General features: G+C 34.6%; 1 protein-coding gene and 5 non-coding genes across 7 annotated transcripts in view; 4 read left to right on the top strand and 2 right to left on the bottom strand.

Moving 5' to 3' along the window:
• The window catches only part of LOC106626779 (potassium voltage-gated channel subfamily KQT member 5), an 8,447-nt gene extending 2,407 nt beyond the window's left edge, over positions 1 to 6,040 (top strand). Inside the window, exons 2-15 of one of the 2 annotated variants that reach the window (XM_036374589.2) lie at positions 2,646 to 2,837; positions 2,911 to 3,045; positions 3,114 to 3,196; positions 3,265 to 3,440; positions 3,524 to 3,649; positions 3,714 to 3,824; positions 3,882 to 4,075; positions 4,132 to 4,280; positions 4,335 to 4,405; positions 4,624 to 4,751; positions 4,934 to 5,027; positions 5,116 to 5,312; positions 5,419 to 5,522; positions 5,810 to 6,040. In XM_036374589.2, coding sequence (XP_036230482.2) covers positions 2,698 to 2,837; positions 2,911 to 3,045; positions 3,114 to 3,196; positions 3,265 to 3,440; positions 3,524 to 3,649; positions 3,714 to 3,824; positions 3,882 to 4,075; positions 4,132 to 4,280; positions 4,335 to 4,405; positions 4,624 to 4,751; positions 4,934 to 5,027; positions 5,116 to 5,312; positions 5,419 to 5,522; positions 5,810 to 5,910 — 1,809 coding nt within the window. In that variant the 5' untranslated portion in view covers positions 2,646 to 2,697 and the 3' untranslated portion in view covers positions 5,911 to 6,040. Of the gene's footprint in view, positions 1 to 2,645; positions 2,838 to 2,910; positions 3,046 to 3,113; positions 3,197 to 3,264; positions 3,441 to 3,523; positions 3,650 to 3,713; positions 3,825 to 3,881; positions 4,076 to 4,131; positions 4,281 to 4,334; positions 4,406 to 4,623; positions 4,752 to 4,933; positions 5,028 to 5,115; positions 5,313 to 5,418; positions 5,523 to 5,797 lie in introns of both variants that reach the window. The other variant, XM_036374588.2, reaches the window with a different exon arrangement.
• On the top strand, positions 384 to 508 carry TRNAL-CAA (transfer RNA leucine (anticodon CAA)). Its single transcript has 2 exons — positions 384 to 421; positions 464 to 508. It is a non-coding gene; the product is annotated as a tRNA-Leu (tRNA).
• Positions 6,041 to 12,860: 6,820 nt separating the features above from the next.
• TRNAM-CAU (transfer RNA methionine (anticodon CAU)) lies at positions 12,861 to 12,932 on the top strand. The gene has a single exon. It is a non-coding gene; the product is annotated as a tRNA-Met (tRNA).
• Positions 12,933 to 21,471: 8,539 nt separating this feature from the next.
• TRNAM-CAU (transfer RNA methionine (anticodon CAU)) lies at positions 21,472 to 21,543 on the bottom strand. The gene has a single exon. It is a non-coding gene; the product is annotated as a tRNA-Met (tRNA).
• A 9,914-nt stretch (positions 21,544 to 31,457) lies between these two features.
• Positions 31,458 to 31,531, bottom strand: TRNAN-GUU (transfer RNA asparagine (anticodon GUU)). The gene has a single exon. It is a non-coding gene; the product is annotated as a tRNA-Asn (tRNA).
• A 12,797-nt stretch (positions 31,532 to 44,328) lies between these two features.
• Positions 44,329 to 44,455, top strand: TRNAL-CAA (transfer RNA leucine (anticodon CAA)). The gene is made up of 2 exons: positions 44,329 to 44,366; positions 44,411 to 44,455. It is a non-coding gene; the product is annotated as a tRNA-Leu (tRNA).
• Positions 44,456 to 72,089: the final 27,634 nt, after the last annotated feature.

Genomic DNA, 72,089 nt, shown 5'->3' with positions numbered 1-72,089 from the left:
TTAGGTTATTAGTTACGGAAACAACTATGTATGAATAAATTCGTTAATACTATGATAATGTGTATATATTATATGTACATATGTACATACATATATAAACATGATCAGAAATTTATTTTTCTATTATTTCATTTTTCTCTAAAATTACTTAAACGCATATAGTTTTAATTGAATTAAGTTATTAGTATTAGAGCACATGCAAATTTTTATTACGAGTGTTATTGGTCTGCAAATATTACCGTGTATTTATGAGTCATATATCAGCAGCTACAATAATGCGCAGTCAAATGAAATGTAAAGTGAAAAAGGAAACAATGAGCAAATTAATATACAAAATATTTAGATTGAGCATAAGTGCGCATTTTGACAACAGTTTATTGTGTGTCAGGATGGCCGAGCGGTCTAAGGCGCCAGACTCAAGTGAAAACTTGCTTATCATAAAATGATAGGTTCATATGGAGCTTTCTGGTCCTCTCTGAGGGCGTGGGTTCGAATCCCACTTCTGACAAGAATTTTTTTTAATATTTTGTTCTACATATTATTTTATTAATAGTAGAAGTTGATTAAGTTTTTTTTCTCATTGCAATTCATTTTTAAAACAAGAAAATCGCACTAAAGACTTCTCTAAAATATATAAGAAATAAATTTCTTAACCAAATCAATTTCTATCAATAAGAAAAATATTTTAAATTAGATCAATCTAAGTCGTTGAAAAGTCAATGAAACAATACTAATAATATTTTGAGGAGCATTCTCAAAATTGGTTTTACAAGAACAATGTTAAAATGAGTTTTAAATCAAAAAAGAATGGATCATTTATTATATTATATAATATATAATGTGAGACCACCTACTTTTCCTTATACTGTCAATGCTAAACAGCTTCGAAGTCTCATGTATTTAACTATGCCCAGTTTTCTTCTTTAATATTAAATAGATCTAACACTTTAATAAATACCAAATATTCGCATAAAGTAGTTTTTTCTACTCTAACCTGTCAATAATACATAGTTCTTTGCCTTAGTCCTCACCAACACATATACACACAACTAACCGACCACGCATCAATGTCGTCGAGCGATTAAAATTTCAGTTTAAGTTTTCAAAAAGTTGTATCATCGCTGTCATAAAATGAATACAAAATTATTTGCATTGATTAAAACCTGTACCATGACATTCGAAAGCGTTGACAGCTCGCTATCTGCTTGACCGAATAATGAAGAAAAAAATATATTAAAAAAAATATTATCAATCACAACAACAACACCGCTCATAAACTATAACAAAAATGCAGGCAGATGAGCAGAGAAATTTATAAATGTATTTAAAATGTCAAAAATGGAATTTTTTCAAATTACCAAACGTCGCCACCCAACCTTTTTTGCTAATAAAGTACTCGCCTATTTTTTGCAATACAAATAAATAAAAAGCGAAATAAAATTGTCTGCATGAAATAGATAAAAATTCAAAATAACAAAATGCTTACTGTTGCTTACTTATTTTCAAATTTAACATTTGAATGTCATATTCAGTGATCTGGCTAAATATATGGAAATTATCTGTTTTGACGGGCTCTGAACGGGTTTGGTGGGGTCATATAAGCTGTACAACGTTAGGTAGTTATATCAATATCATATTATAGTGGTTAAATAGTAAGGTGTGTCTGCAAAAAAAAGCTATAGGTTAGGCCATTGTTGAGGTAACTGTAACAGTTATCTTTAAGAAGTTCATTTTACTATTGAACTTGAAAGACTGCAGACAGTGCAGAGAAAGAAGTTTTATAATGATTATAGTTTGAAAGTAAAAATAACGGACATTGCAGTGTGTGACAGTGAAATATTTTAAAGGAAAAGTTTGGATTGCTTCTCGCAAGGAGCTGAAAAGTTGCACAATTTTTGTAGAAAACTTAAAAAAACTTCGAGATTATTTCCTAAAACAAGCAAAAATATTTAAATTATAAGAATATAAAAAAAGTTATCAGAAATGGCTGACTATATGGATGAAAATAATGAAGCGTTCAATATTTATAATAAGGACTTCAAATTGGGGCAAGTTTTGAAGGACTTTTTTTTATAAAAACTGTGAAAACGATATTACTACAAGTAGTTCTCAAATAAGCTATTCTGACTGAAGCATGTTTATCTAATAGAAATGTGTAGTGAATAAGCAGGGCATTTCGTCGATACTCTAAAATATATTTCAAAGCAACAAGGAAGCTAGAACAATCTTATATTTCGGGGCTTCTTGGTGTTCCAGAGCATTTTTTTTCTTAAGAGGTGTTGTCTGGTTTTTATTTAAAGACGTTTGTGATATAGATTAAGCAAATGAAACGTCCTGCATTTTTTATAAAGGACGTAAGAGAAAAAAGGAAAGTTAATCCTTCCAGAGAATGACTGACTCTCTCATGCTACGATTCGAGCTATCTTATAAAAGTTCTTCCAAATGCATGAGGCATAAGCGAACTACTCAGAAATCAAGAATAGAAACTGCTCAGTCACATGTTACGATACTTTGGTTACTTAGCTTTGAATGCTAGTGTTTAAGGCTTTCTTCAGAAGCTCGTATTAGTAGTTTCTGTTATAGCTTTCTTTAAAAAATGTAGTTTAAATTGAAATTAATACTCGTACCTTATAATATGTCCACAGATTATGTAAGAAAAAATATCGGCCCACAACGAAGCGCCTTGTAATTCCTCGAATGTCGCTGTTGGGAAAATCTATTACATACACACGCGGTTCACATCGACGTGATGCACGTTACCGGATTATACAAGGTCGTATTTATAATTTTCTGGAGCGTCCACGTGGAGTTTTCGCAATCGCCTATCACATAATGGTGTAAGTTAATGATTTTTTCTGCCTAATTTTAATGATTTGTTCGCTTAGCTTATCAGTCGTGCTTATTTCCCAGATTTATTTTGATCTTTACCTGCTTAGCCTTAAGTATTTTCGCCACAATCAACGAATATGAAAAAGAGGCATCATTTTCCTTATATCGTCTGGAGGTGTTGGTGGTATTTTGGCTCACGCTCGAATTTATTGTACGGTAGGTAGTTTAGCTGTCTTTGTGGAAGTGTTAAGTATGCGTTTACAAGCTCTCCAACTTTATTGCAGGCTATGGGCGGCAGGTGTACGTTCACGTTATCAGGGCCTTCTGGGACGCTTTAAGTTCATGACTGGCACGTTTTGCATCATAGGTCGGTTCTAAGCTTTTGTTATTCGATTATGCAAAATTTTTTTTTTTATTAAAATAAATATTTTTCAGATCTCATTACCATCGCCGCTTCGTTAATTGCTTTGGCACAGGGTGCACCACGTCGTGTGTTTGCGACCAGCACTTTGCGTGCGCTCAGGTTCTTTCAGATATTGCGCATGTTGCGCATGGATCGACGTGGTGGTAGTTGGAAACTTTTGGGGAGTGTTGTCTATGCGCATAGACAGGTATACGAAGCACAAAAGCTTTATTGAAAGCTTAAAGTAAAGATCTAAAGCTTTTGTAATCTCTGTTTTTCTCTATTTTTCAGGAACTGCTCACATCTGTTTATATCGGTTTTCTCGGTCTCACTTTCTCCAGCTTTCTTGTTTATTTAGTTGAGCGAGATGTTAATGAGCAGTTCAGCAATTTCGCGAAAGCTTTATGGTGGGGTGTTGTAAGTTATACTGTATATATACAAAGTGTACTGAATTTTGAACCTGCATCTACCTTTCTTGCAGATCACAATGTGCACTGTAGGTTATGGCGACGCAGTGCCCATAACCTGGCAGGGTAAAGTCATTGGTTCGATTGTTACTTTGTTGAGCTATTCGTTCTTTGCGCTACCAGCGGTGAGTTCCAGAAAGATTTTATTTTATTTCTATTGATAAGCGTTATATCACTTGCAGGGTATTTTGGGCAGCGGTTTCGCTTTGAAAGTCCAACAACAACAACGTCAAAAACACATGATAAGTCGTTATCAGCCCGCAGCCACATTAATACAGTCTGCTTGGCGTTATTATGCAGCGGATGAGAATTCTACTGCGGTGGCTACCTGGAAGATACACGAAATACCTATACAAATGCCAAGCCCCACTAGCTCGTAAGTACAGTTTAGCAATGTACTTGCTACAAGCAATTTTTCACTTTTTCTTTTAGGTTCAAAGTTCAAAGCCCCTTGAGACGTTTACCTAGTCGCCGCCGCCGTAGCCAAACCATACATTCTCCTGTCGATATTGTACATATTGAGTCAGCGAAGTCAGGTCGCTATCTTTCGGTCTTCAATGACAAATCTGTCGAAAGCCAAGGTTAGTTTAAATTTTTATTATTTAAAAACAATTTTATATAATATTTTTTTGCAGATGAAGAGTATACACCAAAGTGCAATACGTTGATGAAGAAACATAAAATCGCTATCAGATTTATAAGAATGGTAACTATGGAATAAGTCCACATATATTTTACAAGCGCAGGTTTTTTCCATGGCGGTTTAGATTTTAATTTTTGTTTTGTTTTTTTGATTTCGTAAAATTATATATAAAATAATAACAAAATATAATTTTTTACTTTTTTATATTAGTTATTGTTTAAATTATAATTTCTGTATTTCATTTTTGGTTTTGTTTTGTTATTTTAATTTTCACCACACAGCTTAGGTTTATGGTTGCCCGTCGAAAATTCAAAGAAGCCTTGAAACCCTACGATGTGAAAGATGTGCTGGAACAGTATGCGGCTGGTCACGCCGACCTTTTGATGCGAGTAAAAAATATACACGCGAGGTAAAATTAAAACTCATGAAACGTCTCATTAAGGGTCTATAATCTTACGCGAAAAAATCTTCGTCTGAAATATAAAATAATTGCGTACATAGAACCGACAACAAGAATAGCATTTTTTTTCAATTTAAATTTTTAAGTTTTTATTAAACCTAAAAATTTATATTTTTATTGCTTTCACCTAGATTGGATCTGATATTAGGCGGCAAGCGTGCTCCAAAAATCAAGGATGCATCAAAAATCTGCTTAGCTTCCAGAGTGGTCAAAATGGAGAGACAAGTAAATCTACTCTTTCAAATCTCACTTATTTTCGCCCTAAATTAGTTTCTTTTTTAATAATCTACTATTAATTAACTCAAACAACCAGGTGTCCGATATTGAAGATAAATTGGATCTATTAATACGACAGTACATGGAGGATCGCAGACGAAAAGATAATGAAAACGTAGAACAGTCAAACTTGACGCCTGTACTCGAAGCAGTCAATATGGAGACAATCAACAAAAGAGAGAAAGAAAATATTACGGCAGCTGTGAAGCAGGCAAAAAGCGCCAATAGAACAAGGTGAAGGTCATAAATTATAAAAAAATATATATATTTTATGGAGAGTTGGTATATAAACTTACATATTTTCTTGTAACAAATCTGTATGTATTTTGTTTTCTTTTAGTCTTCCCTCGATCGTCTATCAACCACACCTACCCGCGAATATAAATTATCCGCCACATCGAGATTTAAAATTACCACTACCACAACAAAGACCTGATAGCGCAAGTAAAGAACTTTAGCTTTTGATCCATGTATCTGTTGTACAATCTGCACCTCCTCGCATAGTATATACTTGTACTCGTACACACACGTTACACATACAACAAAAGTTCACTGTTTTCGTATTCTATGTTGTGTACTCACTGTACTTACTGCACTAGCTATCTTGTAACTGTGAAGTAGTTAATAATTGTAATCTATTTTTGTATGGATGTAATTTTGTTGGTAGCAAATAATATTATAGATTAAACTAAATTTATTTTATATTTTCTCAATGATAGTAATATTTATAGATGATTTGGGCAAAGTAGAGGAAGGGGATATATTCACTGAGGACGATGAGTACAGCGATGCTATGTATGCATCAGTGGAAGCGTATTTGGGTTGGACTTGAAGTGCTTTGGGTTTAATTGAAGCGCGGTAGCTTGGTTTCCATGAAATAAATTTCAAATTTTGAATGCCTTGCAGTAGCTGCAGACACATATTATCGAATAAGTTGCATTATTTATGTTGTAATAATAAAAATAAAGTATAAAATAATATATAAAAAATAAAAATAAAAATTTATATTGCAATAATTTATTATATTTCTTTTAAATATTGTTTACAACTTATACCAATTAGCAATGTAGCATTGCGCTGTAATTTAAAGACTCCCTTACTTTTTAATGCAATATGTGGCATTTACAATTTTTTGCTTCAAAATGCAGTATAATCCATTTGTAACGGCGTACTCGTAGTATGCTCCGTAAATTGAAAATATTTTATTTATTTTAATTTAACGCACGAATCACTTTTGACGTCAGCAAGGCCCGTTTGCCAATTATTGTTGCATTACAACAATATACCGCCGCCATTGGCCATTGATCAACAGCAACTGACATTGGCAATATTGTAAAATTTTAACTTGTTGCCAATTTTATACGTAACTTTATTTACTCTGAGCATAAACACAAACAAATGTACATATATACATATATGTATGTATGTAAATTTTGATACTCGTACTTGTATGTTTACACAAGCTTTTGTACCGTGTTCGACAGGTTTCTTTTACACATATAAAATTGTATTGTCGACATTTATTCTGTTGCACTCACTGTTGATATTTTATTATTTACAAATAATAATTGAAAAATACTCCACCATCAACATTGTTGCATTCACCGGTTTCGGCAGTATTTATTATTTAAGTAATGCAAACTGCCTACTTTTAAGTGTGGTAGTGAATCGTAGATGAAATAGTTCACATTGTTGCCCAGTGAAATGTCAAAGTTTTGTATTGAAATATTATATTTGGGTATCATATAAGCAGCTCTATTGTCTTTTTAAAGTTCAAAAACTATAAACTGAACATATTAGATTTTAAAATAGCAATACAGCGACATCTAGCGGAACATAATATTTATTTGCTTTCGAAAATGCTGTACTATATTATTAATAAGCGGCTCGAGCTCTGCAAATATATTTTAAGTAGCCAACCGTATTGACGTATGGCGTAATATTTTCTGCGCACTTTGCTTCCAGTATTACGATTTGGATCTTTAGCACCAGCTCACAAACTCATGATGACCACATTTCGAACTTACAACTAATTATTTGAGATATTCCTTTGTAGTTGTTAACGGTTTGTTTGGGAATATAGTCTAAGAAGATTCAAATTTTTGCCTATAAAATTTTCGAAGTAATTTAACTCAGACCGGATAAATATCTCGTAAAAACACAACGCAAAATGTGAAGGCTTAACAAAATTACTAATAAAACTAAGAAGGCTTTCTGATAAAGCTTAAAAGGCTTTTCGATAAAACTTAAAAAGCTTTATGATAAAGCTTGGGTATAATCTGATATTAAGACGAATTGCGCGATAAAAATTATTTCAAGTTATTTTCGAGACACTAATAAGATTGTTCTATGAAGCGAAAGCTTAAGTTGAGATGGAAAATAAGATAACGTTTTGGTAATGAAATCAAATTGCTCTATCAGAAGTGAATAAGTATAAACCAAGGTAAAAACCCCATTTCTTATGAGCAAGAAGCAAAAAGATCAATATAGAGCATAAAGTGTTAAGTAAGCCTCTAAAGGCATTATATAATAAATTTTTTTACCCCGCATAGTTAACTCGCTGGAAAACTCGCTTCATATTGAAAAAAAATTACGTGTCTGGCAGCATATATAACTAGTCCCTGGATCTATAATTTTGCGTCCGTGCTTTTCACCTGCTTAATTGTCGGAACGGTCGATATCGGACCATTATAACCGAAGTTAACATTTTTTCTTGTTTTCAAATATTATTGGTAAAGTAAACTTAAATTATCCTTCGCAACAACTCGAAGATATGGGGTGTAAAATGAAAAGTGGAGTGACAAACTGAATTGGGACGAGGGGAAAAGTTTCAGAAATGCAATATTTGGTATACACATACACAGAGCGTTCGCATAGCTTCCTTGCAACTCTTCTCAGCAAACCACCAAGCACGCAACACTAAGTCAATCAGTCAAAATGCTGTTATATTCTCGTTGCAATTCGTGCTTATTTCACTGTCTGCTTCATTTGTCTGCTTATAGCACTGTTTTACCTGTATAAGTGATGTTGCAAGTTTTCCAAAAGTAGTGAGTTATTTTTCCGTCGCATTTTTCACTTTTGTTTTTTCATTATCATGCATTGTTTTTTGTTACTACTTTGAACGAAGAAACTTTCTTACACAGTTTTAAACTACTTAAGTCAAGTTATCCGCGCATTACAGCGTTGCATGTGCGCGCGTCTTTTCGTTGTTTTCAAATGTTGACTTGAACTTTGTACTTTCTGCAACCCCAATGAGTCTTCCACATATACACACAGGCATAGTTGCCTGTTATTGCAAGCAAACAGGTGATGAGCGATGAGCGCGTTAGCAGCATGTTTCAGAAGAAGAAGAAGAATAATAAGAATAACAGCATTGCATTTGTGAAGTCTAACGCTTATTTGTATATATTTTCATTTGTTTTTATTTTCCTCTACCCTCTGCTTGATGCATGCACCACGCTATTTCTAATTTTGCAGACTATCTTCGTGTTAACTTTGAAGCTTTGCGCAGCGGCCTCTCAGTTTCCGCGACTAATGGCTTTTAATATTTATAGTTAGTGCGAGTATCCTCTATGTTGCTTTCCTCGTCACTATTCTTCACAAATTTTCTCTAAGTAGCATTTTCTCACTCGTTCACTTTGTAGCTTACAACGTTTTAAAAGTGAAAGCTTCCAGTAAAGCTTAAGTGGCTTTTTTCTATTTTTCAAACGCAACGTCTCATAACGGCTTTGGCTCGGTCATTCATTATTATTGCCAACTTTTTTTTTTTTTTCTGATAACTTTTCCACTTTTCATTAGCGCTACTCTTCCGTGTTCTCATCCCGAACCCTTCCTTATTGCGTTTTTGTTTTGCATTTTTTCTGTGCGCCTGCTCCGTTTCAATTGCGGTTACAGCGGTTTTCTTGACCTCTCAGTTGACTTATGGCCTCGGCCTCCTCGGTTAGCTGGAGTTCTGTGGCCTGGCCTGCGTTACTTAGCAACAGTGATTTGCGCCATTGGTTTATCACTGATTCAAGGAAACATACTGAACTTTTGCCTCAACTTTTTGCCTTTCTTCCGTTCGCTGGTCGGTAACTTAAACTATTATTATTTTCTTTGCTTTGATAACGTTCAGCTTACAGATTTCTTAACCCTTCACACAAGGCTTCTGGTTTTGTGGTATTACATTACTGTTGCTTCTTGGGTGGTGCTAGTGGTGTTGTTGTTTGTGGCCATTATTCGCAACTGTTCTTGTCCATAAAGTTTATCCACATCTCTCAGCTTAGCTCTTCGGCTTTAATTTTTATTTTTTCTGTTTTCTTTTCTTTCACTCTTACAGTTTTATGCGCTCTGGTCACTCGACAATCCTTCGCATAGTTCCTTTGTTCTACAATGTTGCACCCCGCCAGAACCCTTTGCCGCCGCTTAACGAAATTCTTTCACAAATATTTCTCATCTCTCTCGGCCATACTTTGGCGATGCGATTTATTTGCTGGCGTCGCTGGTGTGGCTTTCACTGTTGCAACTTTACGCGTACAACAAGCTCAAGTTCTATGTTGCTCCTGCCGGTTTTTTCCCCTATTAACCCGACTTTTTCGTTGCAACTATGTGTTATGGCCCTGCTTGTTTGTCTTTCTTTTGTTTAAAACCATTGTCCGAATTATTTTAATTGCACTTCGCCGTCCAAGTTTGTTCATCTGTCTGAATTTATCACACTCCAGTGCCGCCGCCACCAACTAACCGGCTGTCTTTCCTCTGCTTCGAACAACTGAGGTTGTCGTGTTCGAGTGGTAAGTTTGTATGTCTTACGATGTGCTTTGTAACTTCCGTATCTTTGACAACGATTTTTTTTAGCTGGTTTTCAGATTTTTTTGTTTAGTTTCTTGCAACTTTTCTTCTTTTGAACTTTAATTTCCTTCACTTGGCCAAAGATTTGGTCAAATAATGAACTGCGACAAGTTTTGCGACAGCAACACAAACAAATTATGAGTTAAATGCATTTTTAATTTGCTGTCGTGTTTTCACTATGTGGAGTCGCCGAAAGTCTCGACAGAAGTAGAAATAAATTCGATATGGAATGTTACAAAATCTCACAATACTTGTATAGCAGTTCATGACTACTCATAAAAATCTCTTATTTACCAGCATAGAAGAACCCTAGCTCGATAGCTCGTGCGAACAAACCATAGTCGAACTCCTCAGGAACTACACTAAAAGCTAACTGAAAGTGAAGATGGAACGTCTAAACTATTTAGTTGTCAGTCATCCTAATAATGTGAAGTCAAAGCTTCGACAAGAAACCAGCATAAGCTATGCATAATTCGCGTGATATATCCCATGATAGTCAGGTCTATATAATCGGGCTGACCGGATGACCAACCTGCCAAAAATTATCACCTTCGTAACAATCTACAAAACCATTTCGGAGATGATTTATGTCATTACATTAACAATAGAATGCTGCTGGAGCTGGGTCATAGCTAATAACCGTGGCAGAAGAACTAGATATTCTTGGAAACAAGTCGAAAGAAAAGCTTGTAGGAGGTAAAATGGACAGTGAACAGACTTTAACGGACCTGGTAACCTAGTTCCTATAGTTATATTAGGCTAAGTTGCCACGACATTGTTACAGATAACTCGAACGCAAATTGGCTTCTAAGCAAACCATCATTTTTTATATCAGCAATTTAACAGATTTTATCGCATGCGATTTTTTTGCAATTAACAATATAATCCCTCAAATATCTGTATATGTCTCTATTATTGTAATTTTTCTTGATATATATTACAGTTTTTTCATTCAACTGACTGCCTGCGTATTTTTATAGTTGCGCATAAATATTCATATGCAATTATCAATTATTAATTATGTTGGTTTAATTATCCGCGAACATAAAAGGCAACGATTATGCGTATGATAAGCGAAATGCAACAACAATAACAATAATAATAACGCATATAAACAATGGAAAATCATTTAGAAGGTGCGAGGCGTAAGCGCCGACTGTGGCATTAATGCCCGTGGGAATTGGCAAATTAATAATAGGCGCGCGAAAATGCTTATGCCTTTGTATGTGTAGGTGTGTTTGTGACGTCAGCAATGCCTACACATGAAATTATGATTTTGTATGTGTGTGTAATTGCAACTTTGTATGCAGGCTGTGTACATATTTTACGTCTCATTTATTTACTTTGTGCAAAAATTCAATTTAAACATTAATTACTTTAGTGTTTTGTGATTGTGCTTATGCGCTAAAGCGTAAAGAGTTTTTAATCGAAAAATATCTGACGTATGGGTTGTATAAATAAATGTACATATGTATATACTTATATGTTTTTAATTAGATATGTGTGTTTATAGATTAATAAACATTTATAAATATGTCTACAAATATAAAAATTAATAATATGCTATCTAATTATAGAGTAATATAATATTCTTCGGGATCCCGATATTTAAAGATAGATTTTTAGTATTAACATATTTCTCAACATAATTTAAGAAACATCATGTCAGTTTGAAAATTCTCGTAATTTCGGGATTGTAAATTTACAAGTTTCGACAAACGGGATTTATAAATTTTCTCGCGTGAACTTGTTGCTCAACATAATTTAAGGAACAGCATGTCAGTTTGAAAAATCCCGTAATTTCGGGATTGCCATTTTTTAAGTAACTTAAAACGGGATTAATGAATTTTCTCGCATTAACTTGTTTCTCTCTAAAAAATTCCGAAATTTGGGTACTGTCATTTTTCAAGTCCCGAAAAACGTGATTAATGAATTTTTTCACTTTAACTTTTTACTCAACATAATTTAAGAAACTGGCATGACAGTTTGAAAAATCCTGATATTTCGGGATTTTCATTTTTCAAGTCCCGTAATATGGGAGTAATGAATTGCAGTAAAATTAAACGCTTTGCTATTCATTCATTCATTTGATTATGCAAATTAGTTTCGGAGCTGATAATCAGCTTCAAGCCAACTTAAATTACAGAAATACTTACACACTTGTACAATATGTTTGTATTATATATGGTATGGTACATTACTCCCGCTTATTTTGGTGTTGTAAACCATTGTGATTCCATATAGTTTCTCGCTATTATTAGCAATAAGTGGAGCAATTAATATTAAGATACAGCGTGAAATATTCTGCTTTGTTATTATTTAAGGTGTGTACATTTTGAAGCGTGAGCAAAGCGAATTTCACCAAAATTAGTTTAGATGAAATGCGTAGCATTATTTGAAGTAATTCTCTTAAAATTGAAATTTCTGCTTGTTGATATCCAATTAAACTTAATTATTTTCATTACTGAATTATCAGTTTAGTTGTAATTTTTTAGCTGGCACTATGCTATTGACTACGTTATTTTACCAACATAGGAGTTTATTTATTTTATATTCAAAGCGATAAGCAGAAATGTGATAAGGGACTAATTTGTAATGCTAACGACAAATTAAGTAATTGACGCTAATGGATTGGTTATTTTAAACAAAAAGTATAGCTACTTATATACATATGTATACAATACTGTACACCTAAGTTTGTATTTATAAAATTATGTCTGATTAAACATAGCATAGTTGCCCGTTTTTAACAACAAATGTAGCCGGCAATAAAAACATTTGCAAACATACAAATTACAACACGCTGACTGAATAATTAAGTGGAAGTAAGTTATTGAATACCTATTTAGTTATCAGTTTGTTTGCCATTTATTTTGTAGCTGCCTCACTGTGCTGTGTGAGTGAGACAATTGTAGCGCTGACTTGTACTGCACGTTTGACAAAGCATTTGCAACAAGCAGAGTGGCGCAGTGGAAGCGTGCTGGGCCCATAACCCAGAGGTCCGAGGATCGAAACCTTGCTCTGCTATAAGAAACGATGTTTGTTTTTTACTTTTATTTAATAATTTCCAATACATATTTTCTTTTTATAAATATGTATGTTATATAGAATCTGCTATATGAAATTTAAATTTAAAATTGTCATTTATAAGTATAAAAATGCAGTAAATTTTAAGCGTTTCTATGAATTTTTGCAAAAATATTTAATTACTATGTTTAGTAGAATTATAAAATGTAACAATTTTTTTAAAACATTTTACTGAAAAGTAAACAAGATAAATTACTTTTCCGTGTGAATAGTAAAACACCTTTAGGTATAAAGTTACTCATTTTATTATTTTGTTTGTATTCTTAAAAAAAACTTTAATTAAATTTTTATATGTAAAAAACATTAAACAATTTTTCTTTACTTGAATTACAAAAAAAAATTTAAACCTAAAATTTTACCTCGTAATAACCTCTCCTTTTCATATGCCCACATTAGCGCAAATTGCATTTTTGAATTACTTGAATACACATTCCCACCCGTCAATTCACAAAACCAGCTTTATGCAACGTAATTCCATTTTTATTGTGACTTCCTTCTTTACAAATTCACAATTTCATACCTTTCTGCAAGCGTTTGACCCAAAGGGAACTGCAATGAACGCGTGAACAAAAGTCAAAAAATTCCACATCCGTTAAAATGTATGAATAAATAAAAGATGAAATGTAGGTAGGTTTAGTTATGACACGCCTATAGGGAGTTACCGGGTTCAGTGTACCCTTTTTGACACACTTAAGGGGATGACAGAAATAAGAAACGGGAAAAAATGAAATTATATAAATTACTAAATGCTTTTAGTTGGAATAGTAAAAAGTAAAGTAAAGCAATTCCACTGAAATTTCATAAAGTACAAGGGCGCGAAACGAGGGGGTAAAGATCAGAATTTTATTTAAAAATATAAATAATTCGTTGGTATAATAAATCATCAAATGTGACCCAGACAGACAAAAAAAAAATTTTTCACGTAATATAATACATATTTTATTCATATTGAAGATTTTGAAGCACGAAAAACACTTTGCTGATGTGGCAATGATAACCAGCTTCGCATTAACTTTTAAATGCGGACAAGGGGTATAAAAACCACATTGTAATTTTAATTTTTATTTGATAAATAAAGTAAAATTGTGACATTTTTGAGATCCGTTATGAGAGTTAATATTTTGAAAAAACTGAAATATATTTAAGTTAGGAAACTGGCTTGAAGCCGAAATAATACAATCTAATCTGATTAGTATTTGATTCTTATCTCACTCACTCTCTCTTCCTCTCTCTCTCTCTCTCTTACACTCTGATTGATATACAACTCAAAGTATAATGCTTTTTTGAAGTTCATATAAATCTTACCCCTTCTTAACGGCAAAAAATTACCATTTTCGACTTGTCACCCAGCTTCTCAAAGTTTTTTTTGCGCGTTCAAGGTGTTTCTGACAGCGAACAAGTGACAACAATTAGAGCAAAAGCAACAGATTTGCTAAGCGCAAGCAAGAGGCACAAGAAATACAAGCCCATAGTAAATTTACTAACAAAGAATTAAATGAGCAACAAACACAACAACAAAAAGTCTGGCATACAAATCTTAGACATTTTAGGCGCAACGTCGCACCAGCAGCAAGCCAGAAACAACAGAAACGCAAACGACAATAACAACAACATAACGAACTGCGTTGAAATGCCACAACATACAGAGTTTTAAGCACTTAGTCATATTTTCTAATTTATTTAAATGAAGTTCCAGCGTCACCTTCATACCGCGTCGCCAACGCTTACCGTTCGCCATCACCAAACAGTTGGCGTCCTGCTACCTAACAGATACAATGCCTCTGTTCCACTTCTTCTACACTCCTACCCCACTATTATGCTGGCACATTGAAACAGATTTTATATTTTGCATAAACTCCTGTCGCAGCAATGGCTCACCTGCACGTCGCTGCCACTTCAACACGCTGCCGCGCAACATTTGTTGTTATTACCAACTTTTACGGAGTTTTGGGGTTAAATTAGAAAACCGGAAACGCGTCACAATAGTAATTGCGTGCAACCTGCTGTGATTGTTGATGGCGGCTGTTGGATGCTGCCGTCGTTTTTGCTGTTGTTTGTGTTATTGCTGTTGTTGTGACTCCTGCTTGCAGACTGCTGGCTGTATTCATTACTAAGTGCTGTTTGCTCATAAGCATTTTTGTTGCCTGCTTCAATGCGGAGTGTTGGCAATTGTAAAGTCGTGTGGTGGGAGGAGGACCTTGCCAGCTTTTTGATTATTTTTTTTTTGTTGTTTTGCGCGTTGCCGAAGTTTGTTATTCCTTGCTGTCGTCACAGTTGTGCTAACATTACAAATGACAAATACAATTAAGTTAATGTAGTGCGGGTGCATGTGTGGTAAACAACTCGCACTCTCACCCACCCACACACACACACACACACGCATGCATCAACTATGCAAAATTTAGCACTAATGCCAGCTCGCACCTTTTGACACATTGTTCTGTGGCTTTTAGCGTCAACAAAAGCTCGCTTCACAAGTAGTTTCACCTGCTGCTGCTGCTGCCTCTGTTGTTGTTTTTGTTATTTCTCCAACTCGCAGCTTGTGTTGTTACGCTTATAATTTGTTGAGAAATTAAATGAGTTGCGCTCAAATTGAAATACATTAACTGTAATTAATTTGGCGCCACACATTCACACACACACACACACATGTCGAAACGGTTAGCAAAATGTTTGCGAAAACAACAACAACATTAAATGAATTCAGTTTACTTTATTAAAATAATAGATTTTCGCTCTAATGCACTAGCCCATTTGCAGCATAACTGTAAAATTATATAATTGGCGACGTAAATTTGTAAGTTTGTGTGTTCGAAACAGTGGTGTATTCGATGTATTTTGTGCCAAAATTTTTGTAGTAGAGCGACAGTTTTTGAAAATTTGCACATAGAATATTATAATTAATTATTTTTTTTTATGAAAAACGCTTAAAATAGTTTAAAAAACTTCACGGATATCGAAAGACACAATTTGGTTAAAATTTTACTTATTGAATACAAATTTTTTTTCTTGAAAATAGTCTAATTTAGTATTTAAAGAAAGCTAACAAAATAAACTTTTAAAATGAGAAGAGTATTATTTTTGGGTTGAGATTTTACATACATATATTGAAAAGGATGGCACACACTTCCTATAACCTATAAAATCTTCGCTCAAAAACGCTATTTTCTCTCAAAAGCGCGCTCCTTAGTGTTTAACCAATTCTCCTATTCAAAAATGCTTCCTCTTAAGATGAAATATTTTCGAAAATTAGACTTGATGAAGAAAAAAGGCCTGTCTTTCTTTTTTCTAAAGGTTTCAGCTACTCTAACGACGTTTCGTGTAAATATTGAAAATTGTATAAGGCAGTATTGCTGATAGAATGGATGGCAACTTATAAGAAGAGAGTTTTCATTAAGTCTAAAATGGATTCGAATTACGAATAATTTTATGTTTTTGGAAGTGAATGGATTTTGTAGTCAACACCAGTGAATAGTTGCAATAAAAATGTTAAACAAATTTCGAATATATGTTTAAAAACTTTTAAAAATAATAAAAAACAAGAAAACCGAAGAAAATGTATAATACCCTACACAAATAAAAAAAAAAGTTAAATTAGTTATAAAAATGTTAGTTTTATATGCCATTAATCCTGAAAATATTTTACTTTCATTCTCAATATTGTCTTCGAAACAAGGAAACGCATGTTACTGTGTTGAATGTAACTCTCAAAATATAAATATTACGGATTTTTAAAGTAATCTAACTTAAAATTTAATTAACGACAGATATTGCTTAAGTTTTACAACTTCTACCATAAAAGCTTGATATTCTGAAAAAGAGGTTCTAAAACATTTTTTATTAAATCGCCCTTCGCTTGAGTAAAGTAAGTACGCCACTGTGCTCAAATATGGTATTTTATATGCTTTTTTGGCCGCTCTCCCTATACTTTTCTCTTTTGTTCTTTTTTTATAATGAATTTTAACAGCATACAACTTAAATAGGATTTGAAAATTACGCCAGACTGTTATTGATAAAACGATTTCATTTGTTATTTTTTTTATTCAAAAAGGCTGAAAATTGCCAACTATTCTTGAACAAAGCAAATTAATTGCAATATTCATGTTAAATGCAAATTATTAATTACTTTTTTGATGCGGGGGTGCATATGCCTGCCTAGTACCTAAAATAATGTGTTATTGATCCATAATATCTAGGTAAATTAACACTGTATATAAATGACGAAGGACAGTTTTTTGTACCAAAAGTTATAAAAAGTATATTATATTTAATATACATATTTATGCAAGAGTTATAAATTCTATTTTATGAAATTATTATACTCGATATTTAATTGCTGTATATTTTTATTTTCGAAAACCAATATTGTGAAATTTATGCAAAAAAACCTGGTATAAATATCTACAACATGCTAGAGTTAATGTGAAAGACAAGATAAGGCTAAGCGCGAGGGGGCGGAGAAGGCAACTGTAGCCTAACTAAGTGAATAACGGTAAATAAGCAGCGTGGCGCGGTGGAAGCGTGCTGGTCACATAACGCAGAGGTGCGAGGATCGAAACCTTGCTCTGCTAATTGATACAGGAAAATTTGTAGTTCCGATTTTTTGTTAAATGGTATTTTTGGCTACAAAGTAAGTCTTAAAAATTGATAAATGCTTGTTCTAAATGTTTACATAAATAAATATCTCTATGATAAAAATATATGTATGTACATAATTAGTTATAACTAGTTTACTTCAAGTGCAAAAAAAATTAACTATTGAAAGTGAATTGAATATATTTAATTTCAAAAAATATAAAACAAGAAAATTTTAAGTTTTGTTTAAGTTTAATATATATAATATAAATATTTTACTAAATATATATATTTGTGACGAAGAAAGTTAAATATGTTTTTACATGCCGAATTTAATAAAAAACAAAAAAAAAAAAAAACAAAGCAAAAAATTAAAATGAATAAAAAAGTAAAAATATGCTTAAAATTTTTAATACAATTATTTGCTATTAACATATTTGCTTACATATATAAATATTTTAAATATCTGCAAACAGATACATTAATACATATTACTGTATATATACTGTAGTTTATTTTTATTTCATACAAAGTTAAAATTACTCAATTATGTGATTTAACTGCAAAATATTTGTATATATTTTTAGCAACACATTTATATGCACTTCTCAAGCGCTGTGAGCAACCACAGATGTAACTTTGCACAAATAATTTAAACACATTCTAATTTATCTCAACTTACTTGATTAATTAAATTGTATATTGAAATTAGTAATTTCCACAGCAATACGACTTGCAAGTTTAATAAGATAAGCTACCTAAAACCGCCTGTGGTTATTTGCATAATCTTTCTCCACTTTCAGTCTTTATATGTAACAAATGACAGACAACCACAAAATTTATACAATAATCTGCTTTATTTAATTTTTTTCAACGCAAGAAACCACAATATCAACTTGTTTGTAATTGTGTATTATTTCATGCGAACTGGGTCAAAAGTCAAACAGGCATAAACAAATGTTGGCATGGCCAAAGTCAAAATGTTCCACATCGTCTGCTATGCTGATGATATTCATACGAGTGGCTGACAGCAAATCTATTACTTGGCGTAATAAGTGAAAATGATATTGTAAATGTTTGTGATGCGAGTAGTAATATACACATATGTATGTATGAGTATTACGAGGGTAAGAAAAGTCCTTGCACGCGAAGAGAACTACTTCATACACTCGCATACGAATAAAAGTGTTTGCAATAGTCGTGGAGAGTGAAAATGGATGGAAAACGTCATTAGTGCATGCTAACCTATTTTACAAACTAATTGATGGGTTTTTTTTCTTGTGAAAAGGCTCTGGTAACACAAATGAGATATTTGCACGAGTATATAATTGAAAATATGGGCGTATGTTTGAATGTCGTTACACACGTAAGTATGGAGGTTGCATGAAGTGAACAGTAATAAAAAAATCATACCCTACATGCTTTACTTTACAGAGATTAATTGCGTTTTTCTCGAAATTTCGCCGAAATCCGTTATCTGCTAGGAAATAATTGAAAAAACAAAACCGACGAAAGCATTTTAGTTTTTGAAGAGTTTACTGCTAAGTCAAGGTCGAAAACTGAAAAACGAATAGTTGTTTTGTTCTAATCTCATCTCGGTTTACTTGATTTCAGGCAAAAGGCTTCGAACGTCACACCGTAAGCTGGTATTATTCGTAAAAGCACTGAGGACCTTAGCTTAGATTAGGTTTGAATAAATGGCAGATCGCTCAGCGGGACAAGGGATTACACTGAGAATCTTAAACGTGACACATTTTTTTGAAAATTCCACTAGTTTACAAAATATTTGAGGAAAGACTAGAACTTTTGTAAGCAAGGACTTTACAAATCTTTAAATAATATTCTACTCAAATTTAACTTAGTTATTATAAAGGAACTGATAGAGAATGTGATTGGCAAGCTGTAAAAATAATATCTAGTTAGTAGTTCTGTGTGATTCTCAAACTTTTTTTGAGCACTCTTATGAGAGGCGCAACGCATCCTTATTTCATTGGGAAAGGATTATATGAACTTTGATGGATATTTTTCTTCAGGTGTAATTTTCAATTTTTTTCCGCAGAGTTTTCAAAAGATTTAATCAAATGCTTACTGGGTGTATTAATATATACCGTTATATGCATATTTCGGTGCTTATAAGTTTAGAACACATCTGTATATATGTATATACGATCCATATGCATGTCTGCCACCAACAAGCTCTAGTCATTTGCACGGCACATTTGCGTTTGTGGTCGAAAGTGATGCTTTAAATTAAAAAGAAAATAACCGGCAATCTATTACTAAGCTAAAAATTGATACACTTCTGTCCGCCTGACTGCGGACGACGGAAGTCCAGCGGCAATACAGGCGTGGATGCTGTGAGACCGCTGTTGCTTGTCTTGCCCAAAGGGCTGTCAGTGGCCAGTAGGCCACAACTAAGAGTATGTGTAGCAAAGGTTGTTTATATATTTACTGTATGTTTACATACTTACATATGCATATGTTTGTATGTGTGTTTGCTTTATTTGACTGCTCGCCAGTCATTTGCCTGTAATGAAGGTCCGTGGTGGATGCAGCAACGTGCGCCAAGCTGGTCAGGCAAATAATGGCAACACATTTGTAAGTGTCTGCGGAAAGTTGTTGTTGTTATTTTTTCACTCTCGCCACGAGCGGAAGCAAATTTTTTCGGTTATACATATGTAAATTCTTTTTTTGCCTTGCTTTTCCGTTGCATATTGTGTAGTGGAGTTCGTTTGGCGTTTGCCAATGCTGCTATAGCAAAGGCGGCGCTTGCCTACATATGTATGTACATATAAACAACGGTTATACGTGCTTTATAGCTTGGCGTTGCATGCCACACCGCAACACTGCGGCCACATGATGATGGAAATCAGCGTCAACTACGTCGCTACTCCACCTACAGTGCGGCATATCAGCATATTATCTTCATTAAGCCAGCGGATGGGAGTGGCGTGCTACAAAAGCGACAACAACAATTTTTTTTTTATATAAAAGCGCGCAGCTTGCCAGTCGCGTTTAACCCACAGCGCCGGCTTGGTCAATAAGTCACTCTCCGTTTTACGTTGGATGCTGTGCTAAGTTGCACAGGCAACAACAACATTCCACCTATTTGCAAAGAAACAATAGCGAGACTGTATAGGTATTTTACATGCAACGCTCATTACCACAAATGACCAGCTCCCCCCTCCGACCAACCATTTATTTCCCGTCCGCATATCTGCTAAACTGACGCTTCTCATTCACTTTCATTGACTTCTTCACCTTAATCCTGCAGGCTAGCTTGATTAAATAACCTTAATCTACTGCGCGAATCGACGCTTTTATACGCTGCCATGGTGTTTTTGCTCCCCCGCTATTATTTTGCAGATTTATCATTTTTTCATGAGTTTCGATGGCGCATGGTCCTCCTGGATGCGGCTGGCGGTAAAAATAAATAATGACAGCTCATCATGTGCTCATGCATGACAGTCAATAATTACGCGAGCCACCGCATACACAGACATATGCATGGCTGTACAGTAGATTCACTGTTGTTACGTTGACGCAGCCCAGTGGTGTAACACAAAACCCCGCCCGGCCTCACTTTTGTTCGGCATAATGACGTGTAATAAAGCTGCTGCTGCTGAGCGGCTATTTAAAGTACTACTGCGGGTCGTCAGGTTTGTGAGCCGCCTTAAACTGTTAAATTTGCGCTGGTAACATTGCGAAGTGTGTTTGTGATATTTTGTGTCGCAATATGTAATATAGTTAGAGTCAGAACTTTTTTAAGTATAGTAGATCCCAGATATGCACTATCCTAGTACAGTTTTAGCTTTATTATATATGCAAATATTTCATATATATATGATACATATGTATGTGGTTTGAAATGTTAAAATTAAAAAACATTGTGACAAGTCTAGTATAGCAGAGCAAGGTTTCGATCCTCGGACCTCTGGGTTATGGGCCCAGCACGCTTCCACTGCGCCACTCTGCTTACAAAAACATATATTTCCAACTTTTAGCGTGCTAATGATTATCTTAGCTAAGTATCAATGATTTTGAAGATATGTAAATTCTGAAGTTGTATTTAAGAATCGTATATTTTCCCAAAAAATTTTACCGCATATTAAAATTATATGCCTATATATAGAAAAATAGTTTACGTGTTTGATTTAGATATATTTTTCGACAATTTATCTTAATTATTGGCCTCACTACAGGTTATGATATAACTTTGTCAAAGAATTTTGTACCCTTTACGTGTAGTCATAAGAAAAATTATTGAATATAAAAATAGTTCAGCAGCTTAGTTTAATAATGGGCTTGGAGCGGTTTTCATTTTCTTTTTGCACAAAGATATGCTATTATATAAAAACCTGTTGCACTATTATATAAAATATTTCTTAATATCAAAATACTTGCAAGATTCTCTCCTTTGAAGAAGCGCTACTAATATGTGCAAAGTATGTTCAATATGCAAAGGCATACCTTTGAGCGTCACAAGCCTCAAGGTTTGTAAATCTACATATAACTTCCTCGACCTTTTGTTTCTCAATTTTTTCTATGTAAAAAGAACACAACGAATTTGCCGTTATTTCTTTTAAGAATTTTCTGCTTTTATGGCAAACATGGTTTTTTCTTTCCACTCACTACTCTATTACCATTTCCTTGCTTGGCCTTTTCATAACATAGTTGGCTAAAATATTTAATATCAATTTATTGAGGCCACAAAATGTTTGGAGTGCGAGGCAAAAATATTTCCTTTTAACAAAATAGTGAGTGTGTGTGGGTCTAGCTGTTATACCGCACGTTTACCATTATTATTGACCTACCCACTCGTCTTTACTTGCCTACAGCTTAATCTAACGTTACTCACTTTTTATTTTATTTCAGGGTAAATAGCAATATATATTTTTAGACCGCACTAAATTTTTAATATTATTGAAATATTTCCTTCGATTTGTTTGCTAGTAGTGAGGCAATGAAGCGGCAGTAGTTTAGCAGGAAAAAACAAAATAAAAATTTTAGGCTTTCGAAAATTCCGTCAGTCAGCTTCACGTAAAAAGGGCATTTGGTGTTTTTGGTCTATTTATAAAGGGCGATGAGGGTGCTTTTTATGGCATACCAAAGTAATTGATTTCGATAGTTTAGCTATGTTTGTACTATTTCGAGTGTTTTTTCATTTAGACCTCAGAAAATTTTTTCTTACACTCGCTTCAACAAATTTTTATTTGAGGTTGCTTAGCTCTTGTGGCTTAAAGTTGAAAGGTGGCTATTTTTCAGTTTTTTTAATCAACTATTACTAAATGCATATTGAGCTGGGAGCTTATGACTGTAGGTAATGGGAATGTTGTGAGTGAAATATTTTTACAAAAAGGTTGACAGTTTGCTGATGTCGCTTTAATAATAATAATAATAATTAATAATAAATTTAATAATAATAAATTGCAAAAATTTTGTTTTGTTTTAATATATAAAAAAATATATAATCGAAATAGTATTTGATTTTTTCAAGGTGTAATTTCTAGTATAGGAAAAATCTCAAATGACGTTTGGTGAGGTCAATGACCCCTTTGTTAACATTCAGCTAGGTCAGCAACCACAGCTTAGGTCAATTACCTTTGGTGAGGTTAATGACCTTTTTGTTTACATTTAGCCTTGTCAACAACCATACCTTAGGTCAATCGCCTTTGGTGGGGTCAATGACCCTTTGACAATACAACCATTCTTACTTTTTTAAATTGAGTTCAAGGCGTAGTCGTAAACTCCTTTAAAAAAATTTGTTAGTTTCACTAACATATTTCTGCAAAAAGACAGTAAACTAGGGATCCATCATTGTAACTGTTAAATAGTAAAAAAAATATTGATTTTCTAAAAAGTACACACTAGGTTGAACTTACCTCAACTCGCTACAAAATATTTTTATACCCGGAACAGGGTATATTAAGTTTGCCAAAAGAAGGCGTCGAAGATCCTATAATATATATATATATATATATATATAAATGATCAGCATGACCAGCTGAGTCGATTTAGCCATGTCTGTCTGTTGTACGCGACGGGATATACGCGAAATAGTCCCTCAGTTTTTGAGATATCGAACTGAACACGTCTTTTTCTCCCAAAGAAGCTGCTCATTTTGTCAAACTGAATGATCCGAATCAAGTGCTTGTAAGGAAAGCTTTTTTATTTGACGAGATATCTTCACGAAATTTGACATCCGTTATTGTCCAAGCCAACGATGAAACATCCGAAGAAATTGTTCAGATTGCGTCACTATAGCATATAGCTTCCATACAAACTGACCGAGCAAGGTTCTTGTAAGCAATCTATTGTATTTTTGAAGGGTGTTATAGCTTCGGTGCAACCGAAGTGAATCTTTTTTCTTGTTTTTTTTTATTTTTTGGCCTGCGCTTAGGTACTTGAAATTCTAGCGGCCCTCTAAGTGTATTTTATATAATAATATAAAATAGTAGTGTTTCGCCGCGGGATTCACTTCTTTACCAATTTTCCGCTTGTTCACAAACGATTTTCGGTTTTATGACCATTGACTATTGACTTTGTTCAATATTTTTAGGCGCCTTAGCGCCACATGCAGCCAGTTAATGTGTGACCAACAACCAGTTTTTCGCACAGTCAGCAAAGTATTTTTGCCCATTTAATTTGAACAGCCCTCGCATTTATCTTAAAAACTGGGTAATTGCGTTTAGATTTATGTGAACTCCTCGTGTCTTCCACTACGGCGCGCAATCTGCTTCTCCAAACCACGCCATTTTATGTTCTCTACTTTTACGATTATTTGCAATTTTCGGCCATTTCTGTTTGTTTGTGATTTTTTTTTTTTGCTGAAGTTGCTTGCTGGTAGAAATGGATATTGATGACCTAATGCGTTTGCAACCCATCCTTCTATAGCACCTTGATTATACTGGTGCTTCGTTTGGTTGCCTATTGGGGCATTTGTTGTTTTTTGGAATTTACTGCGGTTTGATTATTGCGAAATTTATGTGCAATTTTGGGTGCAAATTTTTAATAGCAATAAAAATACCCACTTATTGATGAGCACATTAAGATAAAATGTGAAGCTGTTTGCATGTTGGAGAGTATTACGTAATCTATTACTAGTGCTTTCTACTTTCGCAAGATACGTCTCAATCATTTGTAGAAACTTTATCTTCAATTATTTTTAATGACACTTTGGCCTCGATGATATAAGACCCAAAATTCTAAAACTATATAAGAATACATATAATAATGTAAAAATGAATATTCATATTCCGACCCTTGGCAAAGCATTTAAATAATGTTCCTGACAAAAAATTTAGGACAACAGGAGCAAAAAACTTTAAAAAGATGTTTAATGCCAGAGAAAACATATGATTGATTCCTTTTTTTTATTTTTTTAATCACAATCACAAACACGTAAGTTTATTCCGCGTAATATGCAATAATATTGACAAATAACTCCTTGCATTGCAATTCTGAGTGCATTTTTTGCAAGTCCCTGCTACATTTGCGCACGAAATGGAAGAAGGAACTACTAAATGCGATTGCATGTTGCAAAAAATATGTCTGCGTGCTTCCATTATGTGCGAGTTGCAAGTGGCATGAAAAATTGTACAAGAGTTTATGACGGAAATGCGCTATGTTGCATATGAAATTCATACGGTATAATAAATGTAATTCGACTTGAAAAGAAAAACACAACATATATATGTATATACATGTACATATGTATATACTTTTTTTATATTAAAAATTGCGAAATATAAAATATGAGCAGAATAAAAGCGGTGGCAAAAAAATATGTTATTTTTATAAGTCTTGGTTGCAAGGTCAGAGCGCAGGCAGTTTGCCTTGAACATGCTGAGCCCAAGACGTTGTGACTGTAGTTAATATGACAGTCATATGCTGGAGTAGAAAAACTTTTCAAATGTCAAAATTGTCAGTTTTTCTACAAGGTGGCATGGCAGCTACTTGTTACAGTATGTGTTGCGAGAAAATTGCAATACTTATATGCAAATGTTGCCAGTTGTTATACAAATGTGACATGTTGCATGATAAACATGTTGATTACAAAAAAAAAGAGCGGTAGCAGAAACTTTAATGTTACAAGTATAAAAATATTTCATAGGAAATTTTTGCTCTTTTTAATTATGACTTGCTAAAATATCGTTGCTTAAGTTTGGAAAAAAAATAATGATATTAATAATTTGAGTTCTAGTGCACAAAATCTTTAATATTTAACGCGTTTGCTGTACCTGCATGGCATTTTGTAATATACTCTGGAACTTTTGGCATACCCGACCGTTTATTGTTTTAATAATTTGTATATTAGGGTGGGTCCAAAAAACGCTTGGCACTATGAAAAATTGATTGATAGACTCGTCTAAGAAAGACGCTCCAAGTATTAGCTCTTAATTGTAAAGGGAAGATTGTTCGCCTAACGGTTTTCTAGTTTTGCTTATTATGAGATAGACAAGTTCATATCTTGCTTCCAACTACTTGAAAACATATTTCGTTTGGTGGATTTTTTATGAAATTAAATATGCTACAAAATGGTTTCATATTTTTTTTCATAAACTTAAAAGTTTAAAAGATATTAACGTTTGAAATTCGACTATTTTATGGCGAATTGGTTTTTTTTTTAATTTGATAATCTTATTGGAAATTTTTTGCTCTACAAAACTAGTCTGTATACTTCTTCGTTTAAGTTAAGCGTTTAGTAGATATTCAGCGTCAAACATAAATGCTATTCAAAGGGAAACACAACTCAAACAACAAAAAAAGAGAAAAAAGAAATAATTTGCACTTATCTTCTCGAAGCTTCAGGCACTCTAAGCATGTTTTCTGATCTATCTGTAATTCACAAAACTTCTTTAACACTCTGCAACTTTTACAACCCCAACTACACAGAGTTTCTGTTATCCTGCTTATCATTTCCCTCACTTTGCAATCTTTCACTGTCGCCCACAAAAATTATTATTTTATATTTGTCCAATGCAATTGCTATTTGTTGCATAAATAAATGACATGGAATTGTTTTGGTTGTAGCATTTTAATTGAAAAAGTTTCTTCGTCACTTCACTTAACTTCGCTTGCTTTCTCTCTCTTCATTTTAATTGAATTTTTCGGTTTCGTGATTGGTTGTGCAAATTTTCATGTAGCAATTTGCTTGTTTACTATTATTTTCGCTGCTGCTGTTGTTATTTTACTGTCCAATATTTTCGAAAACTATCGAAAGACAAAATATTTTGCATATCTTTGTATAATTGCTAGATATACTCATTATTACCTACGATAAATGTGAAAATTACGATTTTCATTTGGTGTGTTAAAGTTTTTTGGATGACTGCCAGCAATGCCGTTATGCTGTTTTTGTTATACTGTTGGTAAAATACTCTTGAGAGAGGCTTTAACATAGCAATTTCGCTTTTCTTTCACTTGGTTCAGTTCACAGATAGTTTTCAAGCTGTTGTGATGCTCTCATTTCAATAAATATAAATCATGTTTTTTTTGTAAACGAAAACTAGCTTGTCCCCAGACATAACTGCAATACATACAGTCAACTTCGCTAATGACATATAACGGTAAATCCTTCAATACGCAGCGACAACAATAAATTGTCCACTTAAAAGTGAATAATTGCGGTAAAGATTTCCGAAATCGCAAAGTTAAATTGCCCATATGGCAAGTCATAAAAATCAACATGAGCAAACCGCTATTCAAAAATTAACCACAAACATACGGCAGAGCAGAGTTGCAACGACGAGTTGAAGGTAAAGTCAAAGATCGCTTTGGATGTGGCTATGCACAAATGAAGAGTAAAGCATGAGGCACAAAGCAGCAAGGCAAAGAGGAGCATTCATATTCATATCTGGCGGCAAAAGTTAAACGACTGACACTGCTAAAGGCTGTAAGGATCAAAGAGGAGCCAATGCCCCGGCATAGGCTTGGCATATCAGCACAGAGGCAGAAAAGTTGGCAGACGGATAAATAGGCGTCATTTTCGTGTGTTTATATAAATGTAGGTGTAGAAATTATTATTTTTGGGTTCGTATATGACTCATAAATAAATGTTGGAAAACTGAGCTTTTCAGGCGTTTGGGTATATACATATATATTTAAAGAGAGTGAGGGCAGAGATTCAACATATGCTTTTTTGTTGATTTTATGAATTAGTAGTTTGTGATTTTGAGTTTATTGTTGTAGATAAAAGCATAAATTTCGAATAAAGAGCAAATAGCTGCAACAGAAATTCTCACAAAGGATATTTAGCAAAAAAAAAAAAATGTTATGAATAAAGAGGCATCAGCTAAGAGAAAATCTACAGCAATATCTACCACTGAATGTTCTCAATAAAATAAAAAAGTGCTTCAGTTTCACTTTTGCAATTTTATTTTAATGTACTTTAATACAAATTGTTATATATATCTGACTTGACACCCCAACTGCTTTACGTCAATTACACAATAATGTTACTAATAATCTTGACAGCGTAAAAATGACACACATTACTTATTCGCCCCTACTTTCAAAAAAAAAAATACGTATGTTAACCACACGCTTTCTCTCTGCTGCTTCAGCTGCTTCCTGTCGCAACACATTTTGCCGTACTGCTATGTCACTTATTATACAATAGATACATTCCAGCGTTCGAACTTTTGCTCATAATATGTGCCATAATCAGCACAAGTACTTACATACATATATATCTATACACATATTTATATACTGGATACTGTCACCGATTTCTTTTGTTTCAATCCCAATGCTATTTTGCGCAATTCTCTTTTATTTTCATCGTTGCTACAACTTTATGCATTACTTCCTCAATTTCGCGCGCCCTCATTAAGTGCTCGACCGCAAAAGTTTTCCTGCCTACTTGGCTATTTTCTTCTTCATTGCTTGCAGTCTTTTTTATATTTTCGCTTTCGTTACGCATTTCTACAACTTTCAGCAAGCCCATATGCCTCATGCTTCGCATCCATTCTTGTGATTTTTTCAGATTCCCAAAACTTGATTATGTTAACAGAAATGACCAAATATTATTGGAAATATTCGCCAGCATAATGTTATGGCTCTCCCGGTTATTCCCTTTTCGCTGCATTAGTTATCTGTAATGTCTTCACTGAAGCCCTTTGTGTTACAACTTTGCTCATTTAAATCGGTTGGTTTCATCATACGCCCTTTTGGCGTAATATACTTTTATTCGTGCATTAATAAATACAACTACCCGGAAGTTGTGTTATAATTTGGCACATCACTGTCACTTGCACTGATTTTGGAGAGATACACATACTTACGTACAAATTGTTTGGTGTAGAGTTGTTGAAAGCGTAGTCTACATAAGGACAAAGAAGCCTCAGCAAAGATAGGAAATGCTGGAACGCACGAACAATTTAATTGCTTGATATGTATACTAGTATGACTGATTTTTCTTTCTGAACTGTTGGGCTTTTATGCGCACTTTTTTCGGAGCGTTCTCGTACCTACCTATTTAGGTCATATTTACTCTATATCTAGTATAGTACTAGTCAGTGTGATATGCAATCAATATGCTAAAACCTTGTCAAATTTTTTTCTATAAAACTAAGTGAACATTTCGGTTCACATAGTTGGCACTATCTGATGATGTTTGGACTCTGCAATGATCTGTAAAGCCTTCATAAACTTTAGACTAGTGCAGAGGCTTTTGAAAATTATAAAAACGAAAGAAACTCATAGTAGATGGCAACTCATCGAAAACGCAAGATAAAATAGGAACGATTAAAGGAAACATAATTTACATATTTATAAATAAGGGGAGGTGCTTGGTTGAAATTTTAAGAGTTAAAAACGGTTTATCTCGTTTTCCGGCAAAGCTACAAGTACAATAGAAAAACGTTATATGGCAATGTTGTAGGTAATGAAAGAATCTACAACTTTTGTATGCAGAATTTTTTCATATAACCTCAAAATTTATGTGAAAAGTTCGAATAACCAAGTTTTGAGTTTTTTTTTTCTTTCACGAAATTTGATGTAAACATTCTTATTTATGTGCTAAATCCACTGTAATTTTAAAACTTTTTTTTTGTAAAATGATTTCTGCAGTGGTTTACTCGTATCATCGGTTTATCGTAAGTTCTACTGCACTCTTTGGTATTTTGTAGCTGCCATGATAAGAATCTTACCTACTTCCTTAAAAAATGTGCTGTATGTAATTGTAATACATCATGTGTCGTGTTGTAGCATTTATTAAATTTTCTTACAATAACTATCCTCCTCTCACGAACTTCTTGCCTAATCGTTACTATCAGTGCCGTGCATCGCAGCAGTTGCAAAATTTCATTATTGACAAAATGTTACAAAATTTGCCTTGTATCAAGCAAAAGTGAAAACTTTTTCCTTAACGCAGTTTCCAAGATTTTGAGAAAGTGAAACGCATACAAAAATGGTTAAGCAAATTTGTGCTTCATAATGTCTAGGAAAAAGTTTTACGCTCTACTAGTTTGCTTAAGTTTGCACGCTTTGTACTTGCGAAAAAAAAAACAGCTTGCGAGGACACTCATTACTGCTTATCGCCCAAAAATTTTGTTGCTGATTGGTGTTGCTTTTTTGTGCTTTGCAACGTTGCTTCTTGAAGTTTTCTGCTTGTATTACTTTTTACGCCTCAAAATATGCTAACAACTTTTTGGGTTTTCGCTTTCCAACATTTCACCAGAAACGGCTAACATGAGAATGATTGGGTAGCTGTAGTTAGTTTAGTTTAACTCATTCCAGTCATGGCTCACACTTAGCCAACCTTTAGCTGTCGGTTGAACAACAGCAAGTTCAGTCTTGTGTTTGCTCCGCTCTAATGATGCCATAATTAAGCTGTAATATTTTTTGTTTGATTGATTTTTGTTCCGGAACATACTTTTACTTCTGAACTTATTCGCTGTGCTATATTTTTTTCGTTGTACCTTGTTTGTGCAGATGTTCGTTAGTATTCTTGATTTTTTCTAATTCGTTAGATATTTTATTAAACGTTTTTTGTTGGAGTTGTTTGCTAATAGGTCAAAGTTATTTAATAATTGCAATTTCGATTATTATCCATTTATTGGTACATATGTTTGTACTTGGGAACACTTTGTTGATTTACGCCTTAATTACTTCTTTTTGTTACTTAATTATTGTCTATGTTTACAAAAGTACCGTTAAGCACAACTTTAACTTTCACTCTTTGTTTATTTTATTGTTTTGCTAATTGCATGAGATGTTTGATTTTGTTAATGAATTTATGGCTCATTAATGCTTATGTCAACAAATGCTTATTGGTGAAGGAAAGTGGTTTATAGCTGAAAGATTTTTTCTGGAGCAGTGGAGCTCTTCGAAAAATGAGTTGTTAGAAAATGTTAACTTAAGTTCTGTGTCTCGAAACTTGCATTGAATATATTTTCAGCTTTCATATTGATGGAGTACACAATTATATTTAAGGACTCTCGTCGTTGTATTCGAGTTAAACTCTTCACATTTATATAAAAATTACCGAATTTGACAGTTTTTTACTCAAAATTTATTTTAACGCTTAAGGAAATTATGTTGTCGTTTAAGACTTTCTTTAAAACTCCAATAATGACTATAAAAATTATTTTTAAGTTGATAACTTTTATTTGGCCCGAAAGAGGACTCTCCACAGCTTCTAGAAAACTTATCAAAATTTTGTACGCCTCTAGATGTTAAAAAAAAGTTTTTTTGTTCCCAAAATTTTTTTTTTTATAATCTACAAATTTCACCCCCAGGCTAAGCAAATATATATATATATATTAATTAATTATATGACTGGGCTTTATTTTAAAATATAGCTCTAGACTGTCTGTCGGCGGTATGTAACCAAAATATATTTAAGTAAATTTAAAAAAGAAATAAATTTAATTAAAAAAAGTCATTCGCCCCCGGGTGGGCTCGAACCACCAACCTTTCGGTTAACAGCCGAACGCGCTAGCCAATTGCGCCACGGAGGCGATGCGACTTATTTGGTTGAAGTAGCCAATTTCAAAATGCTGTTAAGAGCAGAAAAATTAAAATCAGCATAAATTTAGACTTCATAAATAATTGATTAATTAAGAATATTTTTGAAACAAATTAATTTTGGTATTATAAAAAAATGTAAACCATTTTTGGCTTTAATATGGACTAAGCAGCCCTGGAGACGATCAAATAATTCCATCCACGCTTTAAGTGCATTGGCGTCGTCGGCATTTGTCGGCTCTGCATGATGATTATGAAACATTTTTGATATTTGAATTTCCTTAGGCTTGGCAATGCTTGACGTAAGTATTTGATCGTCGCCAAACGCCTGAAAAGAATAGGAATACTGTTTTGTGAAGCATTATTGAGTTAGTTTCTATTTACTAACGTAATACTAGTTATAGATCAGAGAAATTTAGGAATAAGAAACAGCTGTTTGTAATATTTGTTTTCGAAAATATACGAGTAACTCGGTTAGTAGTTTGGAGAAGCAATAATTTGTTTGATGACATATTTTAAAAACTTCAATCAGTCTGGCTTAAAGCAAAATATGTGTATAAGTAGCTCGCAGTTTGACAGGAACCACAATGAAATGTAAAAGGTGACATAGGTTACTTCTCAATACTCAAGACGAAAAAATCGAAACAGTGCATTGGGTTACACACGTGTAAGCTCCACAGAATGTAATCAACATGGTATTCACGCTGATCCAGAGCTGGTAGTCTATATAAATAGCTTTTACATCGAAATGTCTGCTGCTTTTCTTTCCTTTTATTTTGATGCACTTTTGTAAAAAGTTTGTAGCGTATGCTACTTCTCTCCACATGCCTAAGTTTCCACACATCGATTCCAATCGAATAACCTTTAGACTTTCGTCATTTTACTCACAACAATTTGAAAAACTTTCGCAAAGAACCTTCCAACCCTTAAAATCAACTTGCAAACATAACTTTTACAAATTACTTGAAGATACCGTTACAACATTTAAGTAAATAGAATAAAACCGAATAAAATTGCCATCCTTGTCTCCGTAAACTGTCAACCGTATTTCACAAGCAAATCAAAAAAATTAAAAATCATTTAGTCCACACACATTGCGCATCTGTTGGCATAGCAAAATGTAATTTAATTTACAATTTTCATTCATTGTGAAAATCCAAAGACTTATGCTATGCAAAGCACACATCCCCACACTTACCTACACAGGCTTATGCTGTAGAAGCAGGAGCCTTCGATTAGATATGTAAATGCATATAATTCAGCAAATTTCTGCTAAGCCAAGGCTATGCTGTAGCATAGCAGCAGTTTGACCAGCCGTCTTAGCGCCATTGTCCATTTGGTACGCATAAGTTTTAAACAAGGATTTAGAGTTTATCCTTTTGTTGTATTTGGCTGTCAGCAGGATGCCAAACAATGGCAAGGCAAGCAGCATGACATGCGCCGAGCACTCCGCACGCCTTTCTAATTTGCATGTATTCGCCTTCCTACATGCTGTTTATGACAACAACAACAACAACAACAATACGAAAACTACAGCTAGGAGTGTGAGCATATCTTGTCTGTCTGACGATTACGACAATGTTTTGCCAAGATTTTCCAAACATGCATAATTTATTTATAGTTAAGAAAATACGAGGCAAGCCGGGCAAGTGAACCTGTGGCAGAGATGTATGAAAGCCAGTGTTGTTGTTGGTTAGAATTTGAGAAATGCCGTAGGAAAGGTAAGGTGCGGCTCAAGAAAATTTTGAGTGACAACTTTTAATACGCTGCTGATTTGTGCTACAATTGTGAACGACACACACAGACACAAACAAATTTCGTTGTTGGCAAACTCGTCATCATCTACTTAGGCGTCTCTTACATTTTAAATAACCCAATAGCAACAACAATAGTAAGTTATTTTCATGCATTTATAATAACAATAATAACGCAAGTGTATGAAGAGTTCTGTTGCAAAAAGGCACTGAAGGCTATGCGTGTCCTAAGTAAGCAAGTGCCGGCCAACTCATCCTCCACAACGAACCTTTACGCTATGAGGCGCTTGTTTCAAGAAAATTCTAAGATAACAGTCATGTTTTCGTTGCGTAGGGTATTTTTTTTATTTGATTGTTTTCCACTTTGCATAACTTTCACTCATTTACTGGGTTGATCCGGTCAGTTTTGTTTGTGTTTGTTTATTATTTCTTGCGTAACTTTTTCGTTTTAATCAAATTTGCATATTTCACTGCTGCACTTATGCTCGGTTACATTTTATTGTTTTTCTATTTGCTATGTATTTGTTATTGTTGTGGGATAGTGTTGTTCTTTCTCAAACTACAAGCTTCTGCATATATTTTTGTTGTTTTTGTTTTTGCAAGTATTGTTGCTTTTGTCTTAACTTCATTTAGCTAGCTAGCAATTTAGTAGCTGGCATTGTTTTGCCGTTACTTCCATTTGCCTTGTCACTCGGCACCACTCCTCGCACTCCCACAAATACCTATTGCCTTGGCTTGTCATGGTGATCCCTTATCATTGCAGGATTAAGTCACAGCAGCAGTAGCAAATTCCGTTATCACATTGTCAGTTGTGCGTAAATGTCTTAAAAAGTCCAAAGTCTTAAAACAATCAAATGTATTTATATGGGAATTTGTTAATTTGAAACCCATATCAGTATTAATTAACATGAGGAAAAGGAATTTCAGAGTGTGAGAGGTGGGTGTGTGCTCGGGTGTGCGACTTGTTCTTGGAATGTCATGAAAATAGCAGTAAATTATTAAAAAAAATTTTTAATTACATTAGAATTTGGATGAACAGATTGATTTGACCTTCAAAACCTTTCAAATTAAAAGCGAACAGCCGATATATATGTATGAGTAGATCACAAAAGGCTACTGTAGTAATATTTTATGCAATTACGACCGCATTCATTATAAAACTCACTCGGTAACTTTATACAATAAGCTGAAGTGAAGTGGCGATTATAGAATAAACTTTCTCTGAGATGATCCAGAAGCATATTTCACGTCGCTGATATACTTGTACAATTACGAAAGCTGCTCGTTAGCAGAACAAGTTTAGGAAATCGGCTAAGACATATTGGTTCAGGATTAGGTTGACCGAACGGAAATAGGACGATATAAATCAAAATGATTGAAAACCAAAAAATTAAGCAGAAAAAAGAATAACTCTACATAGTAAGGAGCTATCGAACCTCTACAGTACCATAGGGAAGCATAAAATGAGAAGTAAAAGCCGGTTGTATAGGTTATCCACTGACACTCTGATCTTTTCATTTAGAGAGAAAGCTAATAGAGAGTTTCCACTGTTGATCAAAAAACCTCCTGCTATAAAAGCGCTATTTTGCTAGAATTTAAAACGGAAAGAAAAATGGAAGTACATTACTTTTTGGTTAAAATATTAAGACCTATTTCCACCAGCGTGTTTTAAAAGGAGAGAGATGACTATTTATATTTTGTGGCAGTTTATTAAATACTGGTTTTGATAAACGGCTTCTCAAACCTACTTTCAGCTCAAACTCTACTTAATTTAATGAAAAGAAAACAAAATTTAGTTTAAGAAGCTAAAATTATTCTGTTTAAAAAGTAAATTAAGTTTGCTTCTCACTCTCAAACTCCTATTACAAAAACCCAATATCGTCCCGTTGGCTCGTTTGTGGGCGCTAAGTCACCTGTTTACACTCACGTACTTACGTAAGTCTCACACTTGCTCGATTGCGTATTTTCGGCTGGACTTATGCAGCAAACGTGCTTACCGAAAATACCAAATGCAATGCTGTAGTCGTTATCCTGCAAGTGGTGCGCTTTAGCTATGCCAGTAACTGTCATTACTGTGCATTCGTGCCCCCAACTCGGCTGTCTCGTTTGCTGCAATAATTTTTACTTTGACTTTGTACGGTTTTGGCTCGCCAACGTTTCGTTTATTTATTTTTATGCCGTTACGTGTTATGCGCAGTGCAATGGCAATGCTGTTGCTGACTGCCGTTTGTCTTTGGCCACAGCCTGTTGTCTGCTGCTCACCAACAACAAACAGCGATTGCTGTTGCGCCTGCACGTGTGCTATGCAATGCGCTGCATATACGTAGGAGCGACGCTGCGAAATTTATTAACGCCACGCCTCTTTGCAAGTCACGCACACACACACACATACATGCTGGTGAATATACGTTGGCAGAGTGCACACTTTATTCACTTATGGTTTGTTAAGCATTGGCTGGCACTTTTTTTAAAATTCTTCTACTGCCCGCTCTTCTGCCTTCTGCCGAAGCTGTGGCACTCGACGAAACGTGCGTTGAGCTTTTCTCTTCACTCTTTTTTCTGCAATATCTTTCATTTTCGCTACTTCTTGTACTCCTCCTCAGCCATTTCGACGCTGGTAGCACTTTGTAATTTCTTAGTTATGTGTTTTTTTCTGAGCAACTCTCGCAATTTGGCGAAGAGTCTCTTTATTTTTCAGCTGTTATATAGATTCATTTTTATTTTTTGCTACTTTTTAAAGCTTCTTTCAATTTTTTTTCTACTTCTTACGCTGATAGAATTTAATTTTATGATCCTCAAGTGTTTTCGTTCACATTGCTTTGCTGTGGTAGTGAGTCGGCTGTTTTTGATGATAGCATTTGTATCTCTCCATCGTTTTCGAAATTCTCCGCACGTCCTCTTAGCTTTTGCCATTGCACATTTATTTTAGCACGCTGCACTTGTGCTTTCATGGCTTTGCGATTTTTACGGTTCAGCTGATATTTAAGATTTTCACAGAAATAATCACCGAGAAATATGCGCCTGATTCAATAATGAAAAGGTCTGAAAAATTTTCAGCGTCGCATATCTACGAAATTCTACTTATATTCGAAAGCCTTTTTATGCCACTTTTCCGACTCAATTACCGAAAACAAATTATTTAATTCCTCCGAAGTGCTTGATAGAAAATTAGTGGATTATATAATATATTATTAGAAAATATACTTAATAATCTATATATCATATTATTATTTGATATATTTCTTGTTACAGACAACTTAATCTGGCGCTTACACCGCAAATTTCACTTTATTTCTACTTAGAAAAAAGCTTTTTATTTTAATTATATATTGACAGGACCGCTAGACCGCTAAATATTATATAAAATAGCTAGATGCCATACTAATTTGCCTTGATATTCCAATCCACATTATTTCTAAAATAAATATTCTACCCTTCCTTCTATGCCATATTTATTACCAACAAACAATTTAACAATTCATTAGCAGCAAACAGATTTAAACATCCAATTTTAATTTCCGTATAAATAATAAAAGAGGCTGACTCCACTCCGATTGTTGCTTGAAATCTGAGCAAATTACAAACCTAACGTGCAACAATTCAACTCGTTATTGCTATTAGTCTTTCCAAGGGCAAATCATCGTCAATAGCTTTGTACCGAAATAGCAACATAAGGGCGGCCACTCAGCTTTTACCGACTTTACAACACTTTTCGAAGTCGTTCCCTCGGCGCTTTAAGATTGACTCTAATTTCTGTTATTTCAGCTGCTCTCGCTTCTGTTTCACCTTCAGACTTTCCTTTTAATCACTCGATGTGAACGCGCCGCTACTCGTAAAATCCTTTTTATCGTTTTTACGATAAATTGCGTTGGAACAATTATAATTTCTCACACCACCTCAACCTCTTAGCAGTTAGCTTGCATTTCGTGCGCTTGACCGCTTTACACCGGAGGCTCCCTTTGGTAAATTGGTTAATTTTCGCCAACTGTTTGGGTGCTTGGAAAACGTTGGTAAACAATTCAAATTTCGTAATTGGCCGTCATAAGAATATGATGTGGCATGAGGTTGTAGTGCAATAACAACAACAAAGCAAAAATAGCGGCAACTCAAGGGCTAATAAAGAAAACGCAATAAGCATCATTGCGCTGAAATATTAAACTCTTATCCTACCTTACAAAGCCAAGGAATAAGCGTACGTACATAAAATAACAAAAACGAGTATGTATAAAGAAAAATAAGGTTGCAGGAAATTCGGTTGAATTCGGCGACTTCGATAAAGGTGTCCAACAAATAAAAATAAAATACTGACCCTAAGCTAAACACTGCGCTGACTACAAGCTTCATTTATTCACCTGCTGACTTTGCTATACCCCACTCCTCCTCCCTTGGGTTTGCTTAATTCTCTCTTAGCTAATTTACGATTCATTTGGCGTGCGGGCCAAGAAGACTTTCTTCTTCTTATGCTTCACTTTTATTTGTTTTATACTTTTTCTTTGTAACACAACTCCTTTCATTTTTGTTTTTTGCATATTTTGCCACGTTGCCCAATTTTAGTGGCTTAATAAAATACGGTAATAATTCCGATTAGAATTATTAAATGAGTTAATTGTGCCGTAAAAAAGGGCTACACTTTGACCAGTCGTAACTGCACATTGTGTGCGCTCCATAAAGTATGCAACAATGGGCATAACTGGTCTTATATTAGGTGAGTGAGTGGGAGTGTGACAGCTGTCACTTTGTCGTAGATATGCTCACAATAATAATAATTATTTTATTTAGCAGTCTTAATTGCATATCTATAAAATAAGAAACCGTGGAAATGGGTTATGTTGTAGAAGTTGACATAAAGGGAGTGTAGCGAAAACGGACTTTGGTGAAAAGTGATCGTAATGAGAATCTTAGTATGAATATCAGGAAAGAGCTTTCAAACATTTTCCGGAATTAATTTAAAGCTTTTAAATAAAGAGCTGAGATGCCAAGTTTTCCACCAAAAGCAGTTAGCTCGATCATTTTATTAATTGGCTTTGTGCTATATATATTTATATCGCACATTTTATTAAGTCTACTTGCTGAAAATGCTGCAGCATCAGCTGTGACCGCTCTCCACTGCATACCAAAAAAGCGCACATTAATGCTAACCCTTTTTGTTGTCCAGCAAGATGTTGCAATTATTTCGATTAATTTAATTTTGCCACTTCTAAAGAGAAAGCGCCCTGTGGCTGTTATAAAAAGTGTCAAAAAATTTTCATTTACAAAAAATGCAAAAATGTAATGATTACGCTTCGGCGGCAAAGCGCAATTTGAAACGGAAATCAATTTCAATTTTTGCACGCTAACTGTCACCAGCTGCGAATAATTTGAGACGCTCGACTGGCTTTTGCAACTGTGTTTTACGCATATACAAATGCAAAGAGGGAAAAGTTTGAAGGGATGCGGCAAGGATGAAGTGTTGAAAATGTGGGCGGACTGAAATTGAAACATTAAACTTAACGCACGTACGCTTGAAAAAAACGCACTGAGGCGCATTAAACAAAAAAGAGCGCAAACAAATTATATAAAGAATTTAGAATGTTATAAAAACTGGAGTCGAAGAGAATGCGAGTAACACAAAAAAAGAAGAGGAAGTAAGTGTGAGGCTGCATATGGTTCTCCGAATGTTTATACCACGAAAAATAGCTTTTATGAAAATGGGTAAGCTATACTAAGCTTAGGCTATGTCACACAAGCGAAAGCTCATTTCAAGCTTACTGCTTATATTATAGTGGTCTAAGTAAAAATGCCACACGAAGTGATAATAGTTCTTCGCATTAATTTTAGTGAATGCGAAAGTATTACCTAAAGCTTCCACAGCACATAGAGAAAAATTATAAATCTTTTACATAGTTTGAAAAATGATCATGAATCAGAGATAAATACTCAATAGAGAGTAAATTAAGTTTAAAACTTGAAACAAGATCTTTTTTTGTATTACAGGAAAGTCCGCTAATTAAAGTTGAAAGCTCTGATGAAAGCGTTATAGTTTTGTGAAAGTTGTTTTAAAGATAATTTGTACAAAGCAATCATTGCTTGCAATAAAAATTTAAAGGCATTAAAAATATATTTATATTTTATCATCCAGCTTTTAGTAATTTAAGCTTTATCCAGTAAAAGCCAAAGTTTCCTTTAATATTTTGTGAATTCCCTATGGCATACATTTTTAAAAAAGTTATAAATTTTATAATTTACATTAAAGTAAAAGTTAAATAGTGAAAGCTTTTATAATGAGCTTTCACATAATAAATAATTTTTAACTTTTTCCCCTCTTCTTTGTACTTTTTTCGCTCTTCGTATCTCTTTGAATGTATTGCACGCTTGAGTGCGCGCAACAGCATACTTTTAGGCGCCAATGCACCGCCTGCTTGTGCAATGTGGCGGATATTACCATTTCGCGCATATCAAACGTGCTATTCCAACAAGCCTTGCATACTGTTCACTAGCCTCCGGAATGTATCTCATTTTTCCCAGGCGTCCAATGCATTTTACTTACGTATTTAATTTGCGCGTGTGTGTGCTTGTGCGCATAGGGGCTGAGTGTAAGGAAGGGCACGTTTTATTATTATTATCTTTTTTTTTTTTTTGTTAGTTTTCAGCGCTTGAACGCATTTTGTAGCGCAAGTGGTGCAGAAAATTAAAAAGTTACGTTGGAAATGGCAAAGTTTTAACAAATTCATTTATACCAGAGCGCGTTGGATAACAGAGGCCGTTTATATTTTTTACATTTAAACATATTATAACAAATATTCATAAAAATGTTGAAACTAAAATTTTTTGCAGCAATAGAAATTCGCTCTTTTCGCTTAGAAATCAACTTTTATCAACTGCTATCTTTCTATTTTTTTTCTATGTTTCTTGGTGCTACTACAGCCGTTGCGCTATGCGCTTTCGCACACAAAGGTATAATTAAAATAATTAGATTTAAACGTAGCCGCACACAAAAACCACGAATCTTCGCTATATTTTCTCTTTTTTCTCATGTTTTATCTACGGCGATTTCTTTCAATTCCTTTTTTATAATATATATAAGTACAAGTCAACCCACTAGCTTCACTTAAGCTCGACTCCATTCCATTGCTTTTACCACAAATAAGAAGTAGAATTCTCATCACTCACCTCTCCGCGCAAAAAGTATGCAATTAATTTAATTTGTGTCTTATCAGTGCAAAGTCAGCGTCAGCTAGCTTTCGCGTGAGCAGCGAAAGCTTTGTGGCAATGAATGCAAAAAATGTAGTCAAAGTGCATTTAACGAAGTTCTTCTTATGTGTTTTAAGTGGCAATGGTAAGTTGGTGTTCTGGAACTTTTAACATTTCTTTTGAGTGTATTTTTGTGTAATTTGGAAAATGTTGAAATTAAATTTGATTGGCAGATATGCATTTTCTTAAGATTTGAGCCAGTGGAGAATATTAAATAGTCATATTACTTAAACAGGTAAGTTGTTAGTGAATTCGTGAGGGGAATATAGTCAATTTTACAAATAAGAAAATTAATCAAAAGCACACACTAGTTGTACAAGTAGAATAATGCTTTGCGGTGATAGCGAATATCAATATTATTTTCTGTATATTTTCAAACATTATATGTCTATATCAAAATATTTTGTAACACTATGGTATTATATCTATGTAATATTCTGAACTAGAAAATATAGCCTCGCAGAGTGTTCATGTAAAAGCTCGATAGGATTTAAAAAATGCTTTAAATAACCTATTTTTAGAACTCATTATAGAAAACGGTTAAATGGTATAAATAAAAGTGAAGATTCAAAAAGCGTTCGAGTTAAGTGAAAGCTTACAATACAGTAATTGTAAGTAATAGATTTAAAAAGTTCAATATATTAGCGAAAGATTTAAATGTTGCTTAGAAACCAATGTTTAAATGGTAGGAATAGTTACAATCATACATAATCTTATCACTGAAACGTTTTGAAAGCTTTACATGAAAGCTTAAAATACATTTTATGGTTTATAAAGCAATCTTAGACTTTTATCTGATTACTTTTTCGCGCTTTTTTGTATCATGAGCTTTTTCTTTCGACGAATCACACAATTTTATTGAATCTGAAGCCTTAGTCCGTCAAAGTCTTCTCAGTTTCACCATATTTGGGATTATATCCGGGATATGAGCTCTTTTTCTAATATCTACAGTATCTATATATATCTCTTAAGTCTGTCAGACCGCCACTTTTACTTAGCTGCAAATTAAATCAGTGTAAAGAATCAATTGTCGCACACTATAACAAATCACATATCGCCACACTAATACTACTTAGTGTACACTATACTTAGTTAATACTCAATACTCCCGACAACAGATTTTTGGCTCAAATCAAGCAACCAACGTACTGACAACAAAGCCACAAAAGTACGCCCGCCAAATCAAAGCAACCCTGGCACGTACGAACACAACCAAAACTTCACACCCAACTACACTAACAATACCACTGTAGACCGCCGATCGCCCACTCATTTACGACTACGGCCAAAAATACTTACAAGGCTAGCCAGCTCTGAGGCGGTGAGACGATGAATCGGTGTGTGGGTGGAAAATCAAATACATAAAGTGAAATAATTAAAAATCCCTGTTGGCAAATTAAAGCCGCTTAAGTTGTATAGCGTAGCAGACAACGAAAAAACAACAACAACAGAAGGGGTAGGGGGTAATAGAGAAGCGCATAGTAACGAAAGCCAAGGAGCAAAAGCTGTCAGTGGTAGCTATTTGAGTTGAGTCAGGGGACGCTGAGGTGCTTACAAGCTTACACAGCAGCCAAATGGAGAAACAGACAAACCGTTAGAATAGCGAAACCCACAAAAAGACAATAAAATTGCAACGTGAGTGCGGAATAGCGTTGATAGAGCGATGGTGGGATTTATTGCTGCCGAATAGTAGTCCATGTATGTACATATTATATACACATACACGAATCAGGATATACTTAAGTAGATGTACATGTATTTGGTAGTGCGGCTTTGGGATTGCGCAATTCATTTAAAACGTCAAAAAAAAAAACTGTTACTAAATACTTTTACTTGCACTTTTTGTATATGTGTTTTGTTGTTTTTGTAAGCTTGTCTTTGTGAGGCACGAAATCCACCAGGATAATTATAAAATAGAAATAAATCCTTGGCGTTGAGATTAACGAAAGAGACAATAAAATACAGTTACGCAAACATATACACACCCGTGCTTACATACAAAAAGAAAATGTGTATAAGGCGAAGTAAAAGAATATAAGAAACCACAATAAAATGCATCTGTACTGAAAGAAGTAGAGATTTAAAGGCAGAGAAAACCACAGTTAACATCCAGCAGCTAAGTAAAATATAGTGCGCAATAATGATGTATATTTGGTAGTAAACTGCTGGTAAATTAGTACTAAAATCGGTAATTACCATGGTGTTTGGTCCTTAATTGCCAGAAAGTGGTAAAGAAAAGAAGAAATGAGATATATTGCTAGTTTCTTGTTTATTTACATAATTTTGGAGAATAGTTTTGAAGAAATATGGGGCTTACAGTTGCCAAGGAACATTTTCAATATCTAAACACAACCCTGTATTGGGCATATGCAAACCACTCTCTTCATTCGAGGACACCTTGGAAAAATGGCAACATTGTATAAAACTACTTTTGATCATTTCGTTCTATTAATAGTCGGAATCTATAATACATGTTATTTTTAAGTTATATAGTACTATCTACTAGTAGTGTGAAGTAAATACCACGCTAATGCTAGTTTTTTTTATAAGAATTTTATATCTCATATTTTTTTATATTAGTTGATCTTTAAGTGACATTATTTCCAAATTTATAACCTCTCTTCTGATTTTATGTTCTGTGGAAATGAATTTTACTCGTTTCTCACACCGATTTTTATTGCAAAATTCAAGGCACAAATCTCACTCACGCACTATACAATTTGTTTAACGTTTTCCATATTTTATCTCTCTACTCCTCTAGAACGTCTATTTAGATGCTTTTAATCCAGCACAAGAAATTATAATTTAAGCACCGTCTTAGCATTTATTCGTGCCGAAAATCCCGCCCATTATTATTTGTCTTGACTGTCGTCTTAATCTCTCCGAAGACAAAGCTTTTAATGTTTTGTTGTTTCTGAATTATTTTCCTCATATAACTTTTGTTGTTTTTATTTGGTCTTCCTACAGCACGGTTAGCTACTTAAGAAAAACTGCGCGTTATTGTTGTGTTTCTATGCTTCTTGCAATGAAAATATTTACCTTCCACCCTGACAAAGCTAAGAAGTTAAAAACGCATACAAAGCGACATGGCCACTAACGGGCTCAGCTTGTGCATTCTTTATCATTGTGCTTACTGTGCTAACAGAAAAATGGAGTAACTGTTTGTTAGTAAGATTTTTAAGCAGAAGAAGAAAAGAAGTGCTGCGATTTGCTTTGCTTGTTTTATTTTCACATTTAGCGGTAATTTGTTTTTGTTCTGGTTTTTTTTTTTTTAATTTTGCTGCTTTGTACTATATTTGCCTTGTTGTTTTTTAATTTGGTTCTACTAGCATAATATATACGATGTTTAAGTGCTAGTAATTTAAGCTGTTATGGAAATCCACTGTACTCTAGCAAAATACCACGGAAAGGGAGGGCAGGAAACGAAAGAAGGAAATCTGTATTTTGTATTTAGTTGTACCAATATAAATTAGAACACGTTTGATATCTTAATGAGAGACTTAATAATTTGCTAGCTAATTCTGTTACTACAAGTATAGTCTAATAGGAAATAAACAGGGAATTGAAACAATAGAAAAAATGTAAGAATATGAAATAAAAATAGATTTTTTTCAAAGGTGCCAAAAATCGTTCACAAAACTGTAAAATAATACATTAAGAAACGAACTATTTATCTTATCGAACTTAAAAATCTAACAAAACAATTTTACAGTTCATAATTTATGGTTTGAAACTTATTTAAAATATCTTCAAATTCAATCAGCTGTTGCCAAACCGAACGGTATTCATCCGTATTTCCGTTATGTGTCAGGATGGCCGAGCGGTCTAAGGCGCCAGACTCAAGTGCAAACTTACCTACTACTAAAATAGTGGGTTTCCTATAGAGCGTTCTGGTCCTCTCTGAGGGCGTGGGTTCGAATCCCACTTCTGACAAGAATTATTTTTATTGGCGTTGAGGTTTTTTTTTTGATAACTGAATGCATTTGTTTGTACTTTTTCATATAATTTTACTATTAATTGAATTATAACTGTAACTGTAACAAAAAATTTGTATATAAACTCGGTTCTCACATTACATTTTGATTTTACTAGAAATAATAGCAAAGTTGAAAACAAGTTCTGCGCGTTAGCTTGAGCTTTTAATGAAAGTTAACATTAAGAAATTTGATTTTTTGATAATTATATAATCACATGAATTTGAAGAGATGGCTGTCTTAATGCAGCATAGCCACCAACCCCTAATGACAATGCAAAAAGCGGAAACGGTAGCCGCCATTGCCACTTGAAAGCTCCCGGGAAATAACGCATATCAGACTACATCTTCCCTAACTGAAAGTTCAATATAAATTAACGGAGCAAAAGTGCAGACGTGGCGCACAAATAAACCGAAACATAATCAAAAACACATAAGGGCAGATAAACCAACAATATATGTGTATGTGAGTCTTCACATATGTATAAGCATGTATGCATGTGTGATGATAGCAAATCATAATATCATAAAATCCGAGATTAATTGTGCAACTGCATAAGTCATAAATACTCATTAAGAGTTGTATGAGACTGCCAGCCAGGATGCTGCTCCTTATATTATGTAATATGCCGGCATGGCTTTGCGCCTAAAGGCATGCTATGGCAGTGTAAAATAACAATTTTATGCTGGCAAGTTTGCCGCTGTTGTTGCGCATGAAGTGCCGACTGTGTTAAGGGCTGATGGCTTAGCTAAAACCTCAATGGACCGGTGTCATACGTACATATACAGTTGTATATATATAAATACATACAGACCACAACTGTTTTGTTCACATGGATGTAATTGTACTTTTATGCATTTGTATGTCTGCACCGTGCCACGGCTAATGCGGCATAAAAATAGTAACTGTAGCAATCACAACAATAACAACATATCACCCACCAACAATAATCATGCTGATAATGCCACTGTTGACTTTTGATATTAACAAAGCTAATGGAAAATTATGACAAATGTAATGGGGTAACAACAACAACAACATTGGGTACTTGGAGCCACCGCTGTCTAATTGCGCTGAGAATTGAGGGTCATAGATATACTTAGTTACATATGAATTAAGCTTCTTAAGTGCAGCGTGCAACAAGCTCTTGGTAGATAATAAGTTGATATGTGGAACTAAGTTTGATGCGCACTTCTTAGTTGGGGTTCCGTGTTTGGAATAACGTGAAAAGTCCCCACCTTTGCCACACTTGTATTACGCTCATATATTTTTATTAATATTATGTAACTATTGTATGTATGTATTTTTGTGACATTGTATAAATGAATGCAAGCTCGATGGTGAGTGGTGTTCTCGTTATTTTTGTGAAGCTTCACCTCCTTCCTAGTACGAATTCTTTCCTGTTTTTATCATCATAATACCTTTTTGTATATACATGTATGTACTCTACCTAATGGTGTATGAAATTGCATTTAAAGTAAGAATAACAGTGCTAACATTAGGATGATCTCATTTGGTCAAAGGATGCTTCATTAAAAAATACTTCAGAGAAGAGAAGGAGATAGAAAGGATGACAAATCTCGAATCGATAATGTTAATATATAAAATTATAAGTACCGTATGGTATTAAAAGGTCTTTAACTCGATTTTGATCGATCTGAAAAATTTCTACAGATACCGTAGCGTTGCTTTAAAAAATTATCCATGCCAAGTTTTGTGAAGATATCTCTTCAAATCAAAAAATTTTCCATACAAGAACTAAATTTGGATCAGTCAGTTTGTATGGCAGCTATATGTTATAGTGGTTTGATATCAGCGATTATAAGAATATGAATAGACACTGGGAGGGAAAAGAATATGAGTCAAATTTCAGACCGATATCTCAAAACGGAGAGATTAATTCAAGTATATACAGATGGACAGGCAGACGAACATGGCTACTTTATGGGGTATCTGCAGTTTCCTTCATGGTAAACTTAATATACTTTATTCAGGGTATAATAACGCAAGAGAGAGCATGAAGTTATGACACAATACGGGGAATTTAAAACCAATATTATAGCCAACAAAATGGGATTAAGCTGGGAAATAAGGTATGTGTTTAAACGAGATATTATGAGCCAATAAAAGTGAATATCAAATGGGACCAGAAAATGAGGTACGAAATGAGACAAAACATCTTGAGAGTGTACATACTTATATCAGCTGACAACATGCTCGAGGCAATGCGAGATAGCTAAAGTACCGCTAGTAAAACATAAGGTTTGAAACAAAATAAAGGTCTATAAATAACAAAATGGCCATATAAAGTTTTATGGGTAATTTCTGACAAAAGTAAACTAAATTATGAGGAATGAGTTGTAATGAAACTAGAATAAAGTATACGTATGTGTATGTAGTATGTAGTATATAAATAACATATGATAAAATAAATATGAAAGCAAATAAGAGATCAAAGCTGGGATTCACACTAAACCGTTCGTTCTAATCTAATTAGATCTAATAGAAAGTTATGGTAGTGCGATTAAATAGTAATATTAGCAAAAAAATGTAATTAAAAAATATTCCAAAACTTCTGAGTATACGTTACAGTGTCGTGAAGTTGGATTGCAGTTAAATTAATTTTTGCTGCTGCATCTAAAACCGTTTTCACTTTGGCTAGTCTGACTTCTACAGCATTCCTACAGTAGTTTTTTTTTTGTTTTATGCACCCATCATTCCCACACGCGTGTTAGCGATTGTATGTCCACATAAGCTGTTTTTTTTACCCCTGAAATATCCACTGTGGCCTTCCTCATTCAGCCACTATAATTCAGCAATCGCTTTTCCGATTTACGACTAGTTGAGAATATATCTTTGTAGGGCTACTGGCATACGCACAAGATCCGCTTAGTGCGCCACGATATACAGAGCGTCTGTGTTGTTTTTATGTTGCGTTTTTTTTTTGCAAGTTTTAACTACAACTATACGCCAAATGACAATGTCATGCCCAGCCTAAAGTTTGTTGCTGTAGTTTGTTAAATTGACGCATGATAGGCCAACAGTACGCAGATAAAACGAAATAAATATGTCTATACATTTGCTTACAAATGTACGAGTATGTGCAGTTGTGTGTGCACACCTGGAAGCCCTGCCAATGCACCTACCAGCTTCGGTTGTAATCACCCACTCACCTGACGCCAGCAGTTAGCCTTATGCCCCACGGGCTGTGCCACGTTCTGTGCGTCTGATAAGTTTTAATCCCTTTTGCTAGCAGCATCATCGTCACCCCAAACAGCAATAGCAACAGCAACAACAATAATAACAACAACAATTATAGCCATACAAATCTCGAAAATTTGTAGTTGATAAATTTATTGCATAAGCTTTATGGGCGCGCTCGACGTAAATCAAAAACACCAGTGTCACTGTGTGTGTGTGTGTGCAAGTTGTAGTCAACTTCTGTGTCTGTGTGTGTGAGTTTTCCCAATTGCATTTCTGCTCACTATTAAAATTTGTTTGCATCAAATGAGTTGGGGCAGCAATGAATCAGAAGTGTTGATATACACACACATGCAATCATATTATTTATATGTAAGTATGTATGTGTGTGCTATGCGGTTGTGTGCGTTGTGCTTGGTTGTAGAAAAGTTTAAATTGAAGTTAAATCATTGCAATTAAAAGGGAATTTGCAGTCATTGCGAATGTGCTTTATCCAAGTGCTGGCAGGCATTTTACGAATTTACCAAATTTGTTGCACAGGTCATTCATATTAAACGAAATGTGTGTGTGTAACTGTGTATACACATGTATAACAGTGGTGTATGCTTGTTTTGTACACGAAGAGGATTTAGCTCCGCAACAGACAAATTGTTATAAATTAGCCTACAACTTAAGTGTTATTGAAAATAGAATTTTGTTGAAAATACTTACTATGTTGCGATGCCTATCGTATTTAGGGTGTAAAATGTTTAAAATATTGTTTTTATAAAATTCATTTATATTAGTTGCTAAATGGATAAAATATATTGGCATAAAATTAATAAATATTTTACTTTTAGGTTTTACTGCTTTTATTACATGATTACAAAAATTGATAGAAAGTATTTTCGATATTTTTTTTTTTTGGTTGCACCGAAGTTATAAAAAATCTCAAAAAAACAAGTTTCCATATAAGAACTTGATTTTGACTTTTCCGTTTATATGGCAGCTACATGCTATAGTGGTTATGTTTAAAAAAATTTGTTCACAGATGATAGTGTTGCCCTCGATATAAATTAGTGCCAAATTTCGTGGAGATATCTTGTCAATTAAAAAATTTCCCATACAAGTGCTTGATTTTCAGCGATGAGTTTGTATGGCAGCTATATGATACAGTGGTTCGATATGAAAAATATGTACGAAGATTATAGCGACACCTTCAGTAGAAGTTCAAGTCAAATTTCATGTAGATATCTGGTCAAATATAAAAGCTTTCCACACAAGGACATGAATTTTAGTAGCTATATGCTACCTCTACCGGCTACCTCCCGAAAATGTCTTTAAATATCGTATCGTTGTCTTTAAAATAATCCGTGCCAAATTTCATGAAGATATATCATCAAATAAAAGTTTTTCATACAAGAAGAAGTGCGATCAGCTTATATCGCAGCTATATGCTATAGTTGTTTGGTTTAAAAAATTTACTGTGAGATTGTGGCATTGCTTTGGATAATACATAATCTATTCCGAATTTTATGCAGATAAAGGTTTCTGGGGAGTAGAGGATGGGCGAAAAATTTCGTATATAGAGAGATGGAGAGCCGGACATGGAGTGATCGGTTCAACTTGTCACGTATATATATATTTTATAGGAAACGTCAAAGTTTAATTTATGGTGTTACAAACTTTTCGCCAAACTCGATTACTTTGTTGAGGGTATAACTATATAATTTTGATCAAAAGGGGGGAAAACGTTGGGGAAAATATTTATCGGAAAAATAAATCTTATACTATAACAGTTTTTTATATTTTGTAAGCGCTGATGAGGTGTTAGAAAATTAAATTACACAATCAATTTCATGACAGAGAAGAGAGACCTTCACATATTAAATATGATTTACAAAAATATAAAAAATACCAAAACAATTTGTAGTGGGTGGAAATGAAGCCGACAAAAGGCCAAAATTAAATGTTTTCAAAAGTCAGTCGAATATGAGAATTAAATTACATTCAATGGTAAAAATGCTGGCTCACTGGCATGTGTTAATGGTAAACTCAACAACAAAGAAGAGAACAAAACGATGAAATTCCGAACGGACATTCCATATTATTTAAAGAAAGGTATACATTAAAAAATGGAAAAAAACAAAAAATTTGCCTAAAAGCTATAATAAATAAAAACCAGGCGAAACAAATTATATTTTTCAATGCAAACATTTTGACACAAGCGCACGTGCATATTATTAAACCATACGTTTGAACGGCACATTACTCACCACATTTCGAAAAATGTTCCACACATTCTCCAGCGCAAATATCTGGGGAGCAGCACAGTGTTGCTCTGCGTGGCTTGGCTGCTGTGAAATATTTAAACACTTCTCATTGTTGTGCTTTAAATTTGTTTTTTCCACCTTATACCACTTTTAATTCGAAAAATTTGTACAAAAGACCCATTGAAATGTTGGCGAAAATTGAAAATGCTGAAAATCTCTTGTGGCAAGCTTGATGCGTCGGAATTGATGAGTGCGGAAGGTTACATACAGTGCCAAAACAGCAAAGTGAGAATAAATTTGTGTTGCGGTCATGAGATTTCGTTGAGCGCTTGCCTGGTAAGCGCTACGATCTCTTGTGTGATTAGTGGAGCTTTCTGGTGAAAGCTATGCGCGCGGTACGCCAGCGTGCTTTCGGCGAGTGACATGCTGTGACATTAATTTTACTTCGGCACATTATTATTATTATTTTTTTTTTGTGATTTAATATAGGTTACGGAGTTAGGTTGTTCAAAATCTGACTTAGCAGCACCTTAATGAAGGCTTGAGCTTACTGTGAGGTCAATAGGGTGCTCGCGGAAAGTAAAGGTTCTTAATTATTGTAGAGAATACGTTTGAGCGAAACTATTGTTTGTTGTCTCAGTTCTAATGGCTAATGAAATTCAGGAGTTTCCATGAGCTTCCATAAGCTTGACTTCGTCAGAAAAGTTTTGATTATTTGAGTTTAGATATTACGATATTTTTCCTTTAAGAAATTTAGCGAAAATTAAGTAACAGCAATATACTCTCGAATTCAGTCTTCGAAGCATTTCAGACACTTTAATTTATGAAGATAACTCCAACTTTAATATTTCAGTTCCTCCTTCCTACAGTCTGCCGTAAAACATTCCGGGAAGTTGTGAATATTTCCTCCCCAATTTTCTGTTGAAATTCGTAATTTGTACTTTGCGCTATCAAATCTTGCAAATGAAGGTCTTCCTCACACCACTTAACTAACTAATGACACAAAAGAAATCACCAACAAATTTTATGCAACACTGTGCTCCCAATCTACAATGAGTTTGCTGCCAAATATTCACACACACGCGAAGTGCGATGGTAAAAATCCGCGCGAATAATTCACAATAAATAAAGCCGCAGATTTTCATATGAAATTGGCGAAACCGCCAAATAAGCGCCGCGGGCGCAGCCACATGCCATCGCATGCACATACACACATCGTAAATAAATAAAAAATTACATATGAACCCGAGGGAATGGGGATTTGCAACATATTTGTGGCATAACCAAATTCGAATCAACGCTTGGCATGCTGGATTTGTTGCCGTCGCCGTTGCTGCTGCTACTGCATTTGATAGGATATTTTATTGCGGTTTTTCGGTTTTTCGCGCGCATAACTTAAAAATTGCATACACAGCGCGCATAAGCCATGCCACAAATACGTCTACATACTTATACTCTCGCATTTGTAAATTTAGCATATGAGGTTTTTCTGTGGATATGTGTGTGTGTGAGGGGGACGGCAAGTTTGAGTACGCTGCGGTTGCAATGACAAAAATTTCTATGCTTTTGGTTTCATTGTTTTACCAAATTCATTGCTCTCGAAATATTTGAAATTATTCGGAAATTCTTTGTAAATTAATGAATCTATTCACGATGGTGATAAATTTCGAGTGCATAAATACACTAGAAGAAATATAATTTTTCAATTATGTAGGATTTTGTGTGCACAAAATTATTACGCGTAATTTTTGATGAAATCAATGATTTGTTTTGGAGATCATTTGTTTATAAAGTGGTTTTAAAGGCACAGCACAAATAGTATATAATTGGTGACAAACAACAGATGGTGCAACAACTTATTAGGGAACAGCAGAGAAAGAAGATGTGGAAAACAAATATACGCTTGAAACAACAAATGTTTTCTCTATTGCTTAAATGGAATTTTTTAATTTTTTTCACTAAAAGATACAATTTTTTTGAGAGCTTTCGCCTCGATTCTAGTATTTTCGAGAAAACTTGTTACAAAACCTACCTCTGACATATGCTAGTTGCGAACAGGTAACCGCTGAAGCTATTAGAAAGTCATATACAAGGATCGTCTTGACTTAAGAAACGACAGTAGAACCGCCAGCTGTAAACCTGCCATTTTCCGATGTGCAATATTTCTGCTTAGCGGAGATATGAATCCACTTTTCACATCTTTGGAAAGTCTAAGATACTGTGGTGGTATACAAATTCGGCAGATCATTTTGAGTACTGTAGGGTTAAGGTTTACTCTTCAATGACTACTGAATTAATTCCACCGGATTTGAGCAACAAAGCAATAAGACAACAGATGACGCTGCTAAACTAAACTGTCCATTGAGTATAAAGTTTAACCTGCAATATTTTACAGTCATCCAGTAAATTTCTAAAATTGAGAAAAAAATTGAGAATCAGACTAATACTGATACCTAGAGTTCTCGAAATGCAATTTCCAAACAAATGTGAAGTTGAAAATCCTCTTCGTCTTATATTCCACTTAAAAGCTTTCACAGGTTTGCTTCGTATGCTATATTGTAATTAGCACGAAGTTGTCGAAATCGTTCGTTGTTCTCAGGCAGGCCATCATTGCCCTTCGGAGATGTAATACTCAAATGAAGTAAAGCAGTGGAACATAAATCTTACAACGTCAACCTCCAACACGATCCCTTTTAATACCCTTATAGAATTTGTCAACTTCCCTTGAAGCGGTGAAGTGTACAGGAATGCGAGTGAGCGCAAATACAATGAATGAATGAAATGCAATTTCAGGCATCAAATAACCTCACTAAAGCACATGAATGGCTCGGTGCACACACAAACACACCACTTTTTTGCCTTGCAATATAAACCCAAAACTCACTGAATGTTCCATGAATTCTCGCATGCAGTGACTGTAATTAATTTTTAAGCTATTTACCACACCCCAAAAATTAAAACGCCACACTGCTGACAATGCCGATAGCGCTGATGTGGGTATGTCGGCCGACCGAAAGTGAAGACCCAGTGTAAATATACATTTTATGAAATGTGAAAGTGTTTAATGGCCTGGACATGAAATGGGATGCTGATATTGAAACAGAAGCTGAAGCTATAGCTGAAGCCGTAGCCAATGCTGGGCAAATGAATAAACAGCAGTGAATTTGAGCTGGTGGCTGGCCGCCTGTGGTTGTGGCGGTGCGTATGGAAAGGGGTTGACTGATGCTTCAATGAGTGTCCATAATGGCGGACAGGTGGCTGTCATGCGTGTCATTTTCTGGATGATGCAAAGCAAAAACAAAAATGCAAGAACAAAGGGTGAGAGCGAGTGGGGTCTTGATCTATGGTGTAACGAACATTATTGTGTCTCTTATCATATTACAAACAATTAAGTTGAATAACAATAAGAACAACAGCGAGCGGCAATACCTGTGCAACACGAAAAACAATTAACCACCAAGCGTGATGGCAGTAATAGCAACAACAGCAGCATACTAACAACAACAATGATAAGAATATTTTGGTGCTGCGCATTTTTCGTTGAAATTATGGAAAGCGCCTTTGATGCTAGCGTTGCCACTAGCAACAGACTACCAACATATGTATGTATATATATTTTTAGCGCACACTGTAGCTGGTTTTTGTCGCATATTTCATTGTTGACAATGAAAATTGACGCAGTGATTTTGCGAAACAATGTCAACACTTAACTTAACGCAGCAGCTGGCGATGACAATGTTAAATGGGTGAAAATTGAAATTATTTACAAACAAAACTATGCACACACACACGCGCGCCAATACTCAAACACACACACCAGTGCTTTAGCGCTGTGGCAATCTACTTCGCCAAACACCTGCACTTCCATCTTTTCCACCAACACTGCTGCCACCTCATCGCTTGCGTCACCACTGCTTACCATCCTGCGGCGTTGGAAAATTCAATCAACGCGTTACTATGCTGTTGACATCGTAATTGGTGTTGGCCGTTGCTGCTGCGTTCGCTGGTGTGTTAAGCGTTGTTTATTCCTGCGCGCTTGTCGTGTATGTGTGTGTGCATGGCTGTGTAAGTGTAGCGCGCATCATTTCCTTGGCAACTAACCGTTAGCTTCTGCTAGCGATTGTAAGTGGTGTCAATGCATTGAGCGACCATTTAATTTGTACACATTTCACGGTCTGTCGATCCTTTTGACTTTCGACTCCATCGCGTGGTACTCGTCGGTTGCCACCTGTCTGTCTCTTCTGGCTGTTTGCACACGTACACTTTTAAAGCGAAATTATAATTGCTGACTGCATTAGGGACAGAGAAATATGGAATATAAGTTAATGAATGGTTTGAGAAAAGCTTTGCAAAAGTTTGTAGGAGTATTTCAGAATTTAAATTGGCTGAATTCCGACATAAGCATCGTCAAATCATACTCATAGCCCCGAGAAAGTGTTTCTGATATTCCAAATTTATTCCACTTTATACCGTTAGCTGTTTAAGAAGTGTTTTCTGTAGCTTATTCGAAGCACTTTATGTGCCATACAATCATCATGTTTCTTAAATTCATACTGAAAGAAAAACTGATGAAAGTTCTCGAATCGGCTCTGCCAATGTGTATTAAATCCTACCAATAGTTACATTTACAAAACCCAGTGAGTTGCTAGGTTGATTGCTTATCTTCTCAGATTCACTGGCTCGTTCTGATCCTCATAATTTATGTGATGATCTTATAACTTAGACTAGATTTCATGGAAAAGTTAGGTTCGTAGTATAAAGCTAAGCAACCAAAAAAATTTTCAGAGCTCAGCTGTTCTGACAGCTATTTTTAGCTCTATTCCCATCATTTTCTTCTTCTTTGTACTAAAGTACAATCCGAATGAGAGATGTATCTAAGTCTAGTGTTCTCGTTAGATGACTCATATTAAGTTCTCTAGGATAGTTTTTGAAAGTTTTATGAACATCAATTCTGGTATCTCGATAAAATTTCGGCCAATTCATGCAGAAAATATGTGTTACTTTGAACTGTTAATCACATGGAACCTATAGAACGTAGGGTATATTACTCCACTACTGCTGAATCTTCTACTGACTTTTTGTCCGGTCTGTGAGCGACGGAAACAGAAAAATTTCGAATCGACTTGGTAGAAAGAACAAGCTGAGTTTCGTTTTCGATGGAGTAAACCTGGTCCATATCTAAATAAGCGTATAATGCAGTTAACTCATATGATCTTATGGTTCAATTCAGGTCGGCCGTGTGAGAGATGACTAACCAGAGAACGTAAATGAACGTTCTACTTCTAAGTTCTCTGGACTAACTTTAAAGTTACGTGAGCAGAACTTCTGACGTGAAATATTCAGTGTAGTAGGTCACGCTACCCGGTTGGAGCCACATGTCGTCAATATCCATATTGTTAAATTTTGGGCCATTGGAAATTGATTGTGGCCTCTAGAAAGATATAAGTCTTCTCAACGTTTCATTTTACTTAAGAGTCAACATGTGAAAGCTAAAAACTGAAATGAGTTCACTGAGCAACCATTTATTCAAATATAATTTCAAGGTTCAGAGCTCATTGTCTATCAACCAAATTGTAATTAAAATGCCTCTCTGAGTTATAATTAAAAATTGACTTAATGCATGTATTGAGGCCAGCAAGGTCAGCACTGCATTACCAATTCTATTTTTGCAAATGTAATGAGAGCATACGAAAACTAATGCAATCCAAACAATTAGTCCAAAAAATTCGAATTTTTCAACCTACTCTGCTGGTATCAATGACACAATTCCCTGTGACTACGCTGTGGAAATGAATTAGTAAATAAGAATGAGGGCATGTGAGTTAGTGCCTCGGTCCACCGTGTTACCGCCCACTCTAAACTTTGATTACTGGTTTAGTTGAAGAAAGCGCATACTCTAAATTCTATTGTATTGTGCGAGCGAGCAGCGGCAGCAGCAGAACGCAAATTAAAATAAATGTCCTTCAGCTATCAAATTAGGGCCAGTGAAAGGACGTTGCGAAAATGTCGAATGGCATCGACGACTGCAACGACGTCGACAATCGAATGCGATGCGATAATAAATTAATTGAATGCACTTTAATAGCACAGAGAGATACCGTTAAGAGTGGACTGTGCGGCGGAGACGGGCTGCATGATGCAACAGCGTTTGCTCAGCGGCACTGATGCTGTGCTGAGCTGTGTTGAGCACCGAGGGCAATCTAATCAATATTCATTGTTGACAATCTTTGTAAATGGAAATGAAATTCGAATAAAGCTTTACCGCCTCGTCCGTTGCTGCTGTTGTTATTGTACGGCCGAAGAGCCTTTGTGACCACTGAAAATGTGGAAGAGCTGCATGAAGATTGATGAGCGTTGTGGTGATAAAGCGGTGAGCGGCGTTTCTGCATGTAATTAGACTGCTGCCGTGGGTACAAAGAGAATTTTAGCATACTTTAATCACTAACTAACTGCTAATTATCCTTTGGTACAAGGCGCGCGAGCACTTGTATTACTACAGTGGGTATGCAGAGTAGAGAAGTACGCGGAGATAGCGTTGGAGCTGGTGAGAACTCTTTACGTCGGCGTATTGGGACTAGCAATTGGAAATTAGTGTGCGATTAACGTGCAGTCAGCGTAAGAAAGCAAATGAATGGAAAGAAATAGAGCGGAAAATGAGAAAATTAGAAAGCAAAAGATCGAAAGTGCCGCTGTGGGCGGGAACTCATTTACATGTGCTGAACATATGCGTGCAACGCAAGCACTATTGGTGAGATTAATGTGTAGCAAACGATATTAACGGGGATGCAAGATGGATTGCTGTAGAAATTTTTGAATAAAAAGATGGATTGTTATTTTCTTTCAGCTGATTATAAGGTTTGTAGGGGGAAATCGTTGGGAAACACATTTCGAAAATATTCCAAAATTAAAAAAAAAAAAAAATGTTTTTAATCATTGATATTTCTGTTTTTTTTCTCATGGCGAACTTTTTTTTACTTTGGAGTTTTAGAGGGTTTACGGTGTGTTTTGCTATCTCGTAATATAAAGCTTTGTCAGGAATCGGAAAAATAAGAGCAGTTAAAGAGAGTGTTCTAAACTCCGACAGCTACTTTTCGCTATCTCGCTATCATTTCTATCTTATGTATGTCTTTATAGTCAGCTTAGATTCTTTTACGCATCTGTCAGATATTTTCATCCTTCTCTCTTTCTTCTTTTGTGACTTTCAATCCCTTTTCTGTTTACCTATCATTTTTACTTTCTAACCGGACTTTCCAAACTGCCTAAGATCACCAGAAAAGACAGACATAAATAATTTTTCACGTTAATCGTGTCTATGTAACTGGAAAAAACTTGAATATTTATCCCATCCCGACTATCTCATCAGTAGCATTGCTTAAATTTATTGAGGGAGTTTGCTAATCTGCCAAACAAGGATAGGAGGGGAAAAAACATAGAAATTTTTAACACTGTTTGTGAGAGACCCCTGCAGTTAGATAATTCATAAGGTTCTCCTCTGAATTTACTAAAAATTTGAAAACTTTAAGATTATAAGCAGAAGAGTTCAGATTATGCACGCTGCGATTAACAGCTAAGGAAAGAAATTACATTGCCAAAAATGACAAAAAAATATAATTTTTTTTTAAAGGATGTAAAAAATTAATTAAAAGTGTAGCCAAATAAAATAAAACAAAGCATGTGGTCATTCAAAAAGTACAAGCAAAAGGCATAAGCTCAAAAGTCAACTGTCAACGCTGTGTCATAAAGGCTGCTGGCGCGATTTTTGCATTCATTCAATGTCCCTACGGTCTGCATATTGCTGGCATTAATGGCCTCCGGTTACTGTCGCTGCTGCTGCTGACTCAACTCGCCGTGCAGATAAATACGAATTTCCCAGCAATTCAAGTAATGACATAAAAGCGCCGTCGCATAAATGTTGCAGCGGTGCAATTGCAGCAACCATTGTGGCATTTCGCTTTGCTGCAACGGCAATGCTTCCGGGCGTTGTGCAACAGTTGCGAAAAATAGCGGTTAGCAAATTTTTCCAACATTCATGCAATTTTTCGGTGTTTTTTCACTATCTTTCACTCGCGACTGAGCTCATTATAAAGCTGCTTTTATGTTTTACTCATACTTCTAGTGGCCACTTGCAGCAAATCACTATAATTTTTCACAATTTTCGCTGTGCTTTGTACTTTGTGCTTTTCATTTTTCCGTTGGCTTCTTGTGTCTCCATTCAGATCTTTCAGAAAACAAAAAGTATTTTCCTAAAAAATGGTTTGGGCTAGAGGTAAGCTTTATATTTAACTGACCCTCTTTTGAAAAAGTATATTTTTTGATAGTTTCGCGAGTTTTTCTGAAAGCTTTTCAAGTGCTCTATTTGGCAGCACATTTTTGTGTACGCGAAACTTTACAAAGCACAATTTCGTGAGTTGGCCGCACTTGATGAAAATGCTAACCACTTGTAGTTCTTTATTTTTTAGTAACCAGTGAAAATAGCTGAGTGGTAGAGAATGTTCAAAAGTGGGCCAAATCGAAAATTTGAAATAAATGTGATTTTGTATTGTAAAGAGGGTTGCGGAGTAAATGAAAATTTTGCTTGTTTTGTTATTGCAACTATAGAAATTAGGAGTAGGTAAGTGCTGTAACTCAAAAGAGGGTACAGAAAGGTACCATTATTTATGAAAGTAATTTCAATTTAGTAGCTAAAACACAGCATAAGCTAAGGTGCATTTGAAGCATAGAAAGGCGTAGTGAAGACAAGCACCCTGTGGCTATGAATACATTGCATGCTAGGGGTATAGATCCGGATATTCTGTAATGCTCACATACTACATGATTATCTTGACTGTGGGCTTGCCGTTAATCATTTTGTTTTCTTCTTCGAATTGAACCTAAACTTAAACTATTGAGGTCGCAATCGAAGCCATCGCAATGGAATATTTTTTTTCTCAAATTTCGGGTAGATTGCGAGTGTTTCTGTTATTGAAAAAATGATAGCAGAGTCAATCAAAATTTTTCCAATTCCAAATGATTCATATACGCAGTTTGTTTTGAGTTCTACCACTTATAGTGAGTCTTCGAAACATAAACGGACTGTAATCGCCTTGATAACATATTTCTGACATATCGTTAGCAGCAAATTAGGTGTTTCAAATCTTCAACACACTTTCCACCTTAATAATTGACAAACGCTTTGAAAGAAGTGGCAAAATCCATAAGTTATCAACGCCAATTTGGCGTAAGTACGAGCAAAACCATTGAAGAGTGCAATTACCAGAAAATGATTGCATGCTTCGTGTTGACGCCACTCCTCACATGTCAGGCGTTAGCCAAGTGCTTTGGCAATAAAAGAATGCAGGATATACATGCCAGTATATTGAGAAGTATAAATAAAATAGTGTGAAGTGAAAAAATTGATAAAAATGCTCGAAAGTAGCTGAGGAGTGAGCGCGCTATAGAAAAACACCATTCAAATAGTAGCAGCGCTTTTTGAGTAAATCTGCGCGTCCGTCACGTGCCACACACAAGCTTATCGCATCGAAGCTGCTGACAACATTTTGAAACGAATGAAATGGACGAGCACTGTGCGAAGGCAATGAAAGGAAGGCGTTGCGAGGCGTACATTGTCAGTCGTGGGGTTGAGCAAATGAAGTTGTCAAATTCTTCTTCTGTCGCTGCTGTTGTTGCTGTTATTTTTACGCTCTTGTCAAATAGCATTGACAACTGAAAATGCGCTTAGCGGGCTGACAACTTGACTGGTAATTTGTTGTTGCCATTTTGGTTATCACGGTTCTTGGTGGTTTGCTGTTGTTTTGCTTTTCGTATTAGGAGAAGCGCTGTAGGTTAGCAATTCTACTAGAAAAAAAATTTTTTGATTCAAATATAATCTTGAAAATTCACTATGAAATCTCTCGCACAAACAAGAAGAAATAGAAAGCTGTATCGATCTCCATATGTATGGTACAATGTGTTTTAAGCTCAATTATACATTTGAGCAAATAATAATGGTACTTTTAGTTTGTAAAATTATAAATCCAGTTTGTTTTTGAATTATCGTGGCATTTTTTGAAATTAATCTTTTTAGCTAGTATTTGATTTTCACTATGCTCAAATTACCTCGTCAAAATTGCTATCAATATCAAATGTAATATCGCCTCATTATATCAAAGGTTGGTCCAGTGTATAGTCAGATATATCACGCTGAAAACTTTCTGGATTCTATTTCTATATTCTTTGATAGATATGAAGAAATTTTAATAATTTGTTTGACGAGAGAGATGTCTATGAAGCGAGTTTTTTCCAATTGAACTTGTGGAACAGCTTTTAATGAGGTTATCAAGCGATTTATTTGTGTTTTTTAATCTGTCTATGTACACAGTTATATCGTTTATTTATAACTAAAACATATTTAATATTTTCTTCTATTAATATTTTCGAACTTATTATAAACTCATGTACTTTCGGTCGATAAGAAAGACCGCTTCAATTTACTTCTCCGAAAGGGTTACCAGCGATTGCTATTATCAGTTTTTGTCACTCAACCACCACTCATCTCACCGCCACGTCAACTTTGAGTTATGAAAAGGTGACATGTGAGCAATTGAGTGCGCGTGATTGCTTGTCACTGGCGAAAAGTCTATAGTAAGCTACGCTCTAAAGTCCTTAAAAGCGGTGGTGCGAGAGTTTCACTACAATATTTTGTTTGTTATTTTACGCGTTTGTATTTGTGTGTTTATTTTCATTTCGTTTGTCACTCTCCGTGCGTTGCGGCAGTGAAATGAGGCAGAAAAAAGCAAATTCTAATATCGATGAAATCTTTGTTAAGCAACCCAAATGCATATTTGCCTACGAAATTTTTGTGGCCGCTTTTGAGTTAGAAATATGAAAAGGCACAAATTGTTTGAAAAATATAATGGGATGGGTTGGCGGCTGATTTTACGCAAAATACTTATGAAAGTATTCGCACCGCACAGGTGAATGCAAATGTGGTTGATTGTGGGTATTGGTTAGCAGTGAGGTTGACTGAGGTGGCGGCTCAAAGGTTTTTGCGTTCGGCTTGAAATATGCGCACATTACTGTAGTTGAAAACCCATACCTCAGGTGTATGCATGTGTGTGTTCGGGTAAATCCTTTTCACTTGATTGAAAAGCGCGTCAAATGAATCGCTCGGTGAATGCGTGGAATTTTCACAGAATTGTAGGCACAATCGTGCCTGACAGAAGGATTGCGTGGAATAATGCGTATATGTATGCATAAGCTGATAACTTTTCGTTGTTGTTGACATTTAATTTTAATATTTGCAAATTGAAAATCCGATTTACTATGGCCTGGGAAAATCACTGCGTGCAGGAAGTGAACTAATGGCAGGCTTGAAGTTGAATAATTTAAGGAATTTTAAATGACTCACTTATTTAAAGAAGTTACTTAATATTCTATTAATTTATGCTAAAATTTTAATTAAGCTACACTAATTAACAACATTAAGCTTTGATAATTCTAATTTAAAAATATGTAACCGAGTATTCTATTAGTTTTTATCGTTACGTATACGCAGTGTCACTCCATGACGCTACTAAATAGCTACTGTAGTTGTTTCTTTATTTCTACATCTACACGCATATTAAGCAATTTATTTAACCATTTATTGCTACCCATAAATATATTTGTTGTTCTTGTACACCATAAGAGCGGTGATCATAGTAAATGGTTGAAATTTTTACACCCTTTTATCAAGAGAAATTCGTAAAGTTTTTATTTTTTTCATAAATACGTGTGAATATTTCACACATATTATGTTTTTATTATACGTGAGCATAGTTAAGTAACCCCTTTTGCATGATAGTGCGACTTTTTGTGTGATACAAATATGTGCAGTCATTCGAATTCAAAATTTTCAATGCTTACCCTCGATATAAACAAAGATTAAACTTATACTGAGTTAGAAAGCATTAAAGGGTTAATGATCAGCTATTTTTTCATCGAACGTTTACTCAAATATTTTTATACATATATTGTTGTATAACGATAATGCTCTGAAATTCACTTACGCAGTTTTGGCTTGCTGTGTCTTAGCAAGCTTCTTTCATCAATGAATACTCCTCATTAGAACACGTTGATTGTTTAAAAGCCTTAATTCATAGTAATATTCTCATATTCTCAAAATAGTTTTGAGTTCTAAACAGCTGCAAGTTCAATCAAACATTATGGTGTAAGCCTCTCAGTAGCCATATTCATCCCAACACTATGCCGCAGTAATGATCTGATATTGCAGAGCACTTGCCGACTAGTCGAGGTCCCGCTGTTCTATTCCCGACATGTCAAGTTAAACGCCGAAAATTTTCGGTATGCCGAATTTACTATTTTTTAGTTCCGAAAATTAACGGAATCGAATTTTGTATATATTTATGTACAATGACTCAAAAAAAGTTAATATTTAGAACGAAGTAAGAACAATTGTAAGAAGCGTCAAAAATCATAATTTAGGTAAAGCTTTACTTTGTGGCTTGAATGTAGCTTTATAGTTTTTCTGCTTTACTAGACAGAACTGTTACCGAACAAAACCAAATAATAATATGTTAAGAGCTGTAAGCATAAGTTTGCATGAACTTATGAGAAGTATTTCCTAACAAGTAATCAGCTTTTGTGTTGTCTTAAGTTTTAAAAGCCTTAAGCTCCCCGTATAGGTGTAAAATATTTCATGATTGTGCGCACAATTCATTTAATATTAATCAATTCCACGCAATTACTTGCAAAATTCCAAAAGTGTTAATAAGCCGAGAACGCAAGAATAAGTTTGATCATATGTAAGTTTATATGTGTGTGTGTGTGTAAAGTAAGTGCTATGGCTTACAAAGCAAGTGCATGAAGTGATATTTAACTACGCATAACGGTAAGTAGGCAAATATGAATAAACACATATAATTATATTAATACTTTGAAGTGCGTGCTTGCGAAATTCGCACGTCTATACTCACCTAAATTATTTGTGGCATTTAGCTTTAATATTCTCATGCGTTTTTTGCCAATTTAATAAAGTGCGCAATTGATGTTTGAGCTGTTGTAAAATTTTATGTGAATAACTAAAAGTACTGATATCAACATAACAAAGATTAAGTTCAAATGCACGTGTGTTAAGTGCCAAAAATGCGCGTTTGTTGCGCTTATCGCCTTTTGCATTTTAATTTGCATTAAATATTAATTAAATGAAAGTTTTGCGTTTGCTTTTCAACTTTCAAGCGTGTAAGTTTGCAGCATTATGTGTTGAAATACGTTTAAAAGTGTTTAAAATTCAGTGCAAGTGCTTTGTGCAGCTTTCGCTCACGTGATTAATTTTGAATTTTTAATTAAAACAGCTTTTATATGCTCAATAATTATAGTACAATTGGTGGAAATACTTTTTTTTTTTGCATATTAAATAAAAACTTGGGTATGAACATTATGAAAGGACGCATCTAGTAGTATGACGTTAGAAGCAAGACTTGATTTACAGGAGTTTTTAGAAAAAAATAAAAATAAAAAATTTTAATTACGGAGGTGATTTTTTTGCGGCGGTAGCTGGTAAATTAAATTATGTGACATCCGGTTTTCTCCCTTTTGCAGCCGTCAGACTGTAACAATATATATAAATTACATATACTTTGAAAGGTCAAAGTCAGCACTATATGACAATAATAATAATAAAATCAGCTTGGAAGTGACGCCTTATTTGAATGCTCCACGAAAGCCTTTGTTTTATTTACAAGATATCAGAAACTTTTTATGAACTCAGCGGTTTCTGATGGCAAACTCGTGATATGTTTCTGAACGAATGAAATTGTCTACAATTATAAAGGCTTTACGACAATTTGTTTCATTGCAAGAACATATTTCTTTTCAGCAGGATTGAAATGCGGATACCATACATGCAAATACTTTTCTCTGGATATCAATTATCTTTGCTTTCTAGCTGCAGATGCCGAATTTCGCTTGAAGTAAATTATATGTCAGCGAATGTTTTCTGCAGCTATCTACAAAAAGACATAACTTCTGCGGTACCTCAGATACCCTTATTCACACGGAAAAACGGATGTTAATAGCTTTTCGGGTCTTCTACGTCAGAAACCTTTTGTCGTACTAGAAAGCAAGGCAATAGAGTTTATCGCTAAGCTAAACTTTGATCATGACTGCAAAAATTTCTATAAAATCTTTCTTATTCTCATTAGTATCAAGAAGAGTAAAGCTTTAAGATGTTTTTTTTTTTTTAATTTTCAAGAAAATGAATTTAAATTTATTTATTAATGATATTAAGAAGTCATGTAAATGTCAACTTGTTTGCACGGTAGTGATAAACAATACATACGCTTACGAAACTTATTTGTCTGTAAGTAAAAATTTACGAACTTAAGGCTCTTAGTCCTCAGTGACAAGTGACAAGCGCTTACGAATCCAAATACAAGCGATTACAGCTGCGCATCGCACACAAGCGCTCAAAGTGTAGGCGCGCTAAAGTTAATCTCTCCCGCTTACACACACACACACGCATGTACATGTATATAGAAGCAAACCAGACGTATATCAGTGCGCTCGTATTTGCTCGCATGCCGCCACTGTGCAATTTACTATGCCTGTCGCGCGCATATTAATTTTAATAAATTACTTAATTATTTCGGTATTAAATTTTGTGTTGATGCCGCTGCGGCTGGCACAGACAAATCGTTTGTAAAAAAGGTTGAAGGTGAATTTCAGGCAAACAATGTGAAGAGCACGCAGCAAAAACAAGAGAAACTGAAAAAAAAAATATTGGTTGTGTGGCAATGCACACCCGCACTCACACATTCACGCCTTAGTACAAACTTTTCACAGCGTCTCATTCCAGCGCAGCGTTGTACGCCACGTCGTATACGTACCGGCATTTTCCACCTAATTTGCTTGCAATGCGCGAATATGTAATGAGCGCACAAATTGACGGCTTTATGTGTGCCGTTTGTTGTGCGCTTGCTTACGTGAATATGTGGCGTTAATATTTAATGCAACCAAAGCGCGGCAGAAGCAATGACTTTGCATTGTTGTAGTTTTTCTGTGTTTCATTATTATTTTTTATAGAAAGTAAGCGACGGTAAGTAGAAAGCTGTATGTCATGTATATGAATTATTTATGCATGGAAATTGTAGTTGGGAATTGGCTGTGAAATTCAGTTTTTGTACTTCAACTCATAATTATGAGCAAAACTTCGACGTGCTTTAGTAATATTGGGATATATACGCTGATCCTTTTGAATTTTTTAGGTGTGAATAACATTTTATTATATTTCAGTCTTCAACTTTAACTAACGTTTTGAAACTTAAAAATTATATGTCAACACAAATATAATTTTTTTTAACCAGTTTTTGAATTTTCAAACATTTTTAAAGTAATAGTTAAGCTAATAACTGAATTTTTTATACATATTTTATATCCGTCCGCTCATTAAAAGTCTTCACATGCTAGCTACGATAAAAAAAATTTTTCTGTATATATGTGTGTATGTAAAAAATGGAAATTATCTCTATGCGACTCCATGCGTGCAACAACACTTCACCATCGTTTACTTTTAATCACTTTTCCCTTGCATTGCGCACAACACCATATCAAAAAGCTCCGCAAACGAGGTGACGGCATCAAACGTCGACCTCAGCACATACAACCCGACTGCCTGACGTTTTGCGCCTGTAATCCTTCCGCTCCCCTACGTATGTGTGCTACCGCCCGCGGCTAAGTGCGACAGACTGTGTGCAGGCAAGCACACATGTGCTGCGCCGGATAATTAATTGCCATTTTCTTGGCAATAAAGCCAAGCCGTTGTTTAAGGTTTTTTGTTCATTGTTTTTTCCAGCTTTTCCTGTTTTGCTTGTGTACTCATGCCTTTTTTATTTGTACATCCTTTAATCATGAGCTTTTTGTTCCAACGGTGTTGTTGATGCTAATAATTTGTAACCACTCTTCTAAAATTTTTGTTGTAATATATGTTCTGCCTTATTAAGGTTTGCAAACAATTTTTTTTTTTTTGTTTTTGGTAATTTCTCTTAATCAACGCTTTTTTTTAACATTTATTAGTCGCTCGAAATACAAACAAACAGACACGCCTATTCTGTGAATTGTTTTTTTAGGTTTCAGTTTCAGCGATTCATGAAACACTTTTCCAAATGGAGTTCACTGTATTACTTTTCTGCTCATTTGTTGTAATTATTATTACACTCTCTCCTGTTTGCAGGTCCTAGATTGACAAATTTAGCAGCTCATCAATATTTTAGGCACCAAAATGTGTGTGTAAAACCGAAATACCGTCATATATGATTTTTTTTGGAGTAAGTTTGTGTTTTACTGCAATTTTCTGGATAAAGAGTATGATTGAACTGATTATGATTTCTAAGAAAATTGTTATGAGTGTGTCATGTAAGTAGATTCGTTTTAAGAAAAAGAGCTTCGTATGGTTAATAAAGAGAAAAGAGCAACAATATTCGGATTATAAATAATGTTAATCAAAAGTTCAATAAGAACGGCCTACGTGATCCTAACATCGATGAACATAAAAAAAAACGATAAGAAGTTTATCGAAAATTTGTAAAAATTCTGCATAACGAGAGTAAGTATTTTGAGTAATAGTTTAAACGGTCACTAACGCAAGACCGTGGACCGAATCAGCTGATGCGACCTATCTTATGAGAGCGTAGTGTAAATGAACACTTACCACCGCTACTACCGTCTGCTTCTAGAAACCGTACGGTAGCATATCCGCGAGTGAGCTGAGAGTGAGAGGGCAATCTTTTGCAACGCAATGGTTGCCAGTCTCGATTTTTTGTAGTAATTAAAAAATAAACTTTAGTATATTTGAAATATTTTTAAAATAACTTAACACCACAGTCGTATACATTTATTTATAAATAGGTAGACTATTTTTAATAGTTTGATTTCAGTTTTGAGCTTTTACATTACGAAAAATTATAACTAAAAAACTAAATGTGTGAAAAATCGTATATTCAAATTGAATAATGGCAACATTGGTTAAATCAAAACAAAAGAGAACAACTGATTTGTACGTTGCAACTACGGGCATTACTTTTGACATTTTGACTGTTTGAAGCATAATTTTCCGCACTGAGTATAATCGTTTTGGCATATTTGTAAAATAAAAAGAGAATGAACTAATTACATAACTATAACTGGAGTTCTCCTCTCGCGGAGACAATGTCGGTTGCTTTCTCTCTTTCCTTCTCATCAGAGACAAAAATTCGTATTGCCAAGCTTTTGAAGTTGCTCTCATTTATGCTAAGAGTGCTGGAACAGAGTAATTCTTATGCGCTATTTCTTTCGTTTTCACAATATAAGCTTTATGGTGTGTTACTGTTTAAGGAGGAAAATTTATCTTATGAAGACTTCAAAATCTACTCAAGTTTTTAGTGGCTATTCAAGTATTATCACTTTATAGATATTATTTCTGATTACTTTTAATACTCGTATTTTATGGAAATCAAATTTTCGTGCTTTCAAAAAATTAAATAGTAAGTACTCTGTTTCTCTTTCGCTTCTCAGTAGACTCCTTTAAACTTTTATCTGCTACAATTCTATTTCGCCGCTAACCATATTTCTACCAACCGCATTTTTCACTGAACAAAAATCCTTACGCATTCTTTCCAAAAGCGCGAGCCACCAGCGCAAGGAAGAAATTAGTAGCTGGCAATTCGATATGGAAATGAAGAGGAAATGAGCAATATTGCACCTACGGGAGCGTTTATCGACAAAGCTAGTGACGCCGAGCCAATGTAAAAAACAGCGGTGAAGACATTATAGAGACAATGTTAAGAATGCGAGTTTGGAGTTTGGCAAATAGGAGAAAGTGCGAAGAAAGTGTCTGCAGATAAAAAAAACTTGCCAAGTACCAAATGAATACCCGCACGAGGATTATGACGAGCGTGTGCAAGTGATAAGCGCACGCTGACAAGTGAAAACAACAGCGTTGTAGCATAGTTGTGGGAAAATAAACACAATCCGACCACCCCACCGCCGCGGTTGTTGTAGCTTTTATAATAGCTTTCCTAGGTGCCCCATACACAATTTGATTTCCATATCGCACTTTCACGCGGGAATATTCGCAACTGAAGGCGAAACTTTCTCGCCGACAAATTTGCTGATTGTGCTCAGGAGACTAAGAGGACTCACTTGTGCGTGGCTATGGCTGTGTGCAAACGGAGAGTGTTTGAAAAAAGTGAAATATATAAGTAATAACAAGAAAACAAATAAACTAATACGTTTTGCATAAACAGCAGCAGCAGTGGCAGCCTCTGGGAGTGAAATTGTGACAACTCAATGTAGACTGCAATGTGTCTCTGTTGTCATTTTTTTGAAGTGGGCGTGGTCAATTTGCATTTTCATGCCATTAGTGTGATATTGTTATTGTAATGGTGAAGTTTAAGTTTTGACTTCTGCTGTTATGTGAATATTTTGGTTGGAAATCTTTGTGTTGGAAAACATTGTGAAAGAAGTTTTAGAAGATAGCAGCTAGCGTACAGCTAGCACAATGTCTTTGATTGCGGGGAAAGCTGATTTGTTTAGAACTTTTGCACATTTTTGTCTGTATATTAAAAAAAATGTGTTGTACTTTATATTGAAAAAAGCATAACCTTATCGTTTACTAACTTGAAGATTATAAAACTTGGTGAGGGACTTGATTGTCTGGAAGATTTCTAACGATATTTGAGTACTCTAAACAACCCAATCTTCTACTTAATAATCATTGTTCAGGCTCTAAGATTTTCTTCTACATATTTTCTAATAATATTAGATGCACCCTGTGCATATCTTTTGAGGATTCAGACGATTTAACCATATCGAATAACCTTCAAATGGGAATAATGAAGTATTCTTTTTAGGTTTTTACTATAAAAATTTCTTTTAAATGCTTCTCAAAAAAGTCACAGAGCCGTTTTTGAGAAAAATTCTTCCAAGAAAACGTTTTGAAAATCAAATTATCATGCGTATTGTTGTCAGATTCATTCAGTAAGTCTGAAGCGGTGCTTGTGGCCATAAGATCTCTTCAAACTTCAAAGATAATGAATCTCAAAACGCCATAAGAAGGCGTCATTTAGTCAGAAATGAGGTTTCATTGCTCCTAGAGTTGTTTCCCTCTCAACAGATTTTAAGAGATATTTAGTCATTCATTATTATTCTTGCTGTTTTTCTGAGCTTAAGCCGACTTACAGTTGCTTTCGTTCTCAGTTCTCACGTTATATTCTGTTGTCAGTTAGATGTTTTGGACTCTTTTGGTATTTAAACTTATCCTCATACAATTAAGTCTCTTGTGCAGTTGTGGTTTCAAGAGCCTTTAGGCTTTACTAGGTTTAAAACATGTAAAAGTTTTGATTCTCGCTTTCGATCTTGTTGAAAAAACGGACTTGTTAGGTTAGTTTTAAATTCGCATCAATTATTTTGAGGTACACTTTTCGAAACTTATCCCTCAGCAGACGTTCAATACAAAGTTTGCCGCATTTTTTATACCATAAACTTCTTACTGCTAAGAAGGAAATAAAACATGAATTTCTTTGTAACAAAAATATGCAATTTACTGCTGGCAGCTGTTGCATAAGCCCTTCAGAATTTTCAAACTTCATTTATTTTTCTTAACATTGTATATATATGTTATTATTTGTGAATAGTTGCGGAAGCATGACGAAATCTTGGCGGCACATATGGTAATCACCTCAAGAACGCTTAGGTGTACCTTTCGCCATCTAAGAGTGTGTAGCACTTTCCATCAGGTGTCACCGACTAAATTGAATTGAATTGAGTAAAGTTTTTTTTTGGCTTTTCAAAGCAAATATCCACCGCTCATATCAGTTCCCAACTTAATACGTACAGTGTGAAGTGGCGGGGCATACAGTATACATAAGTAGATGGCATATTGTTGAACTGATTACATACCCTTGATGGTGGCATGCGGCAAGCGACACTTTAACGGAAGTACAAACAACTTAACTTACATTACGACTTACACACAGACTCTTTCACATGTGTACGTATTTGTTTGTATGTAAATTCGCTGAAGCATGAATTCTGCAACGGTGTGGAACCATAGAATTATCAACGTCATGTTGTGGTGACGTTGATATTCACATCTTACAGTGGTTAGCCCCAACAAAGCAATTATAGTGGAAAGAGACAAAAATGATGGCATAAGAGAGTGCGAGAATGGGATGAACTTATTAAGGAGTGGATAAGGCTGAAAATATTATATATGCTTAGTTGCTTGCGTAGAAATTGTTACAAGTGGATTTATGAAAGAATTGTTAATTTTGCTTTCCTGTTTTAAGCACTCATAACTTCATCATCTGGCCATAAGTTCTAGTGAGCTTCCCTTAAGCTAATTATTCTTCAAAAGACAAAAGCGGCAAATATATAGTTGATCGAAAGAATAAGTAAAGATTTTCTGCTTAGGAATAAGATTCCTGATTTCTTTCGTACGCTTTCAGATTTAGAACTTTTCAAAATCAGTCAAAACAAAAATAGAACCAGAATGTTTAGAACTCTCATGGACTCAATGTTATATTCAACTATGAATTCTTGCTACGTAATACATATAATTTCTAAAACTTATACTATAGAACAACAATAAATTAACTAATCCTTCTAAATTAACCTAGGCGCACAAATCGATGACGTGGAGTCTTCTTTGTTGATCTGGACAGCGGCTTTCTGACTGCAGCAAGGCTTTTCTTTGCAACTTTAATCATCTTTGAGTAATTTTCAGGTGCTTGAAAGTACTCAGCAGCCGCAGCTAAACTTTCTACCGTTCTATCAATCCTGGTATTATGCCTCGGCGGTACAGAAGCTTTAAAGTACTCGGCAACGGCAGCACGTGCATTCTCCATTTGGGTTCTAGAAAGATGTTTTGGATACTCAGGTGCTTTCAGATATTCAGCAGCGGCAGCTAATCTTTCTTGCGCCAAATTTAGTGCATTGCTTCGAAGTTCACCTGCGTCGGGTGTTTTAAAGTATGCGCCAGCTGCAGCAAGGCTCTCCTTGGTTCTGCTTTTCAAATTTTGTTTGGATGCCTGTGGTGCTTTGAAATACTCTGCAGCCGCATTTAAACCATCTTTGACATCTCTGGCTTTATAAAGATCTGTAATCTGTCTATCCAAATCGTTAGTAATGTGTTGAGTATCCGACAATATGGCGGCGTCAATGCGGACCACTATGCAAGTGGTGACCGTGAATAACAAAAGCAATTTCATTTTATTTAAAGCTAAATTGTAACAATTTTATTTCTAAATATAGTTCGACTGCGCCTAATAGTCGTTGTGATTAAACTGTGAATGAAGATTTAACTAAACCGAACTTATATACGAATTGTTATTGTCATATATTGTTGGGTACTACATTTTTTAAATGTTTTTTTTTTTCTATATAATAATTACACCAGCTGTTGATTGTTGTTATTTTATTGTAAATATATAGCTGATTAGTTGATGGGTCAAGGCACTAGCCGTACGCGCTGTTGTCTGATGGTTGTCTATGATGATACTCGTAATATTAGTTCTTATCAGTTGTTCAAGTCTGATCACTTTTGTTCTCAGTTTTATACACATATGTAGGTGTATATACAAGTATATACAATTATGTAGATATATGTCGATTATACTGAATCTTATCAACATAAATGATTATTTAACTTCATTTAAAATTAATTATAATTATACAGTATATTTAGCTTTAATGAGTCTATAAATAGCGGTGCTTTATGAGTACAGTGGCTTAAAGACTTACTGATATATTTGGTTTAAAGCTTTTTAACTAACTTACTTCTGAAAAGCCTCATTCTTTACGTTCCTTCCGAGCGTTTAAATCATTAATTGATTAAAATATGTGTATTCATAAGAAATCTTACAATTGGAAAGCTAATGCTTTCTATTTTACACTCTTTCAAAGTCCGTCAAAAAGTATTACTTACATCCTAAAATATTATTTTTGTAGTTTTAAATGTGACTTACACTTTTAGTTAAGCATAAGAGATTTTGGAATCTTGCAGAGAGTATTGAGAGAACTGTGCCAACCAAAGAAAATAGCTAGTGTTTGTTAATGCTCTAAAATTTGTGAAGATGAAAGCTACTTTCCGCATAAGTTATCGATAATGAATTTGCGAAAAGTTATTAC

The sequence above is a fragment of the Bactrocera oleae genome, chromosome 4, assembly GCF_042242935.1.
Source record: "Bactrocera oleae isolate idBacOlea1 chromosome 4, idBacOlea1, whole genome shotgun sequence".
Lineage (NCBI taxonomy): Eukaryota > Metazoa > Arthropoda > Insecta > Diptera > Tephritidae > Bactrocera > Bactrocera oleae.
Note: the sequence above shows the minus strand (reverse complement) of the source record. Positions and strands in the feature narration are given on the sequence as shown.